This window comes from Danio rerio, chromosome 10 (genome assembly GCF_049306965.1).
Source record: "Danio rerio strain Tuebingen ecotype United States chromosome 10, GRCz12tu, whole genome shotgun sequence".
In the NCBI taxonomy this organism is placed as follows: Eukaryota; Metazoa; Chordata; class Actinopteri; order Cypriniformes; family Danionidae; genus Danio; species Danio rerio.
In genome coordinates this window covers 4692877-4764965 of record NC_133185.1, presented here as the reverse complement: position 1 = coordinate 4764965, position 72089 = coordinate 4692877, and the positions used below count along the sequence as shown (strand labels likewise).

At 37.5% G+C, this 72089-nt stretch overlaps 1 long non-coding RNA gene across 2 annotated transcripts; it reads right to left on the bottom strand.

The window, feature by feature from the left end:
- Positions 1 to 43058: 43058 nt before the first annotated feature.
- On the bottom strand, positions 43059 to 56342 carry LOC103911707 (uncharacterized). 2 transcript variants are annotated; one of them, XR_012386084.1, is made up of 5 exons: positions 56197 to 56342; positions 55974 to 56115; positions 55763 to 55878; positions 53737 to 53803; positions 43059 to 46398 (listed from the first exon to the last, which is right to left on the bottom strand). It is a non-coding gene; the product is annotated as an uncharacterized lncRNA (long non-coding RNA). The 2 variants fall into 2 exon arrangements; XR_012386083.1 differs by having other exon boundaries at positions 55974 to 56118; positions 56197 to 56317.
- Between the last annotated feature and the right edge of the window lie 15747 nt (positions 56343 to 72089).

Here is a 72089-nt window from a genome sequence, read left to right as displayed (position 1 = left end):
CTACCTCCGAAAGCAGCACCTCCAATTCACATTCTGTTCAAAGTTTCTCTTTTTGCTTGCTTTTGCCGTTGCTTTTTCGTTGGGTTTTTCCATTAGCATAGTCATTAGCATATTCATACGGGGGAGGAGGCAGGGAGGGGTTTTGTGCTCGTGCATGTTGCGCTCAGTTTCACGTTCATTCGGATGTACAAAAGAATATGCGTGGGATTCAGCGTACGCAGTGTTTCATACATCTGAATTTTTTTCTGCGTACGCACATTTACAGCTTTGTGCGTACGCAATGTTTTAGTAAGATTTCCACGCAAGTCTTCGTACATGAGGCCCCAGTTGTTCATCGTTTGTTTACCATCTACTAATACCAGTGAAACTTTGTAGAACAGCAAATGGATGGAACAAGTTCAAGCTTAAGAAATCTGATTTTAAATTTGAAAATATATCATATTTGTACCTTAACCTTGTTCCACTCATAGTCTTTTCTGTGTGCTGTATTTTACCAAAGAAACTCCACAGATGAAATGTTGAACATTGTGTTCAATGTATAGAAACACACATAGCCATTACATGGCAGAACAGCAGTATACAACAGAATACAAACCCATGAGGTTTGGGAACTTTTTGTGCTAAACATGAAAACAAAATAAATACAAAATTATTTTATGAGAAAAGTTTCACTGGTAATATTAGATGGTTAACAAACTACGAACAACTGATCTGTAAAGTGTGAGTTAACATACTAGTTAAGTGTTAGCTATTAGCTTATGTGTGTTACTGGAACGTTATTCTAAAGTTGCAACTATTCCTCATTTACGAAGAGTTAATAATTGAAAAATACTTGAAACTTTAGAATAACGTCCCAATAACGTTTATAAACTATTAACTGATACTTAACAAGTCTTTAGTGAAGTAATTTACTAACAGTTTGTTCATTATATGTTACTTATTTATTAAGTATAGCTATAATCATTAAAATACAGTCAACAAGTCATTTATAACAAGTCAGGTTCATGCGAGAACAGCGCGGGTGCGAACCGCGCTCGTGAAAGGTATCTGTGGTGCGAAAAAGCGCACGACAGCGGCCTCTCGCGGATTCGCGAAAACAAAAACTGCAGCCGTACGTACCCGCCGGGACGTATTCCGCATTTCCACAATGAGCCCGGGTTGAATAATAAACACTGACAATAAGCAAATAAATAAATAGACAATATAACATTATGGTAACACTTTACAATAAGGTTCATTAGTTAATGCATTTACTAACATGAACTAATCATGAACAACACATGTGCAGCATTTATTAATCATAATTGAACATTTACTAATGCATTATTAACATCCAAGTCCAAGCTTGTTAACATTAGTTAATGCACCATGACTTAACATGAACTAACAATGAACTAACAATGAACTACTGTACATTTGTTCATGTTAGTAAATGCATTTATTATCATTAACTAATGAACTTGTAAAGTGTGACCAACATTATTATTATGATAGCATACCATATATTTTTTTCTTATCCTATTTATTATTACTATTACACAAAATATAATTTTTCATGGACCCGAGTCTACAAACAGCTACCTCACATTTGTGAAATATCAAATTAACACATATTTAAAGGGATTTTTGAGGGTGACAAACTAAAGCCTGTTACATCACGAGAACATCCGTCTTGCATGGTTTGCAGGAGCCACACTGTTCCAGAATGTTTTCACTAATGACAGCAAGCTATTAATATTTTATGGCCTCAGTCAAACTATGAAATTGCATTTTGTAAACCTCATTCAAACCACTGGGTCTGAATAAAAATATAAGCAATGTAATACAAAAGTACTTAATATACTAGTATATTATTAATATCCTAAGTAACATTCATGAATTCCTTTTTTTTTTCTTTTTCTTTTTTTTTGTGAGTGCTTGTCCCTTCGGCACTAAATGGTCTCTTTCCACATTTACAGACACATTTAGAGGCATGTCGCCATTATAAGGAGATCACAAATGCCATTAACTGAAAAACAATGTAAACCAAACAATCCGGTGTGCATGTTAGTAAACTGTGCTGTAAATGACCAAGTACCTAGCAGAACAGGAGACAAAACTCAATACCAACTCATTAATTTGAACCTGTTTCATTGTAACTATACTTGATTTGTGGCAAAAAATGGCAGAGACTTAAATATGAACACCTTTTAAGAAAAGAAACGCATCTAGCAGTTATTAAGCTGGTTCGCCAGGTTCACACTGCAAGCGTGATCATCGTGTAAGCAGCATGTTTTTGATTATGCATTATAATTATATTTTAATTGTATGATATTTGTTACACTGCTTTTTTGTCTTGTTTCTAGTCCAAATATTTAAAAATTCCTAAATCAAGAAGAATTTTCAAGACACTCAAAACATATTGTCTTGTTTTGAGAAATAATATGCCAATATTAAGTGAGTTTTTTCTTAAAACAAGCAAAATAATCTGCCAATGGGGTAAGCAAAATAATCTTACGTCAAAAAAAAAACAAGATTATTTTGCTTACCCCATTGGCAGATTATTTTGCTTGTTTTAAGAAAAAACTCACTTAATATTGGTATATTATTTCTCAAAACAAGACAATATGTTTTGCTTGTCTAGGAAATGCTACTTGATTTAAGAAATTTTAGATATTTAGACTAAGGCCCCGTTTACACTAGTGCGTTTTAGTTTGAAAACGCATAAGTTTTGCTACGGTTACGCCATCCGTCCACACTACGCCGGAGTTCTCGAGCGCCGAAAACGGAGCTTTTTGGAAACGCTGGAGAGGCCGTTTTCATTCTAAAACGCTGCTGCTCCGTCTCAGTGTGGATGGGGAAAGACGGAGACATCTGAAAACAGAGGCGGGGCTGCAAACGTTCGCCTATCTGATTGGGGCTTTTCCTCAATATTAAGTAGCCTAACACACACAGTTCAGTCTCGCATCCTCTTCTTGTAAGTTAAGACTTCGCAAGTTTGATCAAGGCTGCAGTCTCCCCCTTCTCAGTTTGATATGGAAAACATACCGAGGACACGGGTAAATCTTCAAAGGGAACAGTGTACTTTATAACTTCATTCACATCACCTTGGCTACGTTGTTTCACTTTCTCAACAATAAAACATGATTTAAGGAACTGCCTATTTTCATTTTAATATTAGCAACTAAACAGACAGCAGAAATGTTGAGGCGCCGTGCTGCATATATGAGCGTCATCTTCACTGTGTGGATATTTATAACAAAACGGAGCCGATAACAACTGCCTCCTTTCATTTTCATTGAAAATACGAAACGCACCCTCTCTTCTGCTGAATATCAGTTTTAATAATCGATACTTATAAAAGTATAACATACAATAAGTTTATACATTGTAGGAAATAAAGGCAAGCGATCAGTCAATGTACCTGGATTAATCATTAACTTATCTTTGCGCTTAACCAAAACATGTTACCCGTGAACAAGTAACTTAATAGATTCCAATGACCAAAGTCAGGGAATTGGCCTATGTCGTTAGATAAAGACAACAACATGAATAAAATATCACGTTTAGCAAATATAGTGAGATTAGATCCAGCGGGAGATGCTTGATGAGCAGCCCGACAAGCAGAGCTCTCATCTGGGTAGAAATGCTGGAGCGCTTGCCCGAGAGTGTCTGTGTGGTCACGTGATGTGCGTTTTCAGCGTTTTGGTGTGGACGGAGAGCAGTTCAGAAACGCTGGGTAAAACGCGAGTGTGGATGCGGATCGTTTTCATTCTACAACGCCGTTTTAAAACTAAAACGCACTAGTGTAAATGGGGCCTAAAAAACAAGACAAAAAATCTAAGCAAGAAAAGCATTTGTGCAGTGTATGTAATTGGCTGACAGACAAGTTGTTATTTATGTGCATTCCTTCTATGTATGTATTGGTGCTGGTACATGGCACCACCTTAAGGAAACAATGTTTGAACTATTGGGCTATGCTTATCTAGCACAAGTATTGGGCTTGGGGAATGCCATGATATTGCAGCCCAAACCATCACAGATCAACCCCAATGTTTCACTCTGGTCATGCAACAGTCTGAGTGGTACGCTTCTTTGGGGCTTTTCCACAGCATAACTCAGATATTGAGGTGCTTTCACACCTTGACTTTTGTTTCGGAACCTGTCTCGTTTGCCCATTTAGCGTGGTTCGTTTGGCATATGTGAATCCAGCAATCGCGCTCTGATCCGCGCCAAAAAAATGGCTCTGAGATTGCCTGAATGAGGTGGTCTTGGCTCGATTGAAACGAACTCTGGAGCGAATCGATTGTAGTAGGAAAGTGATAAGACCCGAGCCTGACTACATCACAGTGTTTTATGGATATATAATAGGCATACGGCTATATAAAGAGAGAATTATGAGTAGGGCGGGAGGTCATTCCAGACATTCCAAGTCTCACAGAAGTTCCGGGAGTCTCCCGCAAATGCACAGAAACTCCCTGATCCCCACAAATAATCTCCCAGAGAATAGTCTCCCTCCCGGTCCTCAAATACATCTTGCACCCTTCTCACCCCTACCCACCGTATCCCTCCTTGCTCTTCAGACAACATGCACCCTGTCAAACACCACCAAACCACTATAGCAGCCCAGCCATGTTATGTAGATGTTGGACTGAAGCAGCTAATATTATTTTACCATGCTGAGGGGCAGAGGGTTGATGAAATCCTACTGAGAGATTTCTGCTGCTGTCTAGGATTTCACTGCCTTTTTACACTTCCCTTTCCTTCTGTGCTCGTTACCAGCCATGCCTTTTTCCTTGTGTCATTTCAAATTATTACATATAACTTCATTTGTAAACTAATTCGTTTTGTTCTCTTGCATATATGGATTTCTTTGGTTGCTGCCAATATCCGGTGAAAATTTCAAGTCAACAACACCTTTAGAAAAATGTTTTCTAAAAAAATGGTGACGTCTTCAAACTGATGTTCAGCTTTCTTGCATGTTAAAGTGTGAAGAGCGAAAGCGGGTTTAAATTCTGTATGTGCTGAAATATAGAGGAATCTCATCTTCCCAAACAGGAAGCAGGCAGGATGCCCGGAGCTGACGCACGCGCTATTGTGTGTGCTTCCTGTGACCACTGCAGGTGCATCTCTGAGAGGCTCAGGCTCACACTGAATGGCACTTCTTTATGTGCACTCTTGTGATAAACTGCTTTACAGATAAAAAAAAAAAAAGATGGGAAATCTTGTCAATTATCCTTCTTTCAAATCTCTTTGTTTTCAAAGATGAGAGTGTAAACCTGTTTTAAAACAAAAAACAAATGTTATATAGGCGACACGGTGGCGCAGTTTGTAGTGCTATCACCTCACAGCAAGAATGTCGCTGGTTCAAGCCTTGGAATTTCTGTGTAGAGTTTGCATGTTCTCCCCGCGTTTGTGTGTGTGTTTCCTCCAGGAGCTCCGGTTTCCCTCACAGCCAAAAGACATGCGGGACAGTGAATTGGGTAGGCTAAATTGTCCGTAATGTATATGTGTGAATGAGTGTGTATGGATGTTTCCCAGAGATGGGTTGCAGCTGGAAGGGCATCCACTGCGTAAAACATATGCTGGATAAGTTGGCGGTTCATTCCGCTGTGGCAACTTCAGATTAATAAAGGGACTAAGCCAAAAAAGCAACTGAATGAATAAATAAATGTAAAATAATTTCCCCAATCAAGTATATATCGGTTACACTTCATTTTGATGGTCCATTTGAGTATTAATTCAATTCAATTCAATTCACCTTTATTTGTATAGCGCTTTTACAATGTAGATAGTGTCAAAGCAGCTTTACATAGAATATAATAGTAAATTGAAACAGTGTCAGTTCAGTTTTCAGAGTTGAAGGTTAGTTCTGTTTAGCTCAGTTCAGTGTGGTTTAATAATCACTACTGAAAGTCCAAACACCGAAGAGCAAATCCATCTGCTTAATGTCAATACTGCTCCTTCAACAGAAATTTAACTGACAGTTCACTTATAATCTAATGAGAATTAGTTGGCATGTAGATGCAATGTAACTTAAATTCAACAAACGGACCATCAAAATCAAGTGTGACTGTACACTTACTATCAACTTATCAAAATAACCAAATTATTAAAAACATAATGAAACAAAACTCAGAGTGCTTTTAATTTCTTTTAAAGTAAAATAGACTATTCAGCAACAACACAATTATTAGTGTGAAAATGTAAGTGCACACAGCGACACGTGTAGTGCTCAGCATATGTAAGTCCACCCCTCACAAATCTATCTTTTTAATTCATATTTTTGATAGGAAGCTATACAATATTATATTTGTGCTTATACATTAGTACTGAAGCCAAATCAAGCAAAATAACTTGTGTAGACAATTCTTTTTTTTTTTTTTTCATTTCTCAGATTTATCCTTGATTCTCAAGTAGTATGTTGTGTAGGCTCTGCCTAAAGAGATGTTAAATCATTTACCTTACAGTCGTTCTTTACTCTATATATTTTAATATTCTACACTATATTTTGTATGCTCTGTCAAATTATATGCTAACTGAAATTGGCTTTTTAGGAGATTTATTTTGCATACTAATGAGCCATTTTGCAGAAAGAGCTACAGTATCTTGGACAAGAAAATGCAGCAGAAACAATAAAAATAACATGCGTCTCTCGCCTCTGATTTCCTGTGTAACCATTTATGAAAACATATTGGAGCCTACGGAGGTCTCTAAGCATGTGCATTTAACTGGTCCAGTTCTTCTGTGCAGAAAAAAGGAACTAGAAACGGTGCAGAAAAGCTGACAAAGACAACCCGCCTTCTGGGTCTTTAGTCTTCAGAGAACACTCGCAGAGCGCATGGTGTGTTCTCTTGCTTAGCACTGTATAACCAATAGGACAGTGGTCCTCATCTTTTTATCACCGTGGACCGGTCAACATTTGTCAATTTTACAACGGACCAGTTTGGGCTAGGGGGTCGGGGGGTGGCGGTCTTCACATGAACACAGCTGCTGCGCTCGTGCATCCAGGTTAATCATGAACAACTCAGTGCGCATGCGCTAGTTGCACTATCGCGGTCTGATTGTTTCAAACAAGGTTTATATGCATCAAATACATAACATCTGTGCCAAACATCTCAACTGACGAACATATTAACAATAATACAACCGTATAGCCGACTTAAATGTATGCATTGGCATGCTATTGCCCTAATGAGTATGATTATGTGAAACTCCATATAGATACATATTGCAATGATTTCGGGTACTTAGCGATGCACGCACACATATATGCACAGTCCTAAATGCTCTGCTGACTTGGACTCCATAATACCTGTTTTATAACTTTAAACTATCAACAACCCACAGATATATACACTAGATATCGCATAGGGACCCTGAGCATGCGTCAGTAGTGCCGCCACATTGGTACAGTGCTCCCAGGACAAATGTCATTCAACCGCACTAGTCAAGACAGTGTTATTACGTGAAGAAGCGGGACTTTAGCGCTGTCTACGGGTGTAGTAACGAGCAAACAAAGAAAACAAAGCACAAAGGCAGAACATTTCATAGGTAATACTAAGTTTTTTCTGTTTTTGTATGTTTTGAACTTTTGTACTAATCAGGTCACGTTATTGATGATAACAGTCACTTACTGCATTCACCATACAGCAAAGCAGCTCCAACTCGCACTAAACACCCGGCTTATGCTAGTTTTGTTGAATAAAATCAGCAAACAATGCAAAAGAAATATGACAACGAGATGCTGCGCTGCCAGAAACTTGTATTATTGTCGGCTAACGTTAGTGAAAGAGTCGTTCGGGGGATTCATTCACAAACGAATCGCTCCCTCCGTCAGTATGAGAAGTGAAAGCAGGAGAGGAGCTGTGTTTCAGGACATGATTAGATAAAATTTAACAGGGAGGGTGGATAGTACATTTCTGTACACACAAACACAAGCTTTTTGTCAGGAATGCCCGTGCGGTCACTGATCCATCAATGTAGAAAAGTGATGTAAAATTATAATTTTCGTAATTAGAAAAAAAAATTACATACTAACATCCAGGAAAACTCCCGATCATAGATATATGTGTATATGTGTATCTTTCTGGCTTTGGATGGCCACAGTCCTCCACTGTACCTTGGTCCCGCATTCATTTCAAAGGAGCGCTACCCTGTAGCAAGATGGCGGCGCTATTGACGCATTCCGTCCAATAGACAACAATAGGCCAGGCGACATCTAATGTATATATCTATGTCAACAACCACCACTGAGCTATGTTCAATCGTTCTTCCCGCTCATTGGTGGATTTTGGCATAGTCCATTTCATTTCAGATGGCGAGGGTGAGTGGAAGAAACCAAGTCGCGGGGGGAATATTTTCCACAGAAATAATTTATGATTTCTTATGTGGCCCGGTACCAACTGTTCCACGGACCGGCCCGGTGGTTGGGGACCACTGCCATAGGACACATTTGTGCGACCCAGAGCCCTAATCGAATTATTCATTTGTACCGCCTCCTGAGTTTCTATTGAACACGCGTGGAATTGATTATAAATTCCAACATTTGCGATAACGGTCCAAAAACTAGTACACCCAAATTTATATTATTTTTTTATTTTTGTATTTTCTTTCAATTTCTAAATATGTTTGGTGACAAAAATATTATTTTAATAAATATATCTGTTTAATAAATCTGTTTTGTTTAAATGCACTAAACTACATTGCCTATATTCGCTGAGAAATGCATGCTAATATTTATTTTCAAAATGGGGTGCACAACATTATGCTATGCTTAATTATGTACTTAAATATGCAAGCATACGTACTATGTTTAGGATTTACTTATATTTATGTTTAATTTACATTTGACTTATATTTAATTAAAGGACAGTTCTGAATTAATGAAATAAAATTAAAAAACACAATGTACATACTTCTTGATTGTAACAGTCCCATGTGCAGAAAGCAAGAGTACAATAGCCTAAAAATGACCTTGATTTTATTATTTCTTTGCTTCTATTTATGATCAAATGTAGCACATTTTCTTTGTCTTATCTGGAATTGAATTAAATAAAGTATTTGATTAAAGCATCAGAAGCCTGCAAGCTTATCAGGTCTGAATCAAACTACATGACTGTGATTGGCAAATGCTGTGTGCAGCAGAATCTAATCACAAGGCGGTTTCTATCGCATAAGAGGCACGTCAAGAGAAGCCATGACATTTTTCAGCAAACTGCTTACCAGCAACAAGCACCAGAACAGATAAGGCCACAGAATAGTAGCAGCAGATAGTTCAGTCTAAATAGTTCTGCAAAAAAATTCTGGTGCAGCTTGTTCAATTAATGAAAAATAAAACTATAAATTGTATGTAAAAGTTTTGTCTAAATAAAAAAGAAGCTGACAATCTCTATATAAAACTTATTATTTACACAATTATTTATAATTTTAATTATTTACACAAAACAAACAAATCTGCAAAGCATATAATAAAATACTAAAAGTTAATTTAAAACATTAACAGATACTCAATGTCATGAGGATGCTTTTATTTCTGGGTCCAAGGCATTCAAAAATTTACATGGTTGCAGCCAGGGCTGTGCACAGGGGTGTGGCCCGGTGGCTAGAGGCACTGCCCCTCTGCCCTCATTGGCTGAGGTGACCCTCTCAGCAGGCATTTGCTCGATCGACAGGCATTTGCACCCCCCACCCCACTCTTCACTTTGCGACCCCCCCTCAGAACTTTGCTCTCCCTGCCCCTGTAAGAGTCTGTGCATGGGCCTGGTTGGAACTGTGCATCATTTTATGTAGTGTGTTTAAAGGGCCATGGACATCAGTAATCAAATTATTTGCCTTAATCTAAATAGGACAATAATATGTTTGTTGCATGTCTTTCCCTGTGATGCTGTGTCTTTGACTTTGTCTTTTATCAGTTAAGTTTGTTACCATTTAGACACATCGCCTATATCTGTGCTGCTGTGTTCGCCTATTTTTAAAATTCTACGGATTACCGGCAGGGCTCATGGTTGAAATAGGTGAAGTTTATTGATAAACTAATTTCGAGAGGAGCACGCAGTTATGATTGATAGCACCTGGTCCTCCTTAGCTAACACTGATTTACCAATCAGACGACTCCTTAACCACTATAAATAACTAGAGTATCTTAACTCAGCCATCTTCTTCTATCCTCCCATTTCCTTGTCAGGGCAGCACGGAGGCGTAATGGTTATCACCACGGCCATACAGCAAGAATGTCTCCGGCTCAGACAATACCTGGCCAAGTCGGCATTTCTGTGCGGAGTTTGCAATGTTCTCCTCGTGTCTGCGTGGGTTTGCGGGCTCTCTGGTTTCCTCCCACAGACCAAACACATGTAACATAAGTAAACTGACAAATCTAAATGGACAGCATAGACACTTCATAGCATCTACTTCCAACATTATCAAGCAGGGGTGTTCTCGAGACCTACCTAAACTCGGACTCCCCTCTTGCCCTGCAATGGGAGGGGGAGCCTTGGGCTCGAGGATCTCACGAGCTCAGGGCTCTCTCCCGGGACAGCATGCCAAACACGCTCCATAATCAATCATCAGCTAAGAGCGAACTTTTGAAATAGGGTTAAAAGACCTGCTGCACTGCTATCCATGTTATCTGCATTCAGACTCTGGAATTGAGGAGGAGAAAAGTCTTTCTCATTTATAGTGTTTATATAGACACGATTATCTTTAGAATGATAGAACACATTGTGGTTATGTGTATATGAAATTATGAATAACAAATATAGCAGGACATTATAATACTTACTGCTTATTTCTTTGCATTTTAACTTTGTAAACTATAAAATCATGGGTCTCCTCACGGTTTGTGTTGTGAGCCAACTAACAGTTGTTTGCTCCCATGTTTTCCCCTCTGCTCTGCTGGCCACGCCCACTCCTCCTTCTGCTTGGAGCGCTCCACGCCCATCATGAAGCATTTTTTGAAAAAAAAACTGAGGTAGACTTAAACTAAACAGGGGGTTTCATGGCTCTTTTAAAATAATAACTTGTGTTTTAGTCCTATTTTATGTTTCTTTTTAGAAATCCAAATCTTACTGACCCCTTTTGAAAAAAATGTACACTTTGGGCCCTATCATACACCCGGCGCAATGTGGTGCAAGGCGTAGCGCAATAGTCTTTTACTACTTTAAGCTCGGCGCAAGGGTCGTTTTGAGGTGTTGCGCCACGTTGTTTAAATAGCAAATGCATTTGCGCTCAAATGTGCGCCCATAGGCGTTCTGGTCTAAAAAAGCAGGCGTGTTTTGGCGCGTTGCTATTTTGAGAAACTGTAAATAGTCTGATCTTTAGACCAGAACAAATTCGGTCTATTGTCTGGCGCAAGGTACGCCTGGCTTACACACTACAAACAAGATGCAATACGCAAATATCTTTACATATGAAAAAGATATAATATATTAAGGATATATATAGGATATAATAAGGATATATATAGGATATAAATGATTAAAATATTACAAAACATATTCATTTCTAGCCTACATAAATATGAAAAATCACTGCTTTTATGTCTTCTTCATCTCGGGAGGCTTTTTCAGTTCATTCAATTTGCTTTTGTATAATCTTATTATTATTAGCAGTATTATTTATTATATCCATATTTATATGTGTTTTATTAAAAACAAGCTTAGATTTGTCCACCTGTCAGGTTTCAGACCATATAGGGCACAGCAGGTGTATTTGGAAATAACTTATACTTTGTTATTATTAATCATTTATTCGTTTGCTGGAAATTAGAAATGAATTTAGAAATAGTTTTAAAAACAAATCTTTGCGCTTAACAAACGAAATTAATTATTTATAGGCTAATTGATGTCTGTGCGGTAAGGTTTCCCTATCCACGAGAGTAAAAGCGAAAGTGAACTTACTTTACGTCATGTTAATAGCAATGCGCTTATGGCGTGACGCAGCTGGCTCTTAGAGGGAATGGGAGATGAGACTCTGATTGGTTTATTCTCAAAACACACCTATAACTCATTACGAAAATAAACTCAACCCTTTTAGCCACGGCGCAAAGCAGGTTTTCCTGTCCTTAAGTCAGCAAAAAGGCGTTCTGACACGCCCTGAAAGCGTTTGCGCTCTGCGCATGGACCGTCAAAATAGAGCCCTTTATATTTATTTGAGACAAACTCCAGTTCAGTGAAAATAATCTATTTTAGATCTAAATATGTTGGGGTGAATTGCATTTTTGCATGTAGGGCATTTTAAAGGTATATGTTTAAACTTATGTTTTTATTCATTGTGGTAAGGTCATGAAGAAAATTGTAATTATAATTCTCAATTACTGTACATTTGCAGTCAGTGTTATCAATATTCAGAATATGCACACAGAGTTTACGTCCATTTAATTCATATGGAAATACCAAGTGAGTTGCTGTGGTAACCATTGTGGCATCATGTGGCAGCTGCAATGCACTTCTCACTTCAATACCCATCTCCCTCTCTCAGTCTCTTCCTCTGTTGCCATGACAACAAATCCCACCATCTCATTAAGATGAGAGGCTGCTCACTGCTTCAAACATTTTCATTTGAACAACAAAAAAAACCCCCAAAGCTTTCCTTGCCGAGTGACTCCTAAAGGGCTTTTCATGGAAATAACACTACCGGAAATTCATCCATTCATCTTCTGTTTGGCTTAGTCCATTTATTAACCTGGGGTCACCACAGTGGAATGAACTGCTAACTTATCCAGTGTATTTTTTACGCAGCAGATGCCCTTCCAGCTGCAACCCATCACTGGGAAACGTCCATATACGTACATATAGTCATTTGGCAGATGTGTTAGTCCAAAGTAACTTACAATTGAGGCATTCGGAGATAAAAAAATACACACAAAAATGACAATTATATAAAGGATATAAAGTGCTAGAGTAAGGATGGGGAGTTTTTTATTATGATAGAGAGAAGAGTGTTTTTACAGGTGGTTCGCAGGAAAGACTAAAACAGCATCCAAAAAATTAAATAAACTATTTAATAACAGGGTGAAAATGTGATAAAAATCAGTCAAGGGCTTTTCTTTTTCTGGACGGCTTTTGTAAATTGTTGGTTGGGTTTAGGGAGGTAAGTGGGTGGGCGGGTCAATCGATAAAATTGGTAGGGTTTAGGGAAGGAGGAGGGTGGGTCAGTTGATTAGTCGGTAATTTTGAATGGTGACAGATACATAGAAGAAGACATAGGGTTTTAGTTGTTGTTTGAATGATCCTAGTGAATCAGCTGCCCTGTTGGAATGTGAGGAACCAGTGAGGAACATTGAATGAAAAAGTTTTTGGTAAGTGACGTATGCCAAGTTTAGACTGCATGTTTTTCAATAAAGGTGGGCGTTGCAGATGTTTTCACACTGCATGACAATCTAGGGTAGCGTTCCATTGCTGCTGTGTTTACACTGTAGGATGGATCGGCGACCGGGCGATTCACACTGCATGGCTTTATAATAGGAAGGGATGCTTTCACACCTAGATTTTTCTTTCGGAACCTGACGCTTTCCTACTGTTAGCGTGGTTTGTTTCCCTACAGAAAAATCCAGCTTAAACCAGCCTAGGCTGGTTGCCTGGTTTTAGCTGGTCGACCAGCCTGGTTTTAGAGGGGTTTTGGCCATTTCCAGCCTGGTCTTAGCTGGTCAGGCTGGGAGATGACCAGCTAAAACCAGCTTGACCAACCTAGTCAGGCTGGGAGTCCAGCCAAAACCAGGTATGTCCAGCTTAAACCAGGCTGGTCAAGCTGGTTTTAGCTGGATTTAGCTGGTTATTTTCCAGCCTGACCAGCTAACACCAGGCTGGAAACCAGCCTGGAAATGGCCAAAACCCCTCTAAAACCAGGCTGGCTGGCAAGGTGAGAAGGACAGGAGTTTTCCCTTGATGTTCTCTTTTTCCCCATTCAAATGCGTCTTGTGAACATGTTTTTTACAAAGTTTGTCTCATCAAAACAAAACATGCACACCTCAGAAAATAAATCCCTTAACATCTGGCAACATGCAACATTCAATGACAGCAACTCAGAGGTGGAGTTTGAACCTTCCCACAAAGGTACCAAGTTTTTTTTTACGTATTGTGGTAATTTGCACGTTGTGTCAAAACGCTAAGTGTCTAGATAATAGCTGTATACTCTCAGTTTGACTCGTGTACGATAATTTTCCTCAAAATACGATAATTTTGAGGTTCTGGTACGATACTTTGACATTTCCAATCTGGCAACACTGGTCTCCAGAAACGTCTATGGGACTATGTATTAAAAATAAGCCTGTTTTGAATAAACCAGGGATCTCTGACCAATGTGAGGAGAGTATACTTGCATGTGACTTCGTTTAGCTATTTAGGTCCGTTTAGAAACATTGCCGTGTGAAAGCAAACCGCACCAAGAACAAAGTGCAGCATTGTAACAATTTTTAATCCCTGTTTCAGAACAAAACAAATGGTGTGAAAGCATCCGAAGAATCACTGACAACTTTGCCTCAATCCGCAAACCACGTTTCTACTAGAAACGTAGTCTCCTGTTTCTGAAGAGGAAATGATGTTTCCAGGTGCATTATGTTAATTCAATTAAATGTTTATTATTTATTTGTATATCAAATTGTTTGTACTTTTGATTATATGTTTTTGCTTATTTAGGCTTCAGATTGTGGAAAGTGTTTCAGGTGGAGTGTGCTGCTTGTTTGATTGTTTGCTTGTCTTGTCAAGTGTATGTACGTTATGATGTGTTGTACTCTGTTTGATTTATGGACTTTTTAGGGACCCCCTCGAAAACGAGATGATTCATCTCAAAGGGGCTATCCCCTTTAAATAAATTCAATTCAATTATGTTATGTAGCTGACTGGGAGTTGTCCACACTTCACAGTATTGTTTTCTTTTTTCCAGGTTAACCTCACATGGAGGGTCATAAAGTAAGTTCCTGGAATAATATTTTGTAGCACTGAAACCATTTGTGGAAGTAACGACAAAAGATAAGCTATCACTTATTTGATGCACAATAACATAGACTTAGACTAAGATAGACTGATATAGTCTTATACAGACTGAGACTCTCTGAATTTCAAATATATGCAGTGAAATGTAAATAGTGCTGAGAAGAATTTTCCCATGCAGAACAGAGAGCTACGAATTTGACTATTAATTTGACCTTGAAGGTCTCAGGAGGAGTTTGAGGTGACAGCACTGGAAGAAACAAATCCTATTTGGATTTAGAGTATGCGTTCTCTCAGATATATACAACCATACTTCTAACTTAAGTGTAGTTTAAACTAACGATTTAATCTCTCTGGAAAATAGCTCTAATAATTATTTTGATCAGCACTGGGCACCAAATATGCAACTTTAACTGAAAAACAAAAGAATGGCACTATGTTCATACTAGCCCCTACAGCACATAGCCTTTTACTGTACACCCTTTCATCAAGCACTGCAACCCTAACCCTCTTCATGTAATTAGGATTAATTAGATAAAAGTCACAAAAAAGTTAAAGCCACAGACCACAACCCAGTAAAACAGTATATACAGTTGAAGTCAGAATTATTAGCCCCCTTTGATTTTTTTTCTTTTTTAAATATTTCCCAACAGAGAAAAGACATTTTCACAGTGTGACCAGTAACATTTTTTTCTATTGGAAAAGCACTATTTGTTTTATTTCGGCGAGAATAAAAGCCGGTTTTATTTTTTAAAAAACCATTTTAGGGACAAAATTATTAAACTTCCTATAAGATATATTTTTTTTCAATAGTCTAAAGGAACAAACCATTGTTATACAATAACTTGCCTAATTATCCTAACCTGCCTACTTAACCTAATTACCCTAGTTAAGCCTTTAAATGTGACTTTAAGCTTTATAGAAATGTCTTAAAAAATATCTAGTAAAATATGATTTACTGTCTTCATGGCAAATATAATATAAATCAGTTATTAGAAATGAGTTATTAAAACTATTATATTTAGACATGTGTTGACAAAATCTTCTCTCCATTAAACAGAAATTGAGGAAAAAATAAACAGGAGGGCTGATGATTTAGGGGGGCTAATAACTGACTAATAAATGACTTCAACTGTATATATAAATATTTAAACGCAATTAGATATTTTCCCCAAATCGCATAACCCTTGCAACTTTCCCAATTTTTGAGGACCGCTGAGACCACACCTAACATACCTCCGAGGTGTCCACCTCAACATTAAAATGCTGTTCATTAAAGACCACCCAGTATCTGGATGCAGGCTTTATGATTAAAGCTAAAATTGCATCACTCAGCGATGCAATGTCAAACACAATGCACTCAATGGAGCGAGAGACATCACTCTGATGGGTAGGGTTAGGGGTGGGCTTAGGTGAGCCAATTAAAAAGCGTTGGATGCAGCTCAGATTGCACTGCACCTGGGGCCTCATGTATCAACGTTGCGTACACACAAAAACTTTGCGTACGCCAGGTTTCACGCTCAGAATCGCTCACGTTTGGATTTACTAACGATGAACTGAACTTGGGAATGTGCGCAGCTTCACGGCAGCTTTCTGGCTGGCGTACGCACATTTTTTGTGTGTGTCTGTTTTATTGCCATTGGCGACTCCTAGAGGCAGTTGTGTTAAATTCCTCTCTACAAAGTGTCTGAGCCTTGCAATGGCAGCTGTATGAGACGGGTTCATCTAGCAGGTATATAAGGTTTCCATACCATAAAGTTGACCAGCCAAACATTAAAGCGCAATTTGCAGCGGTCGCCTGTTTTCCCAATGTAATCTGAGCGATCTACCGCACGCACATTGCTATAAAGACACTATCTGAAGATGAATTTGCATGCGTGAATCAGAAACATTTCCATTCAATAAATGTGCAAATAAAATATGATGCACAAACTTATTAATGATTCCTACTTGTCTTTCTCGTGATAAATAGTAGGTAAAATCTGATATGTAGCGGGGGAAAAAAGAAGAAAGAGTTCATCAGACGCTGGATTCAAACCGAGTTCATGCTCGAACGTGTCAAAACATGTTGACATGCGTCTTACGAGCGCCAATGAGACTGTTGAGGGTGCTGCAACATTTTACACCTATAAATCACACTATTTCTCTTTTAATTCACTCAGTGCGATGTTCAGACCCAACTGTGTTAACCGCATCAGCTAAACTCTCCAACTCAATTTTTTTCTTTTGTTGTTAATTCCGGAGAACAAACTTGCAAATAACACCGCTTTTCTCCGGTCTACTTCCGAAAGCAGCACCTCTAATTCACATTCTGTTCAAAGTTTCTCTTTTTGCTTGCTTTTGCCGTTGCTTTTTCGTTGGGTTTTTCCAAAGTACAGTCATTAGCATATTCATACGGGGGAGGAGGCAGGGAGGGGTTTTGTGCTCGTGCATGTTGCGCTCAGTTTCACGTTTATTCAGATGTACAAAAGAATATGCATGAGACTCGGCGTACGCAGTGTTTCATACATCTGAATTTTTTTCTGCGTACGCACATTTACAGCTTTGTGCGTACGCAATGTTTTAGTATGATTTCCACGCAAGTCTTCGTACATGAGGCCCCAGGTCTGCATCCAGACCCCTCTCCCTGAGCCTCACTATTCCATATGACAAGTGCCTTAGGAGAGGTGAGATCCATTAAAGGTGCAGCAACTGAGCTAAAGTTCCAGATAAATTGCCTACTGTATTTATACAGCACATTTCTTTAACATTAGTTATTCAAAGTGCTTTATATGTTTAAAAGAAACATAAAATAAAAGTACAAGAAATTAAACCTACAAAGATGTTTAAAAATGTTTTAAGAGTTCACACTTAGCTGATGACTGATATAAAGCTTATTTGGCATGCTGTCCCGGGAGAAAGCCCTGAGCTCATAAGATCCTCGAGCCCGGGGCTCCCTCCCATTTGCAAGGCGAGAGGGGAGTTTGAGCTCAGGTAGATCTCGAGAACTCCCCTGCTGTAATATCTAATGAACAGATAGTGATTGGTCTTTAAAGAAAACTACTTATAGGAGCATGTCTGTGGTGCTGATTTGGATTAGTCAAGTAACTTAAGTTGCATGTTTTTGGACGGTGAGGAGAAAACCGGTGAACCCGGGGGAAACCCACGCGAGCACGGGGAGAACATGTAAACTCTGCACAGAAACGTCGGCTGGCTTGGTAAGGATTAGAACTATAGACGTTCTTGCTGTGAGGCAACAGTGCTAACCACTGGGCCACCGTGCCACCCATCTAGGAAAGGAGGAGGAGTATGGAGGAAGATGGCTGTTATATGGAACTTAGGGTATTTTACTGGCGTAGGAATCGTCTGATGGGTGAATCATAAATTATATAATGCAGGGCCGGCTGCAAACAATCATAAGCACGTGATTCTCTCGAAATGAGTTCATAAGTAAACTTCACTTAAAAACCAATGAAAATGGGTTAAAACAGGAATGAAAATGAAAAGAAGTATAACATTATGATTTATTGAACATAGTACAGTTTTCATTCAGTAAAGGCACATGTGTTTTAAGTCTTGATTTGAACGTACCTATTGTTGAAGCATATCTGATCAAGTCTAAGGCCCAATCCCAATTCTACGCCCTTGTTTTGCGCATTCACAATAAGGGATAGGGGTGTCCCAATTCTCTTTAGCTTGAAGACGTAGGGCTAAGGGGAAGAGCTAGATAGCCCTTGAAATGGAGATTTTTTTTGCGGCTTAACAACACATGACAACACACAAGCAACCACGTAGCAATATCCAGCAAGCATAATACAACTGATCATACCCTAGCGTTATCATAGCATGGATGAGAGGCATTCATCTGTATATAAAATATACAAATCTAGATTTTACTACGCCTGATAAATAAAAAATGTCAGAAGATGCTAATTTTGTCATGACTGTGTTTGTCCACCAGATGCCACTGTAGTTCGGCATCACACTCCCAGCGAACTTCAGTGGCTTAAGAACTACAAATCCATACATACCTCGCACACACACCGGAATTCACTTATACTGATTTGCAATCACAGCTGTCTCTGTTTCCCCCGTTGATTTCCTGGACTATTTATGCTATTATGACGTTCGTCCTTGTTGGTACTGTATGTGTTCCTGAATCTAGTTTTGTATCCTGTCATAGTTGCTGAGTCTAGTTAAAGTTTAATCTGTTTTAGTTCCTTGTTTGTTTGTTTTGATACTTTGTCACTTTGATTTTTGGATTTTTGTCTTTGTCACTGCACTAATTTCACATTAAAGGGTCATGAAACACCAAAACACATTTTTTGAGCTGTTGACAGTCGTATATGTGTCCCACAATGCTAAAAACACTATTAGGACACCTATATTTCACTAAAAAGTGTAAATTGGTTGTTTTTGCGTTATTTCAAGCAAATTCGTACTTTTGAAACGAATTTTTGAAGCTGCGTCACGGTCATGACATAATAGCGTGTATTCCAGCGTGCAGACTGGACGTCTGTGCCAGAGTGTGTCTTATTACGTCTTACAGTGTGATGCATTAATGCATGACTAAGGCTTGGTTCAAACCAATCAGCGCGCTCTATTGTGCAACTTCATTAATATTCATTACTGTCACAGTGTTTAGACGACACTCACACCACGTTGTGTTGGCAAAACAAGCGTGAAGTGTTGCTTTTATAGTTTGCTGCAGTTAAGTTTCGTTTTCATTTTCTCTCTGTGAGAGCTCAGTCTCACGTGTGGATTAACAGTGTACGCGATGCTCGACAACAATAACTTACGTGTCTAAGGAGGATTATTGTTTACCTGAGAGCTGTTCTCATCTGCAAACGCTGAGATCCGGATTCGCTTGTAGTCTTCTCTTAATAAAGACGCGGCTCTAGTTGCTGGTGATTGTCCTGTCTCTACAGATTTGGTAAGTGAGCGACCAGTGCTCTTTGTTTTTTCAGTTTGTTCGTATCGAACAAACTATTGCACCGAGTGTAAACATGTTAGCACCACAACCAAACTTTAACCTCGTGTAGGGTTTTCACCGCATTTAGTGACCGGAATAACACACGCTGCTTTCTGACACTACCTGCCGAGTGCATCTAGGTTTCCGGGAAATGCGGAGTTTTTTTTTCTCTCATTCGCCGTGCGGTATCAAACATTGCATGAAAAATACACGCTTAGAGCAGTTCCTCGAATCAAATATCTTGTTTGTCGCGAGGGGCATGAATGAATTCCCTGAATGAAAGAGCTAAACTGCAGTTAAAGTCCACCATTTAATCATTTGGCAAATGATTCGACTACACATGTCCATGTAGGTTGAACACCATCACTTTCTCCTGTGTGTTTGTGTGTATTTTGACTCTGAAACTCGCGCGTGCCCAAATAGACACTCCCACACTATCCCACTTTTCTTCCTCCGACACTCCCCCCTAAACAGAACTGGACACGCCCACTTTTCTGACTTTTTCCAAAGTAGAGGTGTGAAAACACCCTGCTGAAACGAAGGGGTTTCATGGCCCTTTAAACTCCACTTGGATTCTACACCCGTTTTTGTTCCTGTTTTCATCCCGCCAAACGTGACAAATTTATTCCTTCATTCATTTTCTTGTTGACTTAGTCCCTTTAATAATCCGGGGTTGCCACAGTGGAATGAACCGCCAACTTATCCAGCACGTTTTTACACAGCAGCCGCAACCCATCTCTGAGAAACATCCACACACACTCATTCACACACACACTCATACACTATGGACAATTTAGCCTACCCAATTCACCTGTACCGCATGTCTTTGGACTGTGGGGAAAACCGGAGCACCCGGAGGGAGAACAAGCAAACTCCACACAGATATACCAACTGAGCATCGCCAAGATGCTAATTTAGTTTTAAAATGTGTTGATTTTGGTGGGGCCGCTGTACTACAGGAAAATGGCCATGACTTTGTTATAAATCCTGGAAGGAGTGTGACTGCACTTCTGCTGGATGAAGTCTAAAATCTTGACCCTACACTTTCAGAAAGCTGTGAAATGTGGCTTTACTGTGCAGCTGTAGAGGATACGGATATATGAAGCGTCCTTCCTTCAAATTTCTGATGATAAACACAAGGAAACAGGATGTGGGAACGTACAGCCAACTGCGTTAGTATACTGCCTTCCAGGAACTCCTGGGGCCTCATTTATAAAGTGGTGTGTATGCTCACCCTGCTGAAAAAAACTGCTTAAACCAGCCTAGGCTGGTTGGCTGGTTTAACTGGTTGACCAGCCTGGTTTTAGAAGGGTTTTGGCCACTTCCAGGCTGGTTTCCAGCCATTTCCAGCCTGGTCTTAGATGGCCAGGCTGGAAAATGACCAGCTATAACTGGTTATTTGAAACATTTATTTCTTCTACTAAAGCAGAACAACAGCACTCAACAACGCCACCTAATTTGTGTAGTGATATGGTGTTAATGTCTGCCATTTTAAGGCAGGGGTGTCCAAACTTGGTCCTGGAGAGATGGTGTCCTGCAGATTTTAACTCCAACTTGCCTTAACACACTTGCAAGGATGTTTCTAGAAAGCCTAACGAGAGCTTGATTAGCTAGCCTGGGTGTGTCTGATTGGGGTTGGAACTAAACATTGTAGGACACCGGCCCTCCAGGACTGAGTTAGGACATGCCTGGTTTAAGAGAACAGCAAAAGTTATACAGGTTTCAAACATATTCAGTTGATTTCCATTTTATCTTGCAGCTATGATTAAGCACCACCAAAACAGCACCCATGTTCAATAGTCAAAGCTGAACAAACTTAATTAAATTCGGTAATGATCCAGAATATTGTTTTAAAGCTGTTTCTAATGAACACTCATCAGCTGATAAGCGTTCAGTTCAAATAGAAAAAAAGCTCATGTGGACTCAGCTGTAGAATGTGGACTCCATAACATGAAGCCCAGTGACACAATTGTGCTGTTGATTAGGAGTGTTGCTTAACTAATTATAGGACTAAATCATGACCACAATTAGCATCTTGCCCTTTGAAGAACACTTTAGCGGCAGCATACTGCTCACAGTTTGATCAAATCTAGCTTCACAGTTGCTGTTGGCTATCTTTAGAGCCAGGTTAGTTTTTGAAGACATAAGAATGACTTTAAATAGTACTTTCAGCAGATTCTGTGCAGTTTTTGTTTCTCCTCTGAAGAAGCAAAAGATAAAAAGTGGCAAACAAAGTGGAAATATTAATCAAAAGTACATGGTTATATTTGGATGCAAACATGACTTTAAACCCTGTGAAGACTGATACATTAAATAGCCAGTACACCAGATTGAGATCTGAATTCACATCATCCAGTGAATCTACGAAGACAAGAAGCAACAGTAGTTAGAATAAAAATAAACTAAATGCTGAAGAACTGTGGCAACATCTTCAAGATGCGTCAAAAATTCTACCTGCAAAATAGGTTTTGTAAAATTGTTTTTGTATTTAATGTATGATACAGTTAGAATACTTAAAGGGGAAAAACATGTGACCAAAATATTAGCATTTTGATGCAATTATTATTATGTATTTTGACAAAATAATAAAATAAAGCTGCTATAGTTTGTGATGTATAACATAGAGCCATACTGCGCCAGACCGCACACCACACACCAGCTGATCTGTGGAGAGGAGACAGTGTGATGAAGCCAATTATGATATTGGGATGGTTAGAAGGCCATGATGGACAGAGGCCAGAGGGCAAATTTTGCCAGGATGCCGGGTTGAACCCTTACTCTTTTTCGAAGGACATCCTGGGATTTTTCAGGACCACAGAGAGTCTCAACCTTGGTTTAACATCTCATCCGAAAGACTCACTGAGCAGTATAGAGTCCCTTTCAATACACTGGGGCGTTAAGACCCACACAAACCACAGTTTGAGCACCCCCTGCTGGCTTCACTAACACCACATATACACACACACACACACATATATATATATATATATATATATATATATATATATATATATATATATATATACATACACACATACATATATATATATATATATATATATATATATATATATATATATATATATATATATATATATATATACATACTTACTTACATACATACATACATACATATATACATATACATGTGTGTGTGTGTGTATATGTTTTGGTGCTATATGTATTTTATTGGTGCTTGTAAACTACAGGCAACAGAAACTGGTCATCTTGTATTTTTGAATTGGTGAATTGGGTAAGCTAAATTGTCTGTAGTGTGAGTGTGAGTGAGAGTGTATGCATGTTTCCCAGAGATGGGTTGCAGCTGGAAGGGCATCCGCTTCGTAAAACATATTCTGGATAAGTTGGCGGTTCATTCCGCTGCGGCGACCCCACATTAAGCCGAAAAGAATATGAATGAATGAATGATAAAATAAGAAATAAAAATCACACTTTATTTTATTGTACATATCATGCTATTAACAAACCACCATCAAACAATTACCTTTTGGTCAGTGAACTACTAATTAATGTTAAGGTACTGGGTAGGATTATAGATGTAAAATAAAATCATACTCTATAAGTGCTAATAAACAGTTAATATCTTAATAATAGCCAGGTAATAAGATATTAGTAAATAGCGTGAACTATTAGTTAAATTAAAGGTGTAGTTAGCAATGTACTGTTACACGTTTTTACATAGCAACATATATATCTTTCAGTAGGTTGTTACATGTGAGTAGTTACACTTAGCATTACACATTTAGATATGATATACCTATGTGTACACTTTAGTATTTACACATATAGTTTCCAGGTACAGTGATTAATTTCCCCATATTTTAAACTATATTTTAATCAGTGATTAGAGTCAGTGTTTTAAAGATGAATGCTAACACAACTGGCATTTTAGCCTAACCTTCTCAGGGATGGCCACCCAACCAAAATTACCTCAAGACTGCAGAAACAATTTGTCCAATAGGTCACAAAAACACCACAACAATAACCAAAGAATGGTGGGCCTCAGTTAAGGTGAGTGTTCATGACTCTACCATAAGAAACAGATTGAGCAAAATGATTGGTGTGCATGGGGTAGTTAAAAAAAAACCCCACTGCTGAGCAAAAATAACTTAAAGTTTTGCCAGAAAGCATCTTGATGATTCTCAAGACTTTGGAGATGAATGCTAACACAACTGGGATTTTAGCTTACATTTCTGAGATTACAGTTACAGTATGAAGAAAACGAAACATTTATATTCTCTGCCATTCCCCACAAAAGACTGCAGTGTGTTAACCAAGTGATTTACTGTAGTGAAGGGAACAGCAGCTGCGCCTTAGCAGGGCAGAATGATCCCTGGAGGCTGTGAATTTCACCCATTAGTTCTGCACTAGTATGCTGGGACACAGAAGGCACGTGAGCGTGAGAGCTCAGCACACTGATGATTGCTTCCAGATAACAGGAGCATTCATATGAGAAATAAAGGGCACCGAATGAATAGATACCCTCAGTTGAGGGTCACTGGCAGAGACCTTTTGAGTATTGTTTTATGCTAAATGACTACAAAAGATCTTAATCTGTTTTTGTTCCATGAAATTTCTCAGTGCTGAGGATGCATTTTGGATGAACATACTCTTGGGTCTGGCCAAATAAAACTAATAGCAGCAACTGCTGCTGCACTCGAACGAAGAAGCCAGAACATTAAGTTTGTGTAAATGTACTGTATACGGGCTCGAGGATCTCGCAAGCTCAGGGCTCTCTCCGAGGACAGCATGTCAAACACACTTTATAATCAATCATCAGCTAAGGGCGAGCTCTTAAAATGCATATTTCATGTTTCTAATTTTTTTTTTAAACTTGACCCATACTTTAGCATGGGAGTCCAATAATGCATTGGACCACCCCTTTAAACTTACCTGTATTCAAGTGGGCATAACCCAACACATGAAGATAGAATAAAATGGTTTGTACGTTTTCTGGTTAAACCTTCCTGTTGTGTTCACCTCCCGCCCCTTACTTTAGTGTTCCTGGTAGTGATGCGTGGATGGCGGTTATATCCGCAGTGGCTGCGGATAATCTGCAGGTCTGGTAATAGAAATATACATTATGATTAATTGCGGGTTGGTTGCAGGTGGATGTAGCGGGACATGGCAGTGGACCAGCGAAAAAAGCAAAGAGTGGGCTTTGCAGAATGGGAAGATGAGACGCCCAAAATAATGGATAGAGTGCAAGAGAAGCCTACTGTTCAAAGTTTCAGTTAGAGGGGTCATCAGAGGAAAATCTGCTATCATTCTGGGAGAAACAAGATGGCTTATTTCCATGACTGCAGCACCTTGTGGGGAGAATCTTATTCATTCCTACAAAAAGCGGTGCGAGCAAACTTGAGATGCAGAGAGGAACTGACCACGAAGACAACCGGGTTCGAATCTGGTGAAGAGCAATTCTAGAAATCATGTAAGACAAAAACAGAATACAATAAATAAAATGAACAAGTTTATAACAATCTGAGAATGTGGTAAAAACCGAAAACGTGGTAAAAATCAGACGAGGGCTTTTCTTTTTCTGGACGGCTTTTGTAAATTGTTGGTTGGGTTTGGGGAAGTAAGAGGATGGGCGGGTCAATCTGTAAAATTGGCTGGGTTTTGGGAAGGAGGAGAAGGGTGGATCAGTCAATCAATCAGCCAATCATTCAGTCAGTCAGACAGACTGCCGTCCAACAGCAGCCTCTGGTGGGTTTACGCGAGAACAGCGCGGGTGCAAACGTCACTCGTGAGAGACATTTGAGATACGAAAAAGTGCACACAGCGACCTTTCGTGAATTTGACAAAAACTACAAAAATACGGACCTCCTGGGACGTATTTCGTGGTCTCCAGAAACGTCCACGTTTTCAGAATGAGCCTGGGTTGGTTCAAATGCATAGTGTTGAGGATTTCATAAGGCCTTCAGGCAATCAAATGTAAATCACAATATTTAAAAGTGTTTTAAGTTGTAAAACGGTCAGATTTGACCCGAACAAGACAGGAAGGTTAAAAGCAAAGGCTTGGTTCTTTATTCTGACACATAATATGCTCATATAATCAGAAAAACAAGAACGCAGCCCTGAAGCAGGTGTGTGTGTGCTGCATGACTGAATATGTAGTCCATAACATGGTGGATTTGTAGTTCATGTGAAAGGGAGTGTTTACCAGCATTCTCAGGTTGTAGATCGCTGGTGATTGGGACAGCATGACTGTATTGAAGTCAAGCAATTGTCCCATGTGTCTGCAGAGAGTTCGATTCCCAAAAACTTTTTCCCAGGCAACGTTAAAGTGAAGGCTTTGAGTCATTCTGATCTGGTATTTCAAAGAATTGAATTTGCCCTCAAGGCTTCTCAGAGATGCTATGAGTTATCTGAAACCTGAAAGTAGTGATCGGTGACTCACCAAATCAAACACGTTCCCTAATGGCTTTCAACATCTTCGTGCATGCATGTGGAGGTGTTCAAATTCCCTGAAATATGCATTAATTAATTTTTTTATTAATAGTAGTATATTTGTATTGTGGAATTCCTTAAAATGACCAATTAAGAATACTTTAAGCTATTGAAAGATATGCATTTTTTGTTATTAATGATTCATGTGTTCAGTCAGTAAAGAACTGTCTGCAAAATATATGCAACAGGCATTTTCCAAATGTCCTTGCTGTACAGGGATGGATTAGGAATGTCAGTGGGTTTGGTCCTCTGGGTGGATAAAATTTGGCTGTGCTTCTGCATCCTGTCCTATCGAGCGCTAGCTAATTTTCTCACCTTATTTCGTTTGACTTGTCAGAATGGAATGCAAGTGCAGGGTGTGCCAGCTGCTCTCCAGCGTGCAGATGAAAGAGCGAAGCACAAAAATCTGTGCGCGTACAGGCAGCTGAAGGAAACTAAAGCCCAAACAAACTATAGGCTGAATCCACAAACTCACTCCTAGGTCACATGGGCTTTCCTCAAGATGTGTTTTCTGTAGATAAGACACCTCCTTGAAAGGAAACCTAACAAGGAGCTGAACTGCCCTTTCAGACGTTCAATGAAAACAGGTTTCAATGAAAACCTCCTTCAACATAGTGTGTTAGGTTACGATTACAGTTTGAGCATGCGACTTGAGCCAACAGGAGATTTCCATTCCACATTCCAAGCAATTATAAAAGGATTTATCTCAGTGATATTGTTTACAATAAAGATGCAATTGCAGTTTTCATTTACTTATTAATATTAATAATTTGCCAATTTTTTATTTCTTTTTCAATTTTTTTTCTTTTTTTTTTAAGTTTAACGAATGTGTGTGTTTCCTTATGATCGTAAAAGAATTTTAAAAAAATGAATGAGTGCATATATCAGGGAATTTGAACACCTCCACATGCATGCAAGAAGATGTTGAAAGCCATCAGGGAATGTGTTTGATTTGGTGAGTCACCGATCACTACTTTCAGGTTTCAGATAACTCATAGCATCTCTGAGAAGCCTTGAGGGCAAATTCAATTCTTTGAAATACCAGATCAGAACGACTCAAAGCCTTCACTTCAGTTTAACGTTGCCTGGGAAAAAGATTTGGGAATCGAACTCTCTGCAGACACATGGGACAATTGCTTGACTTCAATACAGTCATGCTGTCACAATCACCAGCGGTCTACAACCTTAGATTGCTGGTAAACACTCTCTTTTACATGAACTACAAATCCGCCATGTTATGGACTACATATTCATAGTCATGCAGCACACACACACCTGCTACAGGGCTGCGTTCAAAACCGGCTACTACTCAGAAGGTATTGCATTTGAATTTAAATCGACTACTCGGGCGTTAAAAAAGTACGTTCTATGCAGTATGAATGTAAAAAGTATGAATGGAATCCACCATTTTGTCATGGTAACTTGACCTACCTGCATCAGTTGCGTCACTTCACTCCCATTCATGAATTCTCTGGTGGGGCATCATGGGATAGCGCAGCATGCATGGAATGCGCACTTCAGAATCTCTCCGAAAGTATTAAGTCATCCGGGTACTTCTTGCATACTGATTTTCGAATTCCATCAATTCGGACATACTACTCTGTTCGCATACTAATTTTAGCGTACTATATATTATGGAAGTATGCAGTTTCTAGCAAAACAAAGCCCAAGTCTCCTCTGATTAGACTTTCACAGCTGAAGCAGCTAGTGTCACTAAAACAGTAGCCTCAGCAGCAGTGTTTGAGCAGTATTTATAGTCCATGAATCAGTCGTAGAGCAGCTTCAGCTGTGAAAGTCTAATTAGGAGACTTGGAGCAGGTGTGTGTGCTGCATGACTGAATATGTAGTCTATACCATGGTGGATTTGTAGTTCATGTGAAAGGGAGTGTTTACTAGCAATCTCAGGTTGCAGAGGTTGGTGATTGTGACATGCTCAGTCAACAGCAGACACCAACTGATTCAAATCAAGTTCATACATAATATAAACTACTTTAAAGCCACACTCCATAAAAAAATTATGTCTCATCAATGTGTGATAGATGCAAGATAACAGAGGACACGCTTGCTCATGGCTTTTGGCTCTGTCCCCTACTGAACAGATTCTGGACCAACATATCTGACTGGTACTCCAAGGCTTATAGTACACTTTTTCTGCCAGATCTTGCTATCTTTGGATTTTCACAAAACACATCTACTTTCAGAGAAGGACAGCAACAGGAAATAACAATCACAAATGAGACCACTGAAAGTTAAAACCAACAGATAGACTGCATAGCATTATCTAAATGGTTCTGTGTCTGAGATACGGGACACATTTTTCTTTGTGGCTAATGACTTCCTGTGGGTAAAGCTTTTCCAGATTGATCAGTTCTCTATCATTCTGCTGAATCATTTTCTTCTGCATGCATTTCCTTTTCATCGGCATGATCAGAAGCTCAGATAAGAGCAATGGTTGCAAAATACTCATTCAACCTCAATCACACAGGTTTTAGTTTTCAACCTTCAAATAGACATGTTAATTTGTTCTAAATTAACATGGATTCTTGTTCTAAATTAACATGGGGATTAAAAATCAATTTTTAAACAGATAGAAAGCAAGTTTTTCCATCTAAAATAGATGTTATTTGCTCCTTTGCACTTGCTTTTGTCAGAAATCAAGCCACTGATTTTTCTAACTTTAAATCGTGTAGGGTAGCTTTTAGAGCTCCAGCATTTTTACCCATGGTTTGTTTGTAAGTAACTGCAAAATTTAAAATCGTTTCCTCTGTGAAATAGTTTCTACAACTTTATTCTCAATACAGATGCTATCCATGCTACTTCAATCATTTTCTTGTCGGATTAGTCCCTTTTTAATCCGGGGTTGCCACAGTGGAATGAACCGCCAACTTATCCAGCAAGTTTTTACGCAGCGGATGCCCATCCAGCCATCTCTGGGAAACATCCACACACACACACTACAGACAATTTAGCCTACCCAATTCACCTGTATCGCATGTCTTTAGAGCACCCGGAGGAAACTCACGCAAAGGCAGGGAGAACATGCAAACTCCACACAGAAACACCAACTGAGCCAAGGTTCGAACCAGCAACCCAGCGACCTTCTTGCTGTGAGGCGACAGCACTACCTACTGCGCCACTGCCTCGCCTTATCCATGCTACTTCTCTCTGGCAAACATGTTGAAATATGCATAATTCCTTAATCAAATCTAGTGCAAGTACAAAGAATTGTTAGCAAACTATAATTCATGCATCATCCACTTGGGTCAACCACCTTTACTAATGAACATATTAATGTTTTTCTCTCCCGTTTCCTCTGCTAAACCTGTTTGTCTAATTTCTGGCCTTGTGCTATTTTCTGAGCTCAGGATGTGATGGCTCATTTCACTGTTTAATCATTAGCTCGCTGAGGGTAATATGGAAGTGTTTGGAAAAGTGTGCATGAAACAGGTAATGTCTTTCTTTGGTGCCACTGCATAAATCAAATAATGCATTTAAAAATCCAACCTGATGTTCTCAGTGTTGCCAACTTAGCAACTTTGTCGCTATATTTAACGATTTTTCAGACCCCCCCCCCCMCCCCCCCCCCCCACCCCCCGCTAGCCGACAAATTTAAAAAAAAGCAACTTTTTTTTGTGTGTTAATGGAGATTTTTATACAGTCATTTGTTCATACTGTACTGTCCGTACTCTTCTACACGAGCTGCGGGTGATGCCGTCGACCACTCCCCTGCCTCAGAGCACTGACAGGCGGCCTATAGTCCTCGTAAAGCAGTCTCTCCCACCTGCAGCCTGAAAGCAGATCACTCCTCTGCGTACCAACAGCAAATGATTTAGCACCGGCAGTGTGAGGTATTATCATTGTACAGTCAAACCGATCTGCTTCTCCCTTATTTTAACAATTTAACTAGACCGTTAATTCTTTTCTTGTTCACAATCAAAGATATTTTAGTGACAGTTTCGGAACTTATCTGAGTTCATTACGACTGGGAGATTACTGCAAATTAACTAACCATCTATACTGATATGTATTCGAATAGCAATGAATTTAGTTAAATTGACACGCTTACATAATAAGCTGTTTAACAAACGGACACAGAAGAACGTGATGACATCAGTAAAATGAAAATTGACGTATGACATGATCTAGCGAATATTAGCGACTTTTTTGGGCAGAGTTTAGCGCCTTTTCTTTGAAAATAGTTGGTGACAGTGGATGCTTTCTAAAGACACAAGTCACGGCATTTGCGCTGATGGCAGCTAAGCACGTTCCCTTTTTTATGGCAGGGAAAAGCCAACAGTAGTACCAACTTTGCAGCTGGCACACTTTCACTGTACGACTTGGCTGGGAAGTCTTTTTTTTTTCATGGAGCTATCAAGATGAGGAAGGGAAAGCAGTGTTGTTAAATAAGAGGATGCAGGGTGGAAATGCACCCTGAAAGACCACAGTGTGTTAAGAGTCCACCAAGCAGAACTCTCTGAGAAATGTGTGTGGTGGGGGCTTCCTGCCGAGAGCATAGCTGAAAACAATGCTGTGAAACACAGCCAACACCCAAAGTCCCCTCTGCCTTGGTCAGCTTCTATCAACAGTGAACTGCTCCAAATGGCATGTCCAAACAAATGGGACAATAATCCTGAAAGGAAAGTTCAAAATAATGAAATTAGATTGTTCGTTTATATGCAATTAGCATCGAGGCCATCTTTTAGCTAGATTTGATCCCACATGATCATTCCATTTCTCCATTTAGATCTAGAAATTACACCTGAAGACTATTGTACATACAATTCTGTTCCCTTTATAGTATACATGGTGTCTGCGGGGTTGTAAAAGGTAGTAAATGAAATTAGCCAAAATTAAGGGCATTAAAAAGTATTAGAAGGTAATAAACGTCACCTGACGATTACATTTTCGAGCCCAATTTTTTTTTCACATTTTCAATTTGTGTTAAGTGCAGGCCTTACTTCTAAATTTTGCAAGGATTTATTTATATATTTAGAGTACGACCTGAGCGATATCATGTGAGGTGGTGCACATCCAGTGCAGAGTCTCGTTTTTCTGTAAGTGAGCATTTCTTCTCATTTTCTCTGCCTTGTCTTGTTTGCCTCTTTGTTTGTGCATAGTGTTTATGTTTGTTATGCCGCCTGCCTCGATCCTTTTGCCTGTCACTCTCTAGAACCAATCTCGGTTCTGGAGGGCTGGTGTCCCTTCAGGATTTAGCTCCAACTTGCCTCAACACACCTGCCTGGATGTTTCAAGTATACCAAGTAAGACCTTGATTAGCTGGTTCAGGTGTGTTTGATTAGGGTTGGAGCTAACATCTGCAGGACACCGGCCCTCCAGGAGCAAGTTTGGTGACCCCTGCTCTAGATTATCTTCATGCTCCTGTATTGAACTTAGCCTGCCTGACAACTCTTATAACCTGCATTTGGATCTGACCTCTGTTGTACCCCCATCATTCCAATAGGATTATACAATACAAATAAGCTTTTCCCCAATCATAAAAGAAACTTACAGTAGATCTGAGATGTGTTCAGAGGTGATGACACATTTTCCAACCCTTTCTAATGGCTGTACCGAAGGCTATGTCACACTCTGCAGCAAACACAGCCAGAGCTTCACAGTTGAACTGTTAAGTCTTGCACTGAAGGTGTGACCAAAATGGCATAAGCTCTAATTAAGTGCATTTTATAAGAATAGGGAATAACTGTTGTAATGTTTTTTTTTTCTCGTATGTTGCTCTTGTATGTTGTAGAGGTTGCTCTAATGATTGCTTTACTCTAGTTGGCAAGTTATGTTTAAAACCATGACTACTGTTACTACTATAATTGTAAGTGTTGTGAATCACTGATGAAACATATTATAAAGTAAAAATCTAAGTTAGTATGATTTGTAGAAAAGTAGAAAAATATGGTTTTGAAAAAGCTGTAACTATATTCTTAAACATGAATGTAGAGATTAATTGTTTACTTTGCTAAAATGTTGTAAGTCTTTACATTTAGTTGAAGTATGCATGTTATATAAGGTCCCAGGGTTGACAGTGCATGTCAAAGCCCAAACCAAGCATGAAGACAAAGGAATTGTCTTTAGACCTCAGAGACAGGATTGTCATGAGGCACAAGACTGGGGAAGGTTACAGAAAAATTTCTGCTGCTCTGAAAGTTCCAACGAGCACAGTGGCCTCTATCTTCCTTAAGTGGAAGATGTTTGGAACCACCAGGACTCTTCCTAGAGCTGGCCAGCCATCTAAGCTGAGTGATCGGGGGAGAAGGGCCTTAGTCAGGGAGGTGATCAATAACCTGATGGTCACCCTGTCAGAGCTCCAGCGTTCTTCTGTGGAGAGAGGAGAACCTTACAGAAGGACAACCATCTGTGCAGCAATCCACCAATCAGGCCTGTATGGTAGAGTGGCCAGACGGATGCCACTCCCTGTATGGAATTTGCCAAAAGACATCTGAAGGACCCTCAGACCATAAGAAACAAAATTCTCTGGTCTGATGAGAGTAAAATTGAACTCTTTGGAGTGAATGCCAGTTGTTACGTTTAGAGAAAAGCAGACACCGCTCATCACCAGGCTAATACCATCCCTACAGTGAAGCATGGTGGTGGCAGCATCATGCTGTGGGGATGTTGTTCAGCAGCAGGAACTGGAAGACTATTCAGGATAGAGGGAAAGATGAATGCAGCAATGTACAGAGACATCCTGAATTAAAACCTGCTTCAGAGCGCTCTTGACCTCAGACTGGGGTGACGGTTCATCTTCCAGCAGGACAATGGCCCAAAGCACACCGCCAATATATCAATGAAGTGGCTTCACAACAACTCTGTGAATGTCCTTGAGTGGCCCAGCCAGAGCCCAGACCTATATCCTATTGAACATCTCTAAAGAGATCTGAAAATGGCTGTACACCGTCGCCTCTCATCTAACCTGATAGAGCTTTAGAGGTGCTGCAAAGAGGAAGACAGGTGTGCCAAGCTTGTGGCATCATATTCAAAAAGACTTGAGGCTGTAATTGCTGCCAAAGGTGAATCAACAAAGTATAGAGCAAAGGCTGTGAATACTTATGTATATGGGATTTTTCAGGTTTTTAATTTTAATAAATTTGAAACAATTTCAACAAATCTTTTTTTATATTGTCATTATGGGGTATTGTGTGTAGAATTTTGAGGAAGTAAATGAATTAAATCCATTTTGGAATAAGGTTGTAACATTAAAAAAAATGAAAAAAATGGAGTGCTTTGAATACTTTCCGAATGCACTGTAGGCTAGTCGTTTCATATTTTCAGACAGACAAAGACGTGACCTAGCAGCACGACCACCTGCATTGTTTTTGCTGCGGAAGTAACTACAGTTGAAAGCAGATGCTGCTAATCACTCTCGCGGAGGCATCTTCCAAGCTATTCTGAGCTATGGAAACCCTGCATCCTATTTCACCCTTGTGTTTTATACTGCAGACAACAAGCACATAAACAATGCTTCTTCCTTCAAATACTTCCTCTTGGTCACATTCAGCTGTTTAAATATAGACAAAGCAGGTCATACTATTGTCTGCTGCGTTATTTTCCAGGAGGTTATTCTTATTCGAATGTGTCTCATCATTGTTGTGTGTATGTCTATAGTCACGTTCCAGTCAGTTAGTGTGTGTCAAAACTATGTTGCTGCACTGATTTTGTTCATACTTGGTGTTTTATCCAAGACCTACATGCTGTCTTCATTTATACATGTTTCAGACTCAGAAACAGCACAACTTCCTGTGTGTCATTCAGATTTGAACTGAGAATACAGTTGTAGCGCTGCCACATAATTGACTTTATGTTTACTGTAAAATTCTATGTATGTGTGAACAGGCCCTGTAGTAAAGCGTACTCACAGTTTTTGTAGCTCCAAATATATCAGTGAGTAATGGATTTTTATTTTATGTTCTTTATTTTTAAGTGATGAGGTGAGGTGAATGTATCTGTATTCTATTTCCTGTTCTAACCGTTGCCGTTTTTCTATATATACACATATTTACATATCATACACACCACAAGGGGGAGATAGAGGGCAGATGCTCAGCTGTACTTCAGAAGAAGCCAGAGAAGCACATGGAATGGCAGTCTGCCTAATAATCTACCTTTTTTCGAGTGCTGAAGATAATAGTTTGTATGGATTTTTTCTCTTTAGATCCATTAGCCTTGCAGAATTGTGGTAAAGACTTTATGGAGGACATTTGATGTGCAGCAACTACACATGGTACCTGTTATCCGGACATTTCGGTGAGAGCGATCCATTTTGTAACCACACGCATTCAAAGACTTTGGACTTTGCACACACATATACATACAAACACACCGACACACACAGGGATTCACCCTTTTTGTATTGTTATTGTATGAATGTTGTTTGTGTTTATGTTTGATTGTAAGGACATTTTTCAGAGAGCTGTGTGAATTTAATTTATGAAAAAAGATTACTTCATTAATCCATGATAAAATTTAAATATAAGAACTAGAGAATTGCACCATTTTTGTTATTTTTATTCTTTTTGTATCCCGTTGATTAAAGATGAGCGTTACACAGTTTCTGAAATGTATTCATATTTGGACTTACTTAGAAAACAAGAAGCAACATTGAAAGCTGACCTATATGAAATTAATCAGTGATGGCTGATCACGAATAAATTATTATTTTTAACCGAATATTCTAAGTCACCTAATACTAAAAGTGTAGTTAATTTAGCCATTTCCATACAAAATAACCCTCTACATCAGTGGTCCCCAACCACTAGGCCGCGGACCGGTACCGGTCCGTGGAACAATTGATACCGGGCCACATAAGAAATCATAAATTATTTCTGTAGAAAATATTCCCCCCGTGACTTGGTTTCTTCCACTCACCCCCGCCATCTCACATGAAATGGACTATGTCAAAATCCACCACGAAGCAGGAAGAACGATCGCTAGAATATAGCTCAGTGGTGGTTGTTGATAGTTTAAAGTTATAAAAAAGGTATTTTAGAGTCCAAATCAGCAGAGCATTTAAGGATTGTGCATGTAACGTTATGTGTGCGTGCATCGCTAAGTAAGTACCCGAAATCATTGCAATATCTATCTATATGGAGTTTCACATAATCATACTCATTAGGGCTGTAGCATGCCAATGCATACATTTAATTCGGCTATACGGTTGTATTATTGTTAATATGTTCGTCAGTTGAAATGTTTGGCACAGATGTTATGTTTTTGATGCATATAAACCTTGATTGAGACATAATCAGACCGTGATAGTGCAATTAGCGCATGCGCACTGTGTTGTTCATGAGTAACCTGGATGCACGAGCGCAGCAGCTGTGTTCACGTGAAGACCCACACCGGTCCGTTGTAAAATTGACAACCGTTGACTGGTCCGCGGTGATAAAAAGGTTGGGGACCACTGCTCTACATCACAGCGTTGCCCTCAGCAACATACAGTTTTCTTAAGGCTTGTGCTGAGCACAGATTTCTAAAAATGATTGTAACCAATTAAAATGTTAGAAAAAGTATTAATAAAACATCCAGTAAGGTGTGGGAGTCACTATCTAGCACCGTTTGAAGGTGGAACTTCATTTTTTGACTTAAGCTGCGGTCACATTAGAGCTCAACCCTGTTAGACCATGCGCCACAGCGCAGAGCCTGTTTTCCCATCTTCAGAAAAGCAAAAGTGAATTCGGACACGCTCTTAATGCTTTTGCGGCCTGCGCTTTAGACTTTGCGCCTAGACCGTTAAAATAGAGCCTTAAGAGTTGAGAAGTGCAATTATTTTTCTTGGTGGGACAGTTAAAGGGTTAAGAGACCATATCAAACACTTTTGTATTTTCATATATAATGTCATCTGCTTGGCTTATGCATCAAATGTGTGACTATAACTAACACTAATGTTGTTGATTTTCTTTAAACTGCTGCCCCACAATGACAGTGGCTAATCACGAAGAAAATCGAACATAAATATCATGTTTCAAACCAAAAATTTCTTTACAATTATTTTAGATGAACAGTGAATATATTGACATTTGTTTGAAACATTTATTGGTAAACAGCTTGAAAAATCCTGCTTTCCGTTACATGTTCCCTTTAATTCGCAATGACTGTCGTAGGCAGCCGTTTGCATCTCTATTGGAGCAGTCTCTGAGGCGTGCACATGTCTAACTGTGAGCACTTCATATGAGACAAACACTTTGAAGGGCACTTCATTAAACGCAGCATGTAATGCAGTAAGAAGAGAGACCCTGACGAGTGATTGACAGTCACCATGTGAACCCTTCGGTGTCAATGGAGAGCTGTTTGCTATTCAGAGCACACAGGGACTGAGCTTAACGCTCATCCTGAGAGAGTGTTTGTCTCAGACGAGCCAGGGAGAGATATTGGCAATCGTCTCACGTCTGTGACTCTGCACAGCAACACAGGGAGCCGTGACGTCAGACTGAGCTTTTGACTGAAAGTAAGAGCTCGACTTGATTCATGAAAACCAAGGTGAAATGAGACCAACTGGCAGACAAAAAAAAAAAAAAAAACACTGTTCTCTTAGAATATAAATGATGGAGCGCTGTTTACTCTTGCTGGAAAAACAACACCACTGCTCTGCTTAATGCCAGATCGATTTTACAGTATGCTTGTTTTTCACAGCAAAACAGAATTATACAAAACAAATGCAATTGTATTGTTTACAACAGATTAACATCGACAAAAACCCATTTACAAAAAAACATTTTGAGTATTATCAAGACATTTAAGATGCTCCTCATGCCAGTTTTGGAAAAAAGAAGAAAGAAACATACATGTTACCGGTTCAGTCCCTGACACTCCCCTCACGAGCCAGCAGAGGTGCCCCTCAGTCTCTAAACTACATGTCCCAGACACCCATGCTAGGCACTGATTAGTAAGCAGCTGAAATCCATCTAGTACCATATAGTTACACTCTGGCTGTTTTTCAATATGCGTTCTTCAGTGATCTAGCACCGTTGTGGTCTCGTGTTACCAAGGTTTGTAATAGTTTTGGATTTTTATTCAGTTTTAGTTTCTGTTTCGTTTTGACTTTTTGTTTTCAAATTCAAATGTCATTTAGTGACTTGTTTTTAGTTTCAATACTTTTAGTTTGGTTTTTTTTAGTTTCAGTTTTAGTTTTCAGTTTTTTTGTTTTAAAAACTGAAAAAGTTCAGTTTTAGTTTTCGTTATCATCAACTGCCGAAGTTCAGCTCCAAAATTCAAGAACGCAAGAACAGAGGATGCGTGAAAGTTCTCAGATGTATTTTTGATATCGATGCAGACTTTGCGTGCAAAACTCACCTGAGAAGTCCCAGAAGTCATTGGGGCCAAATAAAGGAGGTGGGAAGCGCAGCATTTTATATAAATTTATTTTTAAAGTTCTGAGATATAACTCAGGAGTTTCCCTAAATGAAACGGTGAAAGTAAACATTCACAAGTCTTCACAAGAACACGAGTCGGTTCTCTGCATTCTTGGAATTGAGAAACAGCCTCTGTTTCTCCAATTAAGTGTGAAGTCTTGTTTAACCTGCAAATATGTTTTTCCCTACTTGTACTTCGATTCTCTGTCGCCAACTTTAATTCTCGGCCAACCCGCCCTACTCCTCCTCCTCCTCCTTCCCTAAACCCAAGCAACAATTTACAAAAGCCATCCAGAAAAAGAAAAGCCCTCGTCTGATTTTGACTGCGTTTTTTGGATTTTTACCACATTGTCGCCCTGTTATGAACTTGTTCACTTTATTTTTTGGATTCTGTTTTTGTCTTACCTGATTTCTGGAATCGCTTTTCCCCAAACTCATACCAGGTCGTCGCGGCCAGCTCCCCTCCGGGTCTCCGCTCCGCCGACGTACACGACGAGCTAACCGGACAAACTGGTTGCGGCGCGAAAGCCCTCCACACGAAGGTGAGCTTTTCATTAGCGAAGCTATTTTATTAATCAAGTAGCGCAGTTGCGTCCACACAAGCTACATTTACAGATTGCGAATCAATAAGTGACGGCACCGACATTCACGGAGCTGTGATGCCGGTGTGTAGCCGGTGATAGAAAATCCATATGATGGTTAGAATGGGGAATTCTTCTTCTTCCTGTTTTACCGTGTTTGACAACAGATTTTTTGGTGCGTTACTGCCACTTCTGGTTGGCGATGTCGCCAACCGAAACTTGCTTGATAGAAAGATGACTGAGGGAGAGGAGTTATTGCTGAAGCAGGATTCCTCTTGACCATACCTCGAGAAGTACATGTTAAGATAAAATAACTTTTATATATATATATATATATATATATATATATATATATATATATATATATATATATATATATATATATATATATTGGTTTTATTGGATTTTTTGTTTTAGCTGTTATACTATACTTTGTTTCTGTTTAGTACAGCGTACTATTTACAGTAAATAACTGAACTGAACTATTATGCCTCATATGTTTCATTGACAGTTTTATTGATCACTAAGATATGATTGACTTGGATTTAAGTTGCTTCGATTTTAAAATAAAAATTGCAAAAATAGCTTGGATGTAGCTAAGCTACTTTTGCCTTGTAGCTTTTAGCTTAGCTTGCTACATTTCCCAGGGGGTAGCTTTTAGTGTAGTTAAGCTACATTTTAAGTAGGGTAGCTAATAGCTTAGCTCACTACATTTTTCATGTAGCTTGCCCAACACTGCTCTTTTACCATGTGTTTGTTGAAAAAACAATAACAATAGCCTCCTCATAATAACCTCATGTACACAAAAGTGAGAAAATCAGATTTGAATAAAAACAAAAAAAGTCTCATTTTAGCCAGAATCATGCAGCCCTACTTTATTTATGTTATTACATCGTGATGAACAAAAAATCACCCACAACACCCCCCTTTGCGTCTTATGTATCCCCTTTCAAACTGAAGGAAAAAAAGATGCTGCCTAAAGACATTAAGGGGAATATCACTTATTTTATTCCTGAAAGAAGAAGCTCTAACGTAATTTATCAAACGCTCCATGCTCTAAAGCTCAAATGCTGTATTCTCAGATCAGACAGCATCATGACACATCTAGATCAAATTAATTCCTCTATAATAGAGGTGACACAAAGGTGAAAACAAATCCCAGGAACCCAGCATGACTTATGCACAGTTCCTCTTACAGGTTTTGTGATCTTCATCTTGTTTGATCAGCCTGATGGAAAATAATCCAGCACACAAACACTGTGAAAAGGCCTTTGAAGTGAAGATAATGGATTGGTTTAATGTGTTATCTAAGAGCAAAAAAAAACTGCCTTCTCTCTGGTAGATTTGCTGTGCAACAATGTTGGCTTTGGGTTCAAAGTGAGAATGTCCAAGGATATTGTGATAAATGGAAATGCAGCCTGAAATATACATGAAGCATCAGACCAGCTAAATGTGCTTAATGTATAGGTAGCAGCATTATTTTTGTTTCAGGTGTGCCCAGAACATATTTGGTTCCACTCAAAATAACACAATTCTTGTTTCACCATTGCATTTTCGAGTGGAAGCAAAAGGATGCTGTTTTCGTCTAAGTGGAAACTAAATGAAAATAAGTAGCTGCTTCCTGCCACTGTTCCAAAAGAAGGTGATGCTTTTAAATCCAGTCTCAGATACTCTGAAAACCAAACCAAAACCATGCTTTGTTTGGTTTTAACCTGTCTATTCTTATGCTGAGACTTGTCATCATAAAGATTGCTACCTGCATGCTTTTTCACACAACCAAAGTGCACACACAGAAATCTACTCAATCAAGGCATGTCGGGTAAGTATTTAAATAATGTTATCTTTTGTATAATTCAACCAGAGGTTATTCTGAAAATGTACTCCTATATACATTTCTGTAGAGTGCTGAATACTCTACGTCCATAATCTACGTCCAAATCTACCAGAGACTGCTCTTGACTGATTCACTGACTAATCGACTGACCTAAACCCAACCAATAGTGTTTTCAGAAACACAGATTGGCCATACAGTTAAAACCAGAAGTTAACAAAAAGAAACACAACCAATTTTTAAAAATGTCTGATGGTAAATTATACAAAAAAAAAAATACTATTTTAGGTCTGTTAGGATTACCTAAATTATTTACGTTTGCTAAATGCCAGAATAATGAGAGAATTTCTAGACAGATTTTCTCACATACATTTCCTTGGTGTTTTTTTTTTAAGCTTTGCTTTCAAATTGCATAATTTTGGTCAAATGTTTTGGGTATCCTTTCACAAGCTTCTCACAATAGTTTGAAGGAATTTCAAACTATTGTCTGAAGCGCTGGATCAACACGAACATGGGGATATATCGAGTACACTGTGAGTAGTACAACACAATCTCACGGCAATTCGTAACTTTTTGATTTAGTGGCTAATTCGTATGAATTCGTACAATCTAATTCATACAATTTAGTACGATTTGCTAATCACCCAATGATGGTTGGGGTTAGGGGTGGGGTTAGGTGCCACGCCTCCTTTTTAAAATCGTACCATTTCGTACGACGGAACTCGTACCAACTCGTACGAATTAGCCACTAAACTGGCAAAACGTAAAATACTTACGTTATTTCGTGAGATCAGGCTGGAGTAGTAAACAGATCCCAGAGGCAGCTATTTGGCCGACAATGGTAAAACAGCAAGAATTTCCAGAATCCTTTAAATCAATAAAGGTTGTTCACCAATTATAAAAATGAGCACATATATATATATATATATATATATATATATATATATATATATATATATATATATATTATGTCAGGGGAACTGTGCTCATGAAATTTGATGCAGTGGAATAGTCAAGTTGTTAGACGTTTTATGGTAGATATTGGCTTCCATAATATGGTATTTTGCTACTATGAAAAAGGCTTAACTCAGCTGTCTGGTTACCAATTTTATTCAACTGAAAATAATTCCTTTTGTTTTCAACAGAAGAAAAAACTTGTACATTTTGGAAAAAAAAACATTTGGAGAACATTTTAATTTTGTGGCATTTAATGTAATATGAACACATTTTGTTTAATAGAGTCGACAGGGATAATTATTTAGTGTGTGTGCGTGTGCGTGTGTGTGTGTGTGTTGTTTTTATGTTTTTTTTTTTTTTTTTTTTGAGAAAGTTGAGTGTAATTGTTTCGCCTGCAAAAGATTAGGTGTACAATTCTAAATCTCTGGACGTGGACAAATGTCTGCAGCTGTACTCTTGATAAGATTAAGTGTAGATTGGTTTTCGATTCTGCTTGGTTCAGTGCGACATCTCTGAACAACTGGGGCATGAGTGAGAGGGAAAGATAGGGAGAAGTGCGACTTAACATGTTTGTGTTCCTATGCCAACCATCTACACTGACCTTCACCCTGGCTGCTAATCACATCAAAGTCATTCTCATCATCAAGATTGAACCACTGCAATTTATTACAATTATTAGAAATGGCCTGCTTAATGTGGAGAACCTCAGACCTCAAGAGAAAAACAAAAAACATTGAGCTTTCATTTTCGTATATATATATATATATATATATATATATATATATATATATATATATATATACATACATACACAGTTGAAGTCAGAATTATTAGCCCCCTAGAATTATTAGACAGCTTGTTTATTTTTTTCCCCAATTTCTGTTAAACAGAGAGCAGATTTTTTTCTACACATTTATGAACATAATAGTTTTAATAACTCATTTCTAATAGCTGATTTCTTTTATCTTTGCCATGATGACAGTAAATAATATTTTAATAGATATTTTTAAGACTGCTATACAGCTTAAAGTGACATTTAAAGGCTTAACTAGGTTAATTAGGGTAACTATGCAGGTTAGCGTAATTAGGCAAGTTATAGTATAACAGTAGCTTGTTCTGTAGACTATCGAGAAAAAAATAGCCTAAAGGGGCTAATAATTTTGTCCCTAAAATGGTGTTTAAAAAATTAAAAACTGCTTTTATTCTAGCCGAAATCAAACAAATAAGACTTTCTTCAGAAGAAAAATTATTATCAGACATACTGTGAAAATTTCCTTGCTCTGTTAAACATCAGTTGGGGATTGGGTCTATCTATCTATCTATCTATCTATCTATCTATCTATCTATCTATCTATCTATCTATCTATCTATCTATCTATCTGTCTGTCTGTCTGTCTGTCTGTCTGTCTGTCTGTCTGTCTGTCTGTCTGTCTGCCTGTCTGTCTATTTATCTATCTATATCTATATATCTGTCTGTCTGTCTGTCTGTCTGTCTGTCTGTCTGTCTGTCTGTCTGTCTATCTATCTATCTATCTATCTATCTATCTATCTATATAATAAGAGGGCATAGATGAATTGTTTTAATAGATTAATCTCACTGTAATCTTGGAATTAATCTACTTTAATCTAGGTTAAAATCGGCCATTTGAATTCTGCCGAAGGCATTCAGAATATGTGTGCTACCCAAATAATGACTAAAAATAAGTCTTTGAGAAGGGGTTTCTCATTAGACCAGGGGCTCATCTCGAAATGCAGAGGGTTTTTTTTTTTTTTTTTTACATTTGGCATGCATTATTAAATTATAATATTAATTTTTTTATTATTATTCATTTCATGTTATTAATTTTAAAAAAATGTGCCTGATAGTTAAATGTGGAGCTAACATTAATCAGTCATTAATCACCATGTGTACCTAATAAAGTGGTTGATGAGTGTATATTAAGCCTTTTAAACAGCTATTTCCTTTTGATTAATAATATAATAATTAATATTGTCATTTTTTTATTTGTATGGTTTTGTTCATTTAAACGAATATCAACTTTTAGCACACTGAGCACATCCAAAGTAAATAAACGGTTCCAGCAATAGTACCGTGTGAATGTACAGACGTTATGATCACATTATAAACTCATTGTTGCTGTAAATTAATTGTCATGCTTCGTCTGATGTCCAGTCTGCTACATTATAGGCTAATGAGAGTTTAGCAGCATTTGTTATTCATACACCACTAACCCAAGCTTTGCTTTCTACTGCAGCAAAAACTAACTCTTGCCATTTAGTGGTGAAATCAAACACATGTGTAAGTTGCTTTAGGTCAATGTGAAACAGGCACGTGCACACATAGGGCTCAACCTGTGCAGTGCACATGCCCTTTTTAGTCTTGGATAAAAAGTGCCCTTCCAAAATGATCAAAAGTGCCCCCGCGACGCGGCACACCCTCGGTCCCGCTCTTCAGTAGGCGCGCGACAACACCGCTCTTGAGTACGCGCACGACAACACAGTTGATCAGAACGCGCGCGACAACACCGCTCTTCAGTACGTGCGCAACACCCCCCCCCCCCCCACCCCCACCCCGCTCTTCAAAAAATTATCCTGCACATGCCCTTCGGACGGTCTCTGCACGGGCCTGATGTGAAAGGTACTGCATTTACCAGTGGCGTGGGGAGGGGCTTTGGGGGCTTATGCCCCTGATGTATTGTCAAAAGCCCCTGATCTTTTGGAATATGTTGCACTTAACTAAAAATAGGTTGTATAACATTTATTTTGTTATCAAAGTCCTTAAAATTAGTACATGCATTACGCGCTCCACTTAACCAGTGGCATAGCGCAAAATGCAGAGGCCCACCTGCAGAGATCACTGACAGGGCCCCCTGATGATGGGTGGGTGGGGTCGGGGTCACGATCACAAATTTAGGAGCGGGGAAGGGAGGCGGGCAGGGCCGGATCAAGCTGAACTGCCGCTCTAGGCAGAGGACGATCACGCTGCCCTCAACCCCAATGTGAAAACGAAAGTGACTGGTTATGAAGTGAGGTGTCGCGGACCATTATTCTGCCGCCCTATGCGTGGATTTTAATGAGAACGCGCGGGTGCTGAGGGAGGGAGGTGTTGTGGACGCTGCCCTATGCGCGGATATAACTGAGGATGCGCGGGTGCTGAGGGAGGGAGGGAGGTGTTGCAGACGCTGCCCTATGCACGGATATAACTGAGGATGCGCGGGTGCTGAGGGAGGTGTGGCGGACGCTGCCCTATGCACGGATATAACTGAGGACGCGCGGGTGCTGAGGGAGGGAGGTGTCGCGGACGCTGCCCTATGCGCAGATATAACTGAGGAAGCGCGGGTGCTGAGGGAGGGAGGGAGGTGTGGCGGACGCTGCCCCCTCTATTCTGCTGCCCTATGCGCAGATATAACTGAGGACGCGCGGGTGTCGTGAACCTCTATTCTGCCGCCCTATGGGCAGATATAACTGAGGACGCGCGGGTGTCGTGGACCTCTATTCTGCCGCCCTATAGGCGGATATAACTGAGGACACGCGGGGGCTGATTGAGGTGTCACTGACGCCGCCCTCTCTATTCTGTCGCCTATGCACGAATATATCTAAGGACACGGGTGGTGAAGGAGGTGAAGCAGCCGCCTAGGTTGCCTCTATGGACACGCCGGCCCTGGAGGCGGGGTGGAGCAACAACGTGGGGAAGCCTTCACAAACTGAGGAGCGATCATAAACCGAAAGCGGCGAGAGTGTCAAAGTAGCCAGAAGTCATTTATTTTCAATGAGAACCGGCGGCGAGAAACAGCGCAGCGCGTCTTCTCCGGTGTGAGCGTCGAGTTGAAATCAAGTCAACTTTATGGTATGAGCTATGACACGGTTCGGCGGCAAGCAATCAGAATGAAGTAGTCCACCGCTTGAGAGGTGTTCAGAGAACACAGACCTGTGAACTTTGGTTTCAACCACAGTTGTTGCCAAGAGTTTGATTATTGCGGTTGCCGGATTTACAATTATTGAAAATCGTGACGACTGCGGGCCCGTCCGCTACGCCACTGCACTTATCGCAGCGTTTGTGTCATGTAATTAAATAGTCAGCTATTCAGCAGTACCTGTTTCTACCGGCAGATGGGAGTGGCACTGTTATCACATGGTTTCCCAAAAAAAAAAAAAAAATCCCGTCATCATAATTCCGTCTTTGTTTTGAGGAGCTGATGCTGATGTGGCAATAATACAACTGTTTCGCAAAACTGAATAGTTCTAACTACTGATGAAGCTTAATTTTTGTTTTCACTGTATAAAATGTGCGTAGTTTTGGTGAAATAAAATAACTTATCAATCGAATGTGCATCATATCAATGTAAATACATGCATATTGGTCACAATTTACAGATGTCTCATCCAACTTGACCATGACAAATGGTTATCAGGTAAAAAAAGGTCTGACTGGCTGACAGGTCTGATGTATTAACACACACATTTCTGTGATTTTAAAGGCCAGTAGTGTCAGATGTGTGGCAATACAGAACAAATGAATCGATTGAAGCAGCTTTCAGAGGTAAGAGAGCTAAAAAGAATCTTATTTCAATGCTTCAGAAGAAGCTAAGATATCAAACCAGTGCTTTTACTCTTTATGAAGTCTATAGTGTTTTAAACAGTGCCTGAATGTTCATTGTGTTTTCTATGAAATTGACACAGATTTAAACAGAAATGCAATGCGGTTTCTATTGATAACAAAGTTTACATCCAAATTCACAAATGAACAAATCAATGAAATAATCTGATTTAAAAACTAAATGAAACAATAATCATAAAACAATAATAAACAATGGTTTCTTAGCTGTAATAAAATCTGTACAACTGTTTTTGGTGGTTATTCATATTGTCAATTTTCCTTTCCTTTAATTTATCCTTTACTCAATGAGCTTGAGCTAAGATGTATGGTGAACAGTTGTGTTTTTAAATGGTGTTAAAAATAATAACAAATGCTGCAAAAGTAATCATAGTCAATTGTTTTATCTGTGTCTAATACTGTTATATTTACAGCTGAAGTTTTCCATTTCAAATATTTTTGTTTCCTCAAATTCTTTACTAGCCAAAAAATCATCAATCTTCATTATTCATCACATCTCATTAAACTTGGTGGTTGATCATGTTTAGTTAATTAAGATACTTGAGATTAAACTAAACGTCAATTATACATTTCATTTTCATTTTTTGCAAACTTCTAAATTTCCATGTCCATCTCTATCTAAGATATAGTCGAAAGACGCCATTCCTTGTCCATCTTCTGTAAATAATGTAGATAAGAAGAATGACACAGGTTGTTAAAGTTGTTCCAAACACACCACTGCTCAACCATTTCCTGTAAAACACACAAAAATAACAGTATTTATATTTTATTTGAATATTTTTGGGTAAACAATAGGTCAACTGTTTATACTGATGTACAGTTGAAGCCAGAATTATTAGCCTCCCGGATTTATTTGCCCCCTATTTTTTTCAACATATTTCTAAACATAACAGTTTTATTAACTCATCTGTAATAACTGATTTATTTATCTTTGCCATGATGACAGTAAAATAATATTTGACTAGATATTTTTCAAGACACTTCTATACAGCTTAAAGTGACATTTAAAGGCTTAACTAGGTTAATTAGGTTAACTAGGTAGGTTAGGGTATAACGGTTTGTTCTTTAGACTATTGGAATAAATTAGCTTAAAGGGGCTAAGATTTTGTCCTTAAAATGGTTTTAAAAAATTTAAAACTGCTTTTATTCGAGCTGACATAAAACAAATAAGACTTTCTCCAGAAGAAAAAAATATTATCAGACACACTGTGAAAATTTCCGTGCACTGTTAAACATAATTTGGGAAAAAATCTAAGGGAGGCTAATAATTCTGACTTTAACTGTACATATGAAACTGTGAGGTTGGTACTTTTAGGATCTTAAATGTAAATTATTTATTTATTTATTATTGTTATTATTATTATTATTATTATTATTATTATTAACAAAAACTTTCTTCCTTTTCGACGGCTGTTGCAATTTCTAGCTAAGAATTATTGCTCATCTGGTTCTCTATATAATCACTCGCTCAAACCTCAAAAAATTGTGTGCGCTCCGCCAGCCGAAATCATTATCGCGCACACCCAAAGCGAACCTCCGCACACTCTGCCATGATGTCACATGTGCCACGCGCACTGAGTTCAATAACAGAAAGCTGATTGGCTGTTGCATGTTGCATGTTTCATTTGTAGTTGTAATACCGCAAATTACATGTGGACTAGTGAAATTAAGGCAAGGCAAGGCAAGTTTATTTATATAGCACATTTCATACACAATGGCAATTCAAAGTGCTTTACATAAACAAGAATTAAAGAAACAAGTAAAATAAAAATAAAAACAAATAATAAAAATGCGTAAAAACAAAACAAAACATAAAAACAGGTAAAATGTGATATAAAAGAATGAAGAAGAAGAGAAAAACATGATAGTGCAATCTGTCGGACGCAGCACAGTGCTCATTCAGTAAAGGCACAGCTAAACAGATGTGTTTTCAGTCTTGATTTGAATGTGCCTAATGTTGGAGCACATCTGATCAAATTAAGAACTACAACACCACAAAAACCAAGCAACAACAACAAAAAATTACTTAAATGAGCATTAGATGTAGCGTTACATGGACATCGGAAAAATAAGACCCGTGCAAAAATATTTACGACCTAGAACAGTAAAATCAGGACTTTTTAAGAGGCAGCGGAAACCCTGTAAGAGCGGCATCCTCAGTGCTCCTGTTCTGCCTATAGGCAAACTGACGTGTCTAAAAGTGGTTCTACCTCAGTACTCATCTATTTTCTTTTCGGCTTAGTCCTATTATTAATCCGGGGTTGCACAGTGGAACCCATTGCCAATTTATCCAGCAAGTTTTACGTAGTGGATGCCCTTCCAGCCACAACCCATCTCTGGGAAACATCCACACACACTCATTCACTATGGACAATTTAGCCTACTCAATTCACCTGTACTGCATGACTTTGGACTGTGGGGAAAACCGGAGCACCCGGAGAAAACCCAAGCGAACGCAGGGAGAACTTGCAAACTCCACACAGAAGCGCCAACTGACCCAGCCGAGGCTCGAACCAGCAACTTTCTTGCTGTGAGGTGACAGCACTACCTACTGCGCCACTGCGCTGCCTACCTCAGTACTGTACTTGCTTATGTTAAACTTTTTAGCATGTGTGTGGATCTCAATATGGTCATGGTTATAGTTGTATTTATTTGTGTATACAAAGCCCTAAAATGCCATCAAGGCCATCAGACTACTAATAGCTTCACTTATACAAACAGCTTGGTTTCTGTAAACTCTCCTTGTTTGACTTGACATCTTTCAGTTCTGCCTCTACAAAGCCAATCATGACATGCTAGCTTCATAAACAAACACAGCCTCTATTAAACATCAAACGCTAAACTCTGATCCCTCCCTCTAAGGGTAAACAGCCAGCTGTTAGGGGACAAGGCCTGTGTATAAACCATGAGACAGCGGCAGGTGTTATCCACAGAAGATGAACTGGCACCATGGGTCACGAGGTTATTTTGGGAAGCTTGTTGAGTTTTATACATCATCTGTATTTGAATACACACCAACATGTCTAAACACAGATGCTCTCTTATTGTGTCAGAGTCTTGTTGTTAGTATAATATTCGACCCTGCTTTCCAGGATATGCTTTGGGGAAGTTTCTGACTTCTTTTGAACGGTTCTTCTATGTTTTAAATATCTGTGCAGTTCATGGTTTTATTTCCTGTTCTAAAAATACTTGAACACCAACAGCCAATCAATTGTTTTACCATTTTCCATTGATAATACTGGGCTAAAATAAACTGTTGTATTTTAAAGACATAGGGCTCTATTTTGACGGTCCATGCGGAAAGCGCAGGGCGCAAACGCATTCAGGGCGTGTCAGAATCCACTTTTGCTATTTTAAGGACAGGAAAATCTGCTTTGCGCCGTGGCGCATAGGCTAAAAGGGTTGAGTTTATTTTCCTTATGAGTTATAGGTGTGTTTTAAGAATAAACCAATCAGAGTCTAATCTCCCATTCCCTTTAAGAGCCCATTTGCTATTTACATGACGTAAAGTAAGTGTAAGTGGAAAAACTGAGCATTTCACTAGCAAACAGTTAAACAGAGCATCTACAGCGCAAGAATGAGAGATAAGGCATCTCATAATCTACTTTCGCTCTCGTGGATAGGGAAATCTTGTACGCACAGACATCAATTAGCCAATAAATAATTAATTTCATTTGTTAAGCGCAAAGATTGTTTCAAATTTCTAAATTTAGTTCTAATTTCCAGCAAATGAATAAATGAACAATAATAACGAAGTGTGTTTAAAAACCTGAGTTATATCCAAATACACATGCTGTGCCCCATATGGTCTAAAACCTGACAGGTGGACAAATCTAAGCTTGTTTTTAATAAAACAAATATAATTATGCAGATAATAAATAATACTGCTAATAATAATAACATTATACCAAAGCAAATTTAATGAACTGAAAAAACCTTTCAAGATGAAGAAGGATTCAAGGCCGTGGTTTTTAAATTTATGTAGGTTGGAAAATAATATTTTTTTGTAATATTTTAATCATTTATATATATATATATATATATATATATATATATATATATATATATATATATATATATATATATCCTTATTATATCCTATATTCTTAATATTTAAATTATTTTTCATATGTAAAGATATTTGTGTATTGCAATACATCTTGTGTATATTAAGCAGTGTGTAAGCGAGGCGCACTCTGCGCCAGCAGGCCCGGCCCTAAGCAATTTGGCACCCTAGGCAATATTTCAGGTGGCGCCCTGTCACATTGCAGTAAATTCCACTGTATAGTCATAAGAAACTAAATCGCTTTTCGATCGACTACTACAAGCTGGGAAAACATCAGATAAATATGCCAATGCAATTAACATTAATGCTGAACAGATTTAATATTTACGCATTTGCTTGAGGAAGGAATGATGGGGGTAGTTACATTACTATTACCATTTTCCATAACATCTGTCTTTCCATAACATCAGCTGACGTCAAAACTAACAGATAGCACTATAGCTATTTATTGATTAGCAATCTGTCCAACGTTGGATGTAAAAAATATGGGACAACAAATAGCTTCAAATGATAGAATACATAGCAAACGTTAGAAAATATTGACAAAAAAATAAAAGGTTTAGCTTATTAAAAACAATGGCCTATACAGAAACTAAATAAAGCTATAAAATCTACTTCACTTTTAATTGTATTTGCATATTGATTAAAGTTACTATAATTATTTAGTGAAGAGCAGCTAGTGAATCTCTCATTGTGATTTGCTTGATAACAGAGGTGTTAATGTAAGAATGCACAGATCTATAATGAAGCATTCGACTAATTTAGTCACTGTTTGTGCTCATTTAAGAGAAAATTAGTTGTGTTTAAAGTAAAACACGCAAGACGAAGCCCGAAAAAAAGGAAGCACTTTCCCGACGGTCCCTTACTAAGACCTCCGCTCGGTGCGAGCTCTCTGAACGCATATTGGCGAGGGCTTAAATGGAGCAGTGGTCATAATGTTGAGCAAAAAAAAAAAAGAAAAATACAGCTGTGAAACACAACCAGCTTTGCCTTTTTGTAGGAAACACACTTTAGATCTTTTTAGGGTAAGAGGTTTTTGAGTTATTTCAGTCTATCACTGAACGTATCAGGAATATTGAAAACAAAACCAACTTAACCGCATTCATTTCTGGCGCCCCCCTGGATGTACAGCGCTCTTAGCATTAGCCTATACTGCCTATGCCTTGGGCCGGCCCTGTGCGTCGGACTTTTTAAACCAGTTCTGGTCTAAAGAACAGACTATTACAGTTTCTCAAAATAGCAATGCGCCAAAACACGCTTGCTTTTTTTAGACCAGAACGCCTATGGGCGCACATATAAGCGCAAATGCATTTGCTATTTAAACAGCTTGGCGCAAAATGTCAAAACGACTCTTGCGCTGATCTGAAACTAGCAAATAACAGTTGCGTCACGCCTTGCGCCACATTGCGCCGGGTGTACGATAGGGCCCCTAGTGGGGGAAATGGATTTTAATGCAGTGCTTCTTGTTTGGTCTGAGACCCACATTCTAGCATATATCTATCAGAGGGTGAAGATTACAGATTTGTAAAGAAATCAGACCTTAAATGTGCCAAATGGAAAGACAGTTCACTGGAAGCGCTGAGGCTGGCTGACTGAAATGAAAAGCCTGTAGGCAAATTTCCTATTCTACATGATGACATTGTTAACCGCTGGTTTGCATGCGCAGACCCATTGAATAGGGTTTAATCTGAAATATAATAAAAACAAAAATGCTTAAGGAAGTCTTATTTTCTTTAGATAAAAATATCCAATTAAAACAAATCTATCAAATTAAGGACGCTTACTATTAAATTAAGCAAAAAAAAAATTCATAAATCTGAAAACAAGGTAAACTTTTCTTCGATATTTATCTGTTTTGGACATTAACTTATTTTGATATTTCCTCCAGAAAACTTACATTTAATGTGTTTTGCTTTGCAGAATAATGTATCTACATTGTGATAACTTAGGCGAATCAGTGGCGCAGTAGGTAGTGCTGTTGCCTCACAGCAAGAAGGTTGCTGGTTCGAGCCTTGGTTCAGTTGGCGTTTCTGTGTGGAGTTTGAATGTTCTCCCTGCGTTCGTGTGGGTTTCCTCCGGGTGCTCCGGTTTCCCCCACAGTCCAAAGACATGCGATACAGGTGAATTGGGTAGGCCAAATTGTCTGTAGTGTATGAGTGTGAGTGTGGATGTTTCCCAGAGATGGGTTGCGGCTGGAAGGGCATCCGCTGCGTAAAAACTTGCTGGATAAATTGGCGGTTCATTCCGCTGTGGCGACCCCGGATTAATAAAGGGACTAAGCCGACAAGAAAATGAACTGTGATATTTTCCTGAAAAACAAGGCAGAGTATGAAACATAAACAATGCAGTGTGTATATGAAAGATCCAGTCAGGCTAGCGTGGGTGATTCTTTCCTGTTTAGATAAACGGTAATAACCCATAAGTCTTTTCTAAACATTTAGAGAAGGCCCATGACTGAGCCATATTTTGTTTACAACCCGCAGAATGACTAGATAAGCACTCTTTGATGTAAACTTACAATCTTGAAACAAATAGGAGAGCTTACAAACACTCTGACGCAGAGGATGACACTTTTCCCGGGTGTGAAACATAGAAACAGAGATTTCTGTTGGGAAAACGTTCTGACGCAGTCACTGTGATTAGTTCCTCTATTTCCTAAAGGATAAACTCAGACTGCCAGTAATTCCACTTCAGGAGAAATTCTGCAGACTCCTTCATGGAGAAGCTTCATAGAGATACAACACCTTTGTTGACTGGGTTTAAAAAAATGTGTCATTTTAAATATACACTCACCGGCCACTTTATTAGGTACACCTGTCCAACTGTTTGTTAAGGAAAATTTCTAATCAGCCAACCACATGGTCAAGAAGATCTGCTGCAGTTCAAGCCAACATTAGGATGGAGTCATAAAAGCATGGATCCTTCTTGCCTTGTATCAACAGTTTTGGATGATGGTGGTGGTGTAATGATGTGAGGGATATTTTTTTGGCACACTTTGGGTCCATCAGTACCAATTGAGCATCATGTCAACGCCACAGCCTTCCTGGGCATTGTTGCTGAGCATGTCCATCCCTTTATGACCACAGTGTACCCATCTTCTGACAGCTACTTACAGCAGGATAACGAGCCATGTCATAAAGCGCAAATAATCTCAGACTGGTTTCTTAAACATGACAATGAGTTCACTGTACTCCAATGGCCTCCGCAGTCACCAGATCTCAATCTAATGAAGCACCTTTGTGATGTGGTGGAATGGGATATTCGCATCATACACTGACAAATCTGCAGCAACTGTGTGATGCTATTATGTCAATATGGACCAAAATCTCTCAGGAATAATTCCAGTACCTTGTTGAATCTATGCCACGAAGGATTAAGGCAGTTTTGTAGGCAAAATGTGTCCCTAATCAAATGGCCGGTGAGTGTAGTATATCAAGCTGGATTGAATGAGATGATAGAGCTTTTATCATAGTTTTCCACACAAAGTGCTCTGTTTGTGCTGGACATTCAGGCAAATTAAGTGAGCAGGTCATCTGGGAATTCCAAGAATACAGTCAATTTGCATTCTGTGTTTAATAATGCATCATCAATGTCACACACTTGACTTCACCTTCCATTAGGTGATGATTGACCTAAAGGTTAAATATATTATTATTATACATGTATATACTTTATAACAAAAATAAATTCCCTCTAAAATTTAGTTATATATATATATATATATATATATATATATATATATATATATATATATATATATATAGAGAGAGAGAGAGAGAGAGAGAGAGAGAGAGAGAGAGAGAGAGAGAGAGAGAGCTACCATAACCTCTGTCTGAATCTACTCAAATTCTGTTTGGTGTCTTGTGTCTTGATGCCCTCTAGTGGTCTTTTAGTAAACTCCTGGGACAACTAGCATTGTTTCTGTAATGCATCTATAATTGTTCAAAAAATAAAAATAATAACAAAAAACAGAATCAGAAGGAACTAAAAAATGATAGACTTACGTGCTGGTGGAACTAGCAGAGCTTTGAGTACCTGACATCACAACCAGAGCTGGCGCGGAATCGATGCCTGCAAAAAGAGGATACATGAACGTTATACTAAGTATAAATGAATAGAATAACATTGAAAAACAAAGATAACACTGATTTTACCATTAATGTATCGGTAAATGTGCACATCTCTAATTTAGTTACATATATTCATTCATTCATTTTCTTTGCGGCTTAGTCTCTTTATTAATTCGGGGTCGTCAACTTATCTAGCATGTTTTTACTGAGCGGATGCCCTTCTAGCTGCAACCCATCTCTAGGAAATCAGTTACATATATATATATATATATATATATATATATATATATATATATATATATATATATATATATATATATTGATTAAATATTATATAATTTAGGTTGTTCATTCCGTTGTGGCGACACCAGATTAATGAAGGGACTAAGCCGAAAATTAAATGAATCAATGAATTATATTATTTATAAATAGCACAACAACAACACTATTTCTAGACATATTTCCATTTATTTAATGACATAGTTTGCATTTCAATTTTCAGAAAATATACCTGTGCATATATTTGTTGAGTTCTATTTTCTATTTACTGATTTTTAAATCCTTTATCTGTGTTGTCGTGTCACTGTTATTTGTTTACACTGTGGGTGCTTCTGTCAGAAAAACGAATTCCTTGTATGTGTAAAAATACCTGCCGATAAAGCTCAGTTACTGAAAATATGTATAATATAATATTATATTATATTATATTATATTATATTATATTATATTATATTATATTATATTATATTATATTATATTATATTATATTATATACACTTATTGGCCACTTTATTAGGTACACCTTACTAGTACCGGGTTGGACCCCCTTTTGCCCTCAGAACTGACTTTGTGGCTTAGATCCAAAAAGCTACTGGAAATAGTCCTCAGAGATTTTGGCCCACATTCACATGATAGCATCACAGGTTTTTTGGCTGCACATACATTATGTGAATCTACTGTTCCACCTCATTCCAAAGGTGCTATGGGATTGAGCTCTGGTGACTGTGGAGGCCATTTGACTACAGTTCACGATGCTCAATTAACACTAATAAGCCCAAGCTGTGCCAAGAAAATATCCCCCACACCATTAAACCACCACCAACAGCCTGAACCATTGATACAAGGCAGGATGGATCCATGCTTTCATGATGTTGACGACAAATTCTGACCCTACCATCCGAATGTCACACCAGATATCAAGACTCATCAGACCAGGCAACGTTTTTCAAATCTGCTGTCCGATTTTGATGAGACTCTGCAAATTGTAGCCTCAGTTTCCTGTTCTTAGCTGACAGGAGTGGCACCCGGTGTGGTCTTCTGCAGCTGTAGCCCATCTTCCTCAAGGTTAAACGTGTTGTGCGTTCAGAGATGCTCTCCTGCTCACCTCGGTTGTAGCGAGTGTTTATTTGAGTTACTCTTGCCTTTCTATCAACTGGAACAAGTCTGGCCATTCTCCTGTGACCTCTGGCATCAAGGCATTTGCGCCTACAGAACTGCCGCTCACTGGATATTTTCTTTTCCAGACCATTCTCTGTAAACCCTAGAGATGATTGTGCGTGAAAATCCCAGTAGATCAGCAGTTTCTGAAATACTCAGACCAGCCGGTCTGGCACCAACAAACATGCCACAGTCAAAGTCACTTAAATCACACTTCTTCCCCATTCTGATGCTCAGTTTGAACGGCAGCAGATCATCTTGACCATGTCTACATGTCTACGTGCATTGAGTTGCTGATTAGAAATTTGCGTTAACAAGCAGTTGGTCCTAATTGGTACAAGCAGGTGTACCTAATAAAGTGGCCAGTGGGTGATTATTATAATATTTGGCCAAAAAGTACCATGCATTTCTATTTTTTAAAATCAGAATATATTTTTATCATCATTCAAATACGCATGTACAATATGCGCAGATCAATGTTTTTAAAATGTAATTTAGTCATAATAAATAAATCAATAAATACCCATAACAAAGCTTATGTTCTTGGAGCACAAGAGTCCCAGAGACTGTTCAAAACACGTGCATAAGAAGGAGTGTTTAAAATTGTCTGTCATGTTTTCCAATACGAGAGATCCAGACCTGAAACATAGAAGAGATGCTCCATCACGAGCTGAAAATTCTGAAACATTTTCCACAATCCATGTCATAAACAGTGCTGTATAAAGAGATGTAACCTTGGCAAAAGGTGTATCTGAATTTCTTGTCTCCCTTCGGTTGATACGAGCAGTGCACATTGGGTCGTCTGTTTGCTCCCGCTGTTCCAGTCAACCAGTAGAGTCGAGTTTCTGCTGACAGACACCGACAAACTGACGTTACCTGCTGAGGACACAACACACACATGAACTTTCTGAAATATCGACTAGCTGTCTGGGGTGAGCCCACTCTTAGAACACTTACCGACACAACTCTCACTCTGTGAAGAGCAAGAGAATCCTAGAAGGAGAAAGGCGACAATAAATAATGACAAAGTCGTCATTTCTTCCTTGTGTTTGTTAGCAAGTTCATTCTAGTCATGTGTACCTGCAAATGGGGCATGCAGTGTCAGAGAAATATACCACAGAGACCATCACTCCTGGGTACTTACCAGGCATAAATACAAACAGTAACCACTTGTGAGGATATGTGTAAGTATCTGGAGAGATTTCTAGTGTAATCATTCCATGAAGTGCAGAGCGTTTCTTGTAATAGTGTACGCTAATACTGCAAGATTCACTTGATGTGTCTTAAATGTGCTTTCAAAATTTACAGGCTGTTTATTTAACTAATGCATGTTGATTACTTAGTCATCAGTTTTGTTGCTGCTTATAACTGTTTATTCGAATAACCACTAAATTAACACATCCAAACAAACCGTAAGTAACACTGAATTTTTAACTGTATAGCTATTAGAAATAGCTATTTCATTTATAATGTACAGTTTAGCTTTAAGTTTTAAAGAAAATGCTATATATATATATATATATATATATATATATATATATATATATATATATATATATACATAATACATAATAATACATCATACATAATAGTTTTAATAACTTATTTCTAATAACTGATTTATTTTTTTATTAGAAATACTGTGAACATTTCCTGCCTCTGTTAAACATCATTTGATAAATATTTAAAAAAAGAAAAAAAAAAAGTTCAAAGGGGGGCTAATAATTCTGACATCAATATATATATATATATATATATATATATATATATATATATATATATATATATATATATATATATATATATATATATATATATTCATTCATTAATTTTCTTGTTGGCTTAGTCCCTTTATTAATCCGGGGTCGCCACAGCAGAATGAACCACCAACTTATCCAGCAAGGTCTTACACAGCAGATGCCCTTCCAGCCGCAACCCATCTATAGGAAACATCCACACACACACACACACACACTACGGACAATTTAGCCTATCCAATTCACCTGTACCACATGTCTTTGGACTGTGGGGGAAACCAAAGCACCCAGAGGAAACCCACGCAAATGCAGGGAGAACATGCAAACTCCACACAGAAACGGCAACTGAGCCAGGGTTCGAACCAGCGACCTTCTTGCTGTGAGGCCCATATATGTATGCTATACTGTATAATAAATGAAATAACTTCAACTATATATATATATATATTAGGGTATCTGCAGTTTCTTAAATTCACTGAAATATTGTTGTTTAGGTCTTAAATCATTTTAAACGTCTTAATTTTACTTTGTTTATATAAAGCTACCCAATTAATTCAAAAACCATCCAATCACCAACAACACATCTCAATAAAACTTTTTGAAAAACTACTCAGAACTAATATGAATATATATTAATCGATCGAAGAGAAAAAGAAAGAGAGACATATGTTTAGCAACCAACAATAGAATGCAAAAATTCTGTCTGCATCTTTTAGCAACTGCATAGCGACACCTTGGCAACCACCTTTTGCCCAGTAGGCTACACAACTCCCTAGATTGATGTTTCAAAAGAAAAATCTTCACATTCTCAGAAAAAAATACAAATGTAAATCAAGAAGAATATTTATTCTACCAAGTGTTAAACAGCTTAATGTATACTAATATTGCTCTCAAAGGTCCTCCCCGCAACTGTTGGTATGGAAAGCCTCTATCCTGTCAGTGTAATGAGTAAACACATATACAGTGTCTGCTGACACCATGGAGATCACTGGCAGAGAGTAGGTACTGTTTTACCTGAAGCCATTCCCCTGAGGTGAATGCCATCTGTCTTTCAATGTTCCAGTGTGAATGCATCTAACCTGCAGGATGTACAAACTGGTTGATCTGACTCATGATTATGGAAACCACTGCTAAATTAGATTTGTCTGAAAATATAACAGCAATGAAGTGCATGCGAGTTTAATAGTATTCGTTTTGGTTGCTGATTTGAAAGATTGCAATCATGCACAGAATACAGTACAGTTTTGACAAGAAACCTAATGCATCAAATGTATGCATTTAGAGCTATTCAAAATGGAACTACATACAGTGCAAATATTCTCCACCAGATGTCGCTCTTGTTGTGCACAAGCTAGGAGAAAGCACAAAAGACTGTTACACTTTCATTGATTCATTATCAATATGCTAATAAATAACAGCTTTTCATACAGCTATACATATGCAGTTAAAGTCCATCTTTTGTTTAATGGAGGGAATATTTTTCAACACATTTATAAACATGTATGTTTTTATAGCTGATTTCTAACAACTGATTTCTTTTATTTTTGCCATGATGACCGTACATAATATTTTTGATATTTAAAATACTAGTAATCAGCTTAAAGTAACTTTTTAAAGGCTTAACTAGGTTAATTACACTCTCAGAAATAAATATAGATAACCTGTCACTTGGGCAGTACCTTTTTAAAGGTACACTTTTTTTTTACCTATCAGCAGTGTTGGGGGTAACGCATTATAAGTAACATGAGTTATGTAATAATATTACTTTTCTAAATAATGAGAAATAAAACAATAATTTAAAAAAATAAGGTAATAACATGTAAGTTACTTTAAAAAAAATAATGCAAGTTACTTTTTATTTTGATTAATTGGCTTGTAAAAATAAACTTCTGAATTCAAATGAACATAGTCACGCTGAATCCCACACTCAGTGACAGAAAATGGAAGATGGTCTTATACATTTCAGCGATGGAAGTATTCTTAGTATTTTGAACGCATGATGGAAGAAAAGGAAAAGGGAATAGTCTCAATGGACAGTGAGTTTATTTAACTACTACTTTAGACAAAATCTGCGGACATTTTTTGCTATATCTGCTAATAATTTTGCAAAAAATCTGTAAATTTATGCAGAATTATTTTGGGAGTATCAAAACTAAAACGTAATCTATGAAATAAAAATAATAAATTTGTAACTTTTATTTAATGTTTACAAAACAAATCCAATTAGATCCACTTATTTCGAATACAAAGCAAGTCTCTCATATAACACATCTACTAAAAGACAGAAAATATTACTTTAAAAACTGTATAGTAAATAAATCTAATTAACATTTTAATATTACTATTATTATATTACAATAATATTAGTGAAATTAATTAAACAATTTAATAAATATAAATTTACACACATTTACACAAGTAAATATATAGACTCAACGATGGGCTAAAGATCTGTGGATATCTGCGGTTTTTCACTGACAGCCCACGTTTAGCCATGTTTTAGCCAAGCTGTTTACGTTTAGATGCCTATTAGACGTCTATTAAGCACAAATTGTTTTCAGGGGAAGTTCTCAGAAGATAACATTATCCTGCTAACTATCATTATTTTTTGATGTGTTTTTAAAGATAAATGAAGGTTATAGGAAGTGTTAATTACAAAGCTTCTCTATGAAAAAAAACCCTGCAAGTTTTGGAAAAGATCAAGCCTCAGTCAGGTAAGAAAAAGTCATGCAAAAGTAACTCAAAAGTAACTCAAAAGTAACGTAACGCATTATTTACCATAAAAAAAATAACTAAGTAAAGCAACTAGTTACTTTTTTTGTGAAATAACTTAATATTGTAAGGGATTACTTTTACAATAACTTTCCCCAACTTTCACCCTGAAGCATGGGTGTCCAAACTCGGTCCCGGAGGGCTGGTGTCCTGCAGATTTTAGCTCCAACTTGCTTCAACACACCTGCAAGAATGTTTCTAAAGCCCAGTAAGAGCTTGATTAGCTAGGCCAGCTGTGTCTGATTGGGGTTGGAACTAAACTTTGCAGGACACCGGCCCTCCTGGACCGAGTCTGGACATCCCTGCCCAAAAGGTACAAATGTTTACCCTAAAAAAAATGTATTCCAGAATGTACCTCATTGTAACTTAAAGGTACAAAAGTGTTCATTTTAAAAAAGTACAGTCCTAGTGACATGTTTTATAGATTAAATAGACAAGTTAAGGTTTAGGCAAGTCATTGTACAACAATAATTTGTTCTGTTGCCAATCGAAAAGAAAATAAGGAGCTCATAATGTTGACCTTAAATGGTTTTAAATAAAAAATTTTAACTGCTTTTATTCTATCTGAAATAAGACAAATAAGACAAATAAGAGACAATATTATAAGAAATACTGTGGGAAAATTACTTTGTGTTAAACATCAATTGTAGATCATTTGAAAAAGGAATCACAAGAGGGCGAATGACTTCAAATGTATGTATACAGTGCTCAGCATAAAAAAATACAACCCTTACAAATTTTTTAAGTTCATATTATATATATATATATATATAAATATATTTATATATATATATATATATATATTTATATATATATATATATATATATATATATATATATATATATATATATATATATATATATATATATATAATATGAACTTAAAAAATTTGTAAGGGTTGTATTTTTTTATGCTGAGCACTGTATACATACATTTGAAGTCATTCGCCCTCTTGTGATTCCTTTTTCAAATGATTTACAATTGATGTTTAACACAAAGTAATTTTCCCACAGTATTTCTTATAATATTGTCTTATTATTTGTCTTATATATTTGTCTAAATATATTTATATATATATATATATATATATATATATATATATATATATATATATATATATATATATAWAWATATATATATATATATATATATATATATATATATATATATATATATATATATATATATATATATATAATATGAATTTAGAAGATTTGTAAGCTTCTCAGTATTTTGCATCAGAATACAATATCACCTCTTTTACTAACCTTCATTTCTAATAACTGATTTATTTAATCTTTGTCATGATGAAAGTAAATAATATTCTACTAGATATTTTTGAAGACACTTCTATACAGCTTAAAGTGACATTTAAAGGCTTAACTAGGTTAATTAGGTTAACTAGGCAGGTTAGGGTAATTAGGCAAGTTATTGTATAACGATGGTTTGTTCTGTAGACTATCAAAAAATAGCTTAAAGGGGCTTAAAATGTGTTTAAAAAAATAAAAACTGCTTTTATTCTTCATATATATATATATATATGAATTTATTCATTCATTTCATTTTTGCCCTTTTTAACTTGATCTAATTGGGATATAAATAAAATAAAAATTAAAAAATTAAAGGAAACATTGGAATATTAACCTCAAGAATCGTTTCAATCTTTTTTTTCACACCTTTCCAGAAGTTCTGTAATACTTTACATTTCCTTATACAGTGATTCAGCGCTCCTTTAAGGACCCTGCATCTCAAGCAAGTATCTGGAATATTTTCATTATATGTATGCAATACAATGTAAATCCCCATCAACCACTTATATTGTTAAATTCAGATTTTTAATAAGAAGCTCTACAATATTTGTACAAATATATTAAATTAGTCAGTACTGAAGCCAAATCTGGAGTTTATCTAACAAAAAAGCTTAAGATAACTGTCCAAAAACTAGTACTAGCCAAATTTATGTGTTATAGAAAAATAATAAATACTAACTTAAAAAGAAGGATAAATCAAGATAAATCAAAATGATGAGGTTGTTTTCATTTTTATTTATTTATTTTTTGCAATATTTAGCTTGAATTTAATTGTATTATCTTTCAATGTCTTAATATGTTTGATAACTAAAATATTATTTTAATAATGAAATCTGTTTAATAGATCTTTTCGTTTAAATGCACTAAAATACCTTGCCTATATTCACTGAGAAATGGATCAAAATATTAATTTTCAAAATGGGGTGTATCAATTATGCTGAGCACCATCAACAGTATATATAAACATAACGACTACTAGTTGTTATCCTGAATAGTGACAGGACCACCAGCCAACACAAACACACAAAGCGGATGGTGATGTTAAACTAGTCAGCATGAACACATCCTGTCTGCAGTGAGAGACGCGCATTTAAAGGAACTGCTCAAGAATAGCGCAAAACTGCAGCAGTCATATCAGTAGAACTATGTCCGGAAAAGGCCAGAAGATTTGTCATCAGCCAGTTTCCACAGACCTTGTGTTACTGCGATTCAGCGCAATATTCAAACATGAGCTACAGGAGCCATTAATGACTTTATAGGGCTGTCAGAGTCCGTGCATCTCCTCTAGAGAGGGTCGGAGAGGCCAAACAGGTGTGTGTACGCGCGCGCATGTGTGTGTGTGTGTGATGATTGAAAACCACAGAGCAGCAGAAAGCTGAGGGAATAGAAATTATAATTAAAGTCAACGGGGGATGACAGGCCTTAAGCTCGCCGGAGTTAAAGGTCTTATTGGAGCTGGCTAACCGGAATCATAATAATTCGCAAATCCACCTCACTACGGATTCTTCTACCGTCTGAGACGAGCCCTAATGAATAATGGAGGAGATCACCAGCACCATCTCTCTTGCTCTTTCTGCCAACATGCTGCATTCATATATTATACAAAAATACCGGCAGTCAAAGTCGTACAAAACTGTAGACTGATTAAGATCATGCGCAAAACCATAGAAAGCACTTCATTTAACATGAACACACAACTCTCTGTCTAGTTACTCTTTCTTTGCGTAAACAACTTCCAAATCCGATTCACACAAAACAAATATGATGATGTCATATGCGCATTATGTCATTAAGGCCAGACAGATTCTGCTGACGTTTTTCTTTTTAGGTATTTCTGTGCAAAACTTTGTAAACACAATCTTCGGATTTATCCTGAATGATTTTGACAGTATAGGCGATGGCAACCTAATAATAAAAATCACTTAATAAAATAGTCAAAAAGACATTTATTAAGGCGAGGCAGTGGCGCAGTAGGTAGTGCTGTCGCCTCACAGCAAGAAGGTCGCTGGTTTGAACCTCGGCTCAGTTGGTGTTTCTGTGTGGAGTTTGCATGTTCACCCTGCCTTCGCGTGGGTTTCCTCCGGGTGCTCCGGTTTCCCCCACAGTCCAAAGACATGTGGTACAGGTGAATTGGGTAGGCTAAATTGTCCGTAGTGTATGAGTGTATGAGTGTGTGTGTGTGAGTGTATGTGTGGATGTTTTCCAGAGATGGGTTGTGGCTGGAAGGGCATCCGCTGCGTAAAAACTTGCTGGATAAGTTGGCGGTTCATTCCGCTGTGGCGACCCCGGTTTAATAAAGGGACTAAGCCGACAAGAAAATGAATGAATGAATATTTATTAAATGTTTATTTCAATGCAAATCCAATTAGAAACACTTGTTTTGGCAAACAAAGCTACAGCAGGTCTTTCCTAAATCAATGTAAAGGCAAGAAAATATATCTTTACATATAGTACTGTTCATAAATTATTTAAATGTTTGCATATCCAGGATTTCTGAAAAAGAGTTTATGAACACATTTGCTTGGTTTTAGATTTTCATATTTATTCATATTATGTCCTAGGCTGTTTATACAACACTTGAAGTCAGAATTATTAGCCCCCCTGTTTATTTTTTCCCCAATTTCTGTTTAAAGGAGAGAATATTTTTTTCAACACATTTCTAAACATAATAGTTTTAATAACTCATCTCTAATAATTTAATAATTTTATCTTTGCCATGATGACAGTAAATATTTGACTAGATCTTTTTAAGACACTTCTATACAGCTAAAAGTGACATTGAAAGGTTTAACTAGGTTAGTAAGGTTAACTAGGCAGGTTAGGGGAATTAGGCAAGTTATTGTATAATGATGGTTTGTTCTGTAGATTATCGAGAAAAAATAAAGCTTAAAAGGGCTAATAATATCTACCTTAAAATAATGTTTAAAAAGTTAAAAACTGCTTTTATTCTGGCCGAAATAACACAAATAAGACTTTCTCCAGAAGAAAACATATTATCAGACACACTGTGAAAATTTCTTTCCTCTGCTAAATATCATATTTAAAAATGAAAAAAAAAATAATAATAATTCAAAGGGGAGCTATTACTGTAATTCTGACTTCAACTGTATATTGCAATTATGAAAAACAAATATACTAGATGACTTGAATAATTATTCGGGAAAAATATATATATATAATTTAAGATTGATTGGGATGAATCACGCACACATAATCAGCGGAATCTGGAACAGGTGCATGTGAGTGGATTTCATCTAAATATTGAATGGATTTGATCGTAATAATCTAGGAAAAGTCTGTGAGATAACAGTGTTTTTCTGCAAACATTTTCGTAGATTGAACTGTAGATTTTTTTTTTGTACTTTATTTCAACAAAGGAATTTTACCATAGTTTTATTCAGCAGCCGTACCTGCCAGTCATTTCACCTTTTTTTTTTATTTATTTATTTTTTTGAGCAAGTTATTACAATTTATTACTTTAGTTTCATGTAATTTTAAATGTACTTAAAACAGCAAAAAAATAGTGTGTAAATAATACGCAATTTTTTGCATAAAACAGGAAAATTGCTGTAATTTGTCAGTTATATAGTACATAAAATAACAGTCAAGCTGCTCATTTATAGATATTGTTTGTAATTTTTTTTGGACTTTTGAATATAATATAAAATAACAGAAAAATACTGTATAAATAATACTGTAATTTCCCTGTATAAAAACAACAATCTCAGTAATTTGTCTTTAACCTGTTAGCCAGCACTCAATTTTGGGGATTTACACCTACCTAACTTTAAATAGTAACAGTTCCTGACTCCAGTAAGCTACAAACACAAATTATGTATCATTGGAAAGAAGACACTTTGAGCTTTACTTTGGTAAAAGGTGAAGTTGTATGTTAAAATATATAAAAAGTTATACATTATGAAGTCATGAGGAAATTTTTTTTTATTGTGTTTAATTTTAGTTTTCCATATAGAAACACAGGAAAACATTAATGTAATGTCCTAGAAAAAATACGACTTAAAGGCCAAGTATTTCATATGTTTACATTATAAATTTGATGAAGATAGCATGCAAAATGAGATTACTGTAAAAAGTTTTCTGAGGCTATGTCGATGTCCTTCTGTCCCTCATCGTCAGAGGCACTTTCTTAAAAATCATCTTCCCAAGTTTAAACATTTACAGTTGCTGAATAATTTGGTCTACATTCAAAGTTTATGTATCTTTGGAAAGAAGACACTCTGGGCTTTGTTATCCATCATCAAGAGTTTATAATGCTCAAAATGAAAAAAAGTTATACATGCTTAAGTAATGTAAAAAAAAATATCCGCACTAAAATGAAAGTCAAACCATTAATTTAGAGAGATTGTTTGCCTAAGTTTTGATTATAATTTGAAATGACAAAATTACTGTAAAAAATTAAGATATTTTTTTGTAAAATTAGTTTTTTGTTTTTTTTTACAGTGTACATCATTTTGACCTTAAAATTATGCAACCACCTAGCAACCACACACAGATCGATCACCCTAGCAACACTCTAGAAACTACATAGCGGCCATACACAACAGCCAATGAGTTTGACAAAAGCACTGTAGCAGTGAGACTGAATCGGCAGAGCCTGTTCATATTGTCTTCAGAAAATGCTAAACCGGTTATTTGATATTCAAGGCTCATCAGACTGATTTAAACTTGTCGTCCGGCGGCAGCAAGTCCTGTAAGATTCTTGGCTGCTGTCTGGATAACTAACAGACGAGGTCAGACATGTTTGACATTCACAGCAGAGCGGCGAAAACTAAATTAGATCACATTAGCTGAGATTTCTACTACAGCCAATTTAGCAAAGTTTCACAGAGATTGCTAATGCAAATACACCTCGTCGACCCCCGCCGCCCAGAAGCACTGAAGATTAAACTGTCGCTTAATCACCATGCACACAATGACCCTGGTAATATTCCACAAGCAGACATATTAAAAGTTGGGCTGATTGCTTTGCGAATGACAAGAAAGGTGTGTTTGTACTGCGCTGTGTTTTGTTAGTACTCGTTCATTCTTTATCACCGAGAAAATACGGTTAAGCCGGTTATTCTTGATTTCGGGATGATTTTAAAGTAAACGGAAGGTATCGGGTGGATAATTGAACCGCCACCAGCGGAGAGTAACTGTCAGATTCACCACGTTTTGTGTAGTTACTCCACACTGACTATTTCAGGTGGATAATTTGTGCAATCACGGGTGCTTCTGATGTCTTCTTGCCACTGATTAAAAGTAACAGGCAAGGCAATATGCTGATGCCAGCGATTCTTAACAATCACATTAGCATTGCCATTACCTAGAGTAGAAAGAATCACACAGACACACAAACAAACATGCACGCACACACACACACACGCACACATCCTATTCTTTATCTCATTACCTATAAATTCTAATTCAGCACTTTTAATATGGAGTACAGGTGATGGGATGTATTTTTATTATTTTTTTAAGTTATTTTTAAAGAAAACCAGTGACCATTTATAAACACAGTTTAATAATGATGCATATTTTTGCAAACCACACCAGAATAGACTGTCTTAGGGCTATATACTGTATAAAAACTACCAACCACCATTTATATATATATATATATATATATATATATATATATATATATATATATATATATATATATATATATATATATATATATATATGGTGGTTGGTAGTTTTTATACAGTATATAGCCCTAAGACAGTCTATATATATATATATATATATATATATATATATATATATATATATATATATATATATATATATATATATTATATATATATATATATATATATATATATATATATATATATATATATATATATATATATATATATATATATATATATATATTAGGGTTGGGCATCTAAGCTATAATGCCGATACGCATCTCGATACAAAGAATACGATCCGATATATTAGCGATACATTTATGACATATTGCGATGCAACACGATACGATTCACACCCATATCACGATACAATGCGATAATTCAGCACTAAAATATTAGATCAAGTTTATGAGATGATGTAAGAAAGGATGCTGTGCCATTGAATGAGTTTGATTATTTATTAACCAAGTAAAACCAAGACTTTTTTTACAAACTGGCTTTTCTCTCAGAGAAAGAGTGTCAGTTTACAGTAGAGGGCCATTTTAGAACCTATAGCATATATTATTTAAGTATTTTCAAGATAATCAGAATGTATAAGTGCAATATATATTATAAATGTATATATTTGCACTCTTTCAACATAAAGGTTTACCATTGCACAACAAGAATTGTGATTTAACTTTTCAACTATGAAAACAAGTTTTACAAAGATATATTGTGCCACTGAATATTCAAAACTTAAGGTGGTGAATTAGCAGTGTTATGCTGCTTTGAAACATCACTATTACTGTAAACAACAGGCTAATAAAAATATAAATGAATAAAAATTTACAGGAGGTGTTTAAAACCTTCGTTCTCCGTGACACTAGCTGAATATCTTTGCAGATGAACAATGCAATAGCATTCGTTATTGGCGTAGAGCGCACAAAACTGTTGCGCATGGAGAAAACTTTCAATGCTTTTCTCACCACTTTTGGAGCTGGTAGCTACAGTTGAAGCAGAGCAGGAAGCCGGGGATGCAGTAACACTGGAAGATGCTTCCACAACAACACCGAGGCGCCGCTTCAAGTGAGATATCAGATATTAGTCATACTGCCCGTGTATTTTACAGATGCACGGCACATTTTGCAAATTGCATCTGTCCTGTCAAGTCGTCCATCCTTTTTGCAGAATCCATAATGTTGCCATACTTTAGATTTAAAACTCAATGAGGAATAGAATGTTTGTTTTGCTTCTCGCGCTTTCTGAGGGCGCACCACTAGCTTCATCCGCACACCTGATACACTGAGTTGTAATGTAAGTGTACACATCCGCAAATCCGTTGCTAATGCATACTTTATGTAGGTCGATTAAATTATGCGCCAAAAACAGGTTGACAACACTTGTTAATAAATAAAAAATACATTCTATGTTAAGAATATAAGTTGTATCTTGGAAAAATCGATGCATCTCGCAAAAACCAATGCATTTCGAATTGCTTCCAAAATTTCATTCATCCTCTGCTGCTCTACCGATGCACTCGCATCGTGCACGCGCATGACCGCGTATCGATACATATCGGTTAATCTTCCCATCCCTAATATATATATATGTATGTATGATAACACTTTACAATAAGGTTCATTAGTTAATGCATTTACTAACAACACATGTACAGCATTTATTAATCATAATTGAACATTTACAAATGCATTAAGAACAATGAGCCAATGCACCATGAGTTAACATGAACTAACATTGAACAACTGTATTTTCATTAACTAATGTTTGTTAACATGAACAAATACAGTAGTAAATGTATTGTTCATTGTTTGTTCATGTTAGTAAATGCATTAATTAACATTAACTAATGTTAACTAATGAACCTTATTGTAAAGTGTGACCATATATATATATATATATATATATATATATATATATATATATATATATATATATATATATATATATATATATATACATACATACACACACACACACACACACACACACACACACACACACACACACACACACACACACACACAAACACATATACATACATATATATATATATATATATATATATATATATATATATATATATATACAGCTGCAACTCAGTACTGGGAAACACCCATACACTCTCACATTCACACGACAGCCAATTTAGTGTATTGAATACATGCTATAAGTGTGCTAATATTAAGCTAAAAGTGTCCCCCACCCCATTACATGACCACCACCACCAGCCTGAACCATTGATGCAAGGCAAGATGGATCCATGCTTTTATGTTGTTGATGCCAAATTGTTGTTGACCCGAACATCCGAATGTCGCAGCAGAAATCGAGACTCATCAGACCAGGCAACGTTTCTCCAATCTTCTATGGTCCAGTTTTGGTGAGCCTTTTTGAATTGTAGCCTCAGTTTCCTGTTCTTAGCTGACATGAGCGGCACCTGGTGTGGTCTTCTGCTGCTGTAGCCCATCCGCCTCAAGGTTGGACGTGTTGTGTGTTCAGAAATGCTCTTCTGCAGACCTCGTTGTAATGAGTGGTTATTTGAGTTACTGTTGCTTTTCTATCAGCTGGAACCAGTCTGGCCATTCTCCACTGAGCTCTCGCATCAACAAGGCTCTCTCTGTAAACCCTAGAGGCGGTTGTGTGTGAAAATCCCAGTAGATCGGCAGTTTCTGAAATACTCAGACCAGCTCGTCTGGCACCAGCCACCATGCCACGTTCAAAGTCACTTATATCATCTTTCTTCCAACGTAATCTCATGGCAATTCCTAACTTTTTGATTTAGTGTCTAATTCTTATGAATTTGAAATGTCTCCTTTTTAAAATCTTACATTTTTGTACGACTGAACTCGTACGAATTCGTACGAATTAGCCACTAAACTGACAAAACGTAAAGTACCTACGTTTCCTCGTGAGATCAGGCTGCTTTCTTCCCCATTCTGATGCTCGGATTGAACTGCATCAGATCGTCTTGACCATGTCTACATGCCTAAATGCTTTGAGTTGCTGCATGTGATTGGCTGATTAGAAATTTGCGCTAAAGACCATTTGGACAGGTGTACCCAATAAAGTGGCCAGTGAGTGTAAAAAATGTTTTTCTCTCTTTCTTTTTCTATATATATATATATATATATATATATATATATATATATATATATATATATATATATATAGACAGACACACACTAATGTTTGATTCATACAATAGAATTGTTTGGTTTCTAGATTATTATTAGCGCTCATAACAAGGCCTTATATCCAGGGCCAGACGGAATCTGCGAACGTTTTTTGCTATTTCTGCGGAGAATTTTGGTAAAAATCTGCGGATTTCTGTGGATTTATTTTAGAAGTATCCAGCGCAGTATCATAACTAAAACCTTATTACATGAAATAAAAAGTAATAAATTATTGAATAAAAACTAAATAAATTCAGATTTACACATTTACTCAAGTAAATGAGCAGAATTAATGATGGGCTAAAAATCTGCAGAAAACTGCGGAATTCTGCGGAAAATCTGCGGAATTCTGCGCACGCAGATTCCGTGGGCCTACTTATATCAAAGACAATTACCATAACTAGCTATTTAGTCCACCCTTGATGTCAAAATAAAAAACAATAACAACAGAAATTATGAATATTACCAATAAGTTTTCCTGAAAGGAGTTTGAACACAAATCACCTTTGAATGCATCAAATATTTAGGCATATTTAGGTCTTCTCTATAACTAGAAGCATGATGGACCGCTTTTAACGAGTTCAGAGATTGTCATTGTTTTCATGAGCTGGTGAACTCTGCACTCTACCTGCAAGATTAAAACACGTCATTGTTTAACATTCCAGAAAGAAACACCTAAAGAGAGAAGCTGTGAGATGAGTCGACTGGAATCTATTTCCATAATTCTGCTGTGCCTGTCTGCCGGTAAGACCTCAGGTGGTTCATCGGTTGCCCCGGCCAGACCCTATCAATGCGAGGGGCGATCTCATCCTTTCTGCATCTTTTCTCATCACAGCTTGATTAAATGGGCTTCAAATATGCCTCCGGAATAACAAATGTGCAATTCCCTCAGCTCACGCTCACAGTCCTGCCAGAGAAATGCACACACACATACACACACACACACACACACACACACATCCACATGTGCACCATATACACAGCAATGCCTTTTTTTTGTTCTTTACAGTCATAACATACTTTTTTATTTAATGTGATTTCTAACTTTTTAAATTTCTTATGCAGGTTGAACATGGTGGTTCATTCCGCTGTGGTGACCCCTGATTAATAAAGGAATTAAGCCGAAAAGAAAATGAATGAATGAATGCAGGTCAAACAACCTTATTTCTACTGTATCACTCATAACAAACCTGGACATCTGATAATGCACTTTGCCATGTAAACTATGCTGCACCAGCTAGCGACCACCTAGCAACTGCCCTAGCAACCAAATGCTAAAAACATTTTATCAACATCCAGCTAATCCATCTGTCAGATTCTGGAGTGCATTCAAGTTCTAAAAAAATACATAAATGCTAAATTATCTTATATAACACACACACACACACACACACACACACACACACACACACACATATATATATATATGTATTAAATTATATATATATATATATATATATATATATATATATATATATATAATTTAAGATAATATATATATATATATATATATATATATATATATAGAGAGAGAGAGAGAGAGAGAGAGAGAGAGAGAGAGAGAGAGAAGAAGAGATGGTATACGTATATAATTTCACTCACCTGGGAAATGGAGGCCACGTGAATGGCTTGTGAGCACAATTAAGTGCACACAGCATGCCATATCATCTGATAATTGTAAGAAATAATTTCAAAAAGCAACAGATTGTGTGAAGTCACAAAAACAGCACAAAAATACAAAGTATATGACGAGTTCAGCGGCTAATCAGCCGGAATTAGGTAAAATGACTCCACCAGCGAGACCTAGCTGTCACTCAAGTGGCCACACCCTTAATTATGCAGACATAATATAACTTAATATAAATGAAACGGATGAGTTATCAAAATTAAATTCAATCCCACACAGTTGTCATGAAGAGTAATATTAGCTATATAAACTAAAATCGTACTTTGTACTGCTGTAAACACCCTTTTTTCTGCTGTAAAGTTGCCCATTTTAACTTTGGTTTCAATAGAAATCTGCTCTATTATGGAGTCAGAATTTCGATGAATTGCAGTTTCAGTTATTTCTGTATTTGCTTCACAAGGGAGAGTTATGTTGGGGATGAAAACATCCACTGAATTTAACTACTGTAAAAATGCATCAGATATATATACAGTTGAAGTCAGAATTATTAGCCGCCCTTTGAATTTTT